The sequence below is a fragment of the Cyprinodon variegatus genome, unplaced genomic scaffold, assembly GCF_000732505.1.
Source record: "Cyprinodon variegatus isolate N-32 unplaced genomic scaffold, C_variegatus-1.0 Scaffold139, whole genome shotgun sequence".
NCBI classification, from domain to species: Eukaryota; Metazoa; Chordata; class Actinopteri; order Cyprinodontiformes; family Cyprinodontidae; genus Cyprinodon; species Cyprinodon variegatus.
In genome coordinates this window covers 269,225-341,313 of record NW_015150592.1, presented here as the reverse complement: position 1 = coordinate 341,313, position 72,089 = coordinate 269,225, and the positions used below count along the sequence as shown (strand labels likewise).

The following is a 72,089-nucleotide window of genomic DNA, read 5'->3' as shown; positions in this document are numbered from 1 at the left end:
TTACTTTTTTTTTTTTCCCAGGAGGAGGGCCTTGACTGTGGTGGGGCATCCAGCCTGAATCCATCGATTTGGCTGATGGCGATCATTCAGGTGGTTTTGCTCTGGGTCGCGACCGACTCCAGGCACCATGCCATTCCATCATGACCTCAAAGAAAAGATCCAGCCCAATATGTTTGCTCTCTCCAGATGGACACGGCTACCAGCATCCAGAGCTGCCACCCAAAGGACACGACGAAAGGCGCTCCAAACAAAAGACAGTCTGAATTTATTTATTATTCATGGTTTTCTCAAAGCGTCATCATTTTGGGGGGTTGAAATAAAGCATTGTTTGTTGATAAAGGTTAAAATAATTTCACACCTGACTGTCTTTTTTTCTTAAGCTGAAAAAAAAAAACACAAATTGATTTTGATAACCAACTTTTTAACTCCATCTTTTTTCGTTGTCCCCCTGAAAGATGTCGGACTGCTTTAAAGTGTCAAACATGGCCTACATTGCGAGTGGACAGCTTGTTTATTGCGTATACTGAGCAGTTTTTTCACCACTGCTAAGAAAAAAAAAAGCTACCTACCCTTTGCAATAGTAAAATTTCTTTAGAAATTATTTTAAAGTGCTTGTTTAGTTATTCTTTCTTCAGTTTCAGTTGGATTTTTTGCAATAAAAGCAAAGTTTTAAGAGAACACTACATTCTTATAGCATCCATCACAAAAGTCTTTAGTTTTTACTGACATATTCTGCTCGCAGATTGGAAACCATGTCCTTTGCAATATTTGTTTACAAAACCCAACTCTTCTACTGCCACACAGCACTTCGTTATGGGTGTGAGTTTTTCGATTTAAAGCTGTTTTTTGGTCTTTGCTCAGGAGTTGCTTGAATTTTCCACCTTGATTTTTTTTTTCTTTTGACTTAAGAATTGCTCCAGGGTAAACGTGTTGCCATAATGCACATTCACCAATCTGGACAATTAGTATTGGGTCCTCTGCGGCTCAGTTGGCAAAATTTCTAGTGCCATCTAGACTGTGTGACTCTAATCCTCTGTAGACTGTAGCTGCTAAATGGAGTGTACTGTTGAATATAATAACTTGTTTATTGGTTGAGTGAAGTGTCTGTTCAGGGTTTGTTTAACAATAGCATTTATATTTTTCACCGTCACTTCTTAAATGAAATTAATATCTGCACTGAAATTTAAAATACAGCCCAGTTTTACAAACCCTAGGCCCTTTTGTCTTCCTTAATTGAAGACATAAAATGTTGATTGTTTTTAATATTTACATGCGCATGAATGACAAGACAGAACAAGGTATTTACTTTCACTATAACTACCAGTTATAGCAATTGGTCAATTTAATAAATAAGATTTGTGTTGTACACTTTTCTTTTTCACTTTTTTTATAGTCAAGGTACATATATTCCACATTCTTAACTATTCTATTGACTCTTAATTCTTTAAGAGGGAGCTGATGTTATTTGGTAAATCATTGTTGTTTTTTTGCCTTGTATTTGCATTATTTACGCACCCTGCAAAGGTATTCATAAGCTTTGAACTTTTTTTTTTTTTGTCACATTACAGATACATGCTTCCACGTTTTGGGAAGATCTCATGTGATTTCCCAGCACAAAGTAACACATGATGAAAAAATGTGGCATGCATGTTTATTTAGCACCTTAAAGTCTATACTTTATAGAACCGTGTTTTGCTGCAGCCATGTTGTGAGAAATTATTTCACGCTTACACTGCTCGTCCTTTACTTTTTCCTTTTGCCTCCATCATTCTTCGCATTAATTCTAATCCGTTTTTCTTATATTTACTGGAAAAGAAGCTTTTTCACATCGTTATGCCACCACCACCATGTTTCATAGAAAGGTTGATGTCGTATTGAGATTTAAAGTGCTTTCTGTACAAAGATAGACTATATGTACTAATAGTGTTGCACTGGATTTAATTTACGGGTATCGGAGTAGTGTTCTAAACAAAGAACACTACTCCATTTTTTGGAATCTTTTTCCTCCCTCTTCAGTTACACGCTACATTATATTAGTATATCGCATACCTCCCTAATGTAATGCATAGATGTATGTGATTTTATTAGAAATTGTAAAAAAAATAAAAAATCAAGGACTATGAATACTTTTTCAAGTTGCTATATGCAATATATATTTAAAGAAAACATGTATATGGATTTAGGTTTCACTGTAAACAAAAGTGGGATTTGTTTTATTTATTTAAGCTTTTGTTATCTCATGAATCCACTTACTCGTCAAAGCACTGTTTCAAAAACAAAGTAAATCTATCAGTTTCTTGGACAAGAACAAAATAAACATCAATGTTTGCAAGCCACACAGTGAATCAAGCTCCCCGAAAGTCTGAACATGTTGGAAATTACTTTAATTTATGTCTTTGTTGAGAACTTGGGTCACATTTTATAGCCAAGCCCATCTTATTACGATTGGTTACAAATGCAAGAAAGTTATTTTTCATGTTCTTTGTGAGTATGTCATCAGTTCAATTAAATGGCAGTTAAATATAAGATGATTATCCACCTTTGTGTAATTCTCTTTAGTGCCTGATGCCTATAAATTAACCAAGCCAGTGTGTTTGTTTGGAAATGCTGCCTTCTGTGATTACTCACATCAGATATTTCATTGGGAAACGTTTGCTTACAAATCAGGAAATCCACAATGAAAAAAAAAAAAGGATGCCACTTGAAACCAATCCTGGGTGTTTGTGGGATCTGATCCTGACACTGTAACCATTTTAGGGATATCTTAAAAAAATGTTTAGATGATTTTCATTGCTTCATAATTAACTCCAACCACCTCCTGGTTTCATTTCTGTGGCTGAAAACATTTTTCAGCTGCATTTAATGTCAACAGAAGATTAGTGGGTTTTTTGGTATAATGACGAAAACTAACATAATCACCAATTTCCAAGCTGTTTGAGGTGCACTGTTTATGCTTATGGTATTCTCTGTATCTTTAGACTAACAAGAACAGCGAGTCTCTACACTCCTCTTTAGTGACTATCAAGAAGTGCCAAACTGTTAAACTTGTATGGAGAATCCCATTATATAATGTATGAAATGTTACCAAGCACGACTCAAGTTTCTGCAATTATACTCCTGTGCTGCATGGAGATGGCTGATAAGATATTCATTGTGCTTCTGCTTTTTCATATGTGTAACCTTGGAACGCATATCATTGTTGTTGAGCATTTGTCCACTGTGTAACAACATATAATCAGCGAATACTGCCGTCGTCTTGGGAGACAGCATTTGGCTTTACTGCAGACAGAAAACTTGATGAGCAAGAAGTTGACATGCATTGTTAAATTTACCTGGCTCACATCTTCCATGTTTTTTAGATCATACCAGTGATTTAGCCCATATTCTACAAATTGATCATTTTCTGCAGTATTGTTCAATTACTTTTCAGCTGTGTTTGCAGATGGAATTAAGATGCAGGCATCATAAGGATCCTATTTTAATTTCTTAAAGTTGATAGTTTTATCTGATGGGCCCCAAATTGTTTTTTGTCTGTTGAGACTTTGACTAATATGGCCAGATAAAGGCTTTTCTTTTTTTATGGTAACATATTAGCATACACTTTCTAACACTCCACATTAGCTATCATGTTCAACAATGCCAACATCAAAAAATTGATAAGAAAAATTCCTTTTAAGCTTTCTGTTAATCCACTTGAACATCATGCACAAGCAGTTTTTAGCCTTCAGGGAATAACAGTTTTGCTTTGAGTTTAAAATCTGTCTGTGAGCTATTTTCATTGTTCCAAATAGAGGCATCACATAAAAACAAACTAAACTCGTTGTGAGATACTGCACATTTGACTGCAAAGTTTAAACATGAAGAAAAATATATTGTTTTATATTTTGTTTTATGTTACACAATGCTTAAAGCTTAAGCATTTATTCTAATATTAGACTGTATTATTGCATCTTAACACTCTGTTGCACAGAGTTGAATATCTTGCATCTGCTGTAAGAGCCTGATCCAACCTAAACAAAAATAGTCCTGTGTTAATTTTTTAGATCTGCATCAATCTACCAAATTTAATGGTAAATTATTTTGCTTACAGCAATATCAGTGACAGTGACAGATCTGGTTACCGATGTTGAAATTCCTTCTTTTGAAAACAAATATAGTTGTAATAAAGTAACATTGACTCATAAAAACACAATTTTCACTTTTCCTAAATAACTCTGTTTTAGTTATCATTTTAAAATCAATGTATGCAGCTGTCTTATATAGACTGTTTCCTTTCTACCAAAGATGTTCTAGTTCCAGTAGGAGTGTGTGCTCAGTCCTGCCTTAATGCTATTGGAAAATAGCCTGCTTGAGTAATACAGATAATGAAAAAGTGTGCTGATCATCGGTGAACTTTACTTATCCTGTTGACCATTACATTAATTACAGCACTTCACAATGAAGGAAGCTTTCTGGAGACTGCAGCATAGATTAATCAGTGAAACACAACAAACTACAGATGTCTTGAACAGGATTCCTGTTAGGGTCCCAAATCTCTGTCGGGGTATTTGTAGATAGTGAGGCTTAAACTTGATGACATGGCAATAAATATACCCAACACTTAAAGGTATAGTGGAGGATTTTGAAGAATTTTTGAAAAGGCCCGCCCTCTCCGCTTTCAAAAAGAAATGCACATGCACAACTCTGTGACCGCTTCCGAGGGAACGCCTATTAGACTCGTGCGAGAGCTTGCACAAGCCCATTTCTCCTTGTGCACGCTGTGTTTAAGTTTCTGTTTGCATCACTCATACAAGCTTACTTTCCAAAAGGTGATTTGCAAATTTTCCACTATATCAGACTCACCACCGGTAAGTGAAAATGGGGACGAGCACGTAGGACGGCCTTACATAAACATATCACCAGAATAATTGGCAGTTAGGTGGACCTTTTATTTAGATGATCCACCAGGGAAAAGAACATCCTCCACTACACCTTTAAGTAAAGGGAAGCACCACACATTAGCCTACATAAACTAGATTAGTTTTGTGATCGTTTCCAAATTATATTGACATGGGTATGCTTCGTAACATCTAACTCTACAGACTTCAATTAACTGTTCCTGCATGCTGGGTAATCTGTTGAAACACCAGGTTAAAGGTAGCATGTTTTCTCTCTTGATGACTTTTTGATAATGCAGCCTTTAACATGTTAGTGCTGATGCAGTTAACCATGTCCTGACAATTATGAAGGATTTTTTATTCTGCTTTGTAAACTTTGACCTTTTCTCTGAACCACATAAAATGTGTATGCTTTTTCCTGCATTCTATGTTCTCTCTGGAGAACATTTTCATGCAAACAATTACTGCTAGGAATTTAGATTTAAAAAATCCAAACAAATGGCCTGAAAACTTAAATAGTGGTCAGGCCATGCACAAAAACTACTTGGAGGGATTGAGCGCTCAAAACTGCAAGTACAGTTTATTACTGTTTAACACCTCAACTCCTAATCAGATTAGGATTTACATTTAGCTTCAGATGCCTTTTGGAAATGTTATCCTAATCTACCATTAAGCCACAAGATCTGATAAACTTTCCTAAAAAAACACCATGTTGTTGACCATTATTACTTTTAATTAAGTACGTGCATAAAAATCAAAACAAGTCCTCCACAAAAAAAGTCAGTTTATACTGTTGCAATGAAAATTCAGTACATCTAATTTAAGCCAAGTTTTGTGAGCTGTAGATTTTGGGCTAAGAATGCTGGTATGGTCAGGAAAGTTATTTTCATCAAAGAAACACTGTGCATATTAAAGCTGATCAATATGAACCAGAGCAGAGACAACCGCCCTATTTGTCCAGATGTTCCATTCTGCTCCAAGTGTTAAAATCAGATGCTGTCACCTCAGGAATAATATAGACTGTGTGGTATAAAGTATGTCTGATTCTGTTGGTGCTCTCGATACAGATCGTGTCGGTTGTCCCTCTGGAATTTTGATGATTGCTTTGTGATTTTTTTTCTTTTTTTATATATATATATATTTCACTGCTCTCTTAGGGCAGATTGTCTGTGGATGGAAACGTAATGTCACACCAAACTGATAAAAAGCTGTAGTCTTGGTGGGCTGAGTCTCCCTCAATAGTTTTTTTCAGTTGTGGAGCTTGTTTAGAAAATAAAGTTCTAAGCTGTAAATCAAATAAACAAAAAGGAAGAGATTTAACAAAGGTGTTTGCTAATGTCAAATAAGGTATATTCATAATAAAAATGTTGCCATTACTCTGTTATGTTTATACTTTTGTTTGTACCTACCCATGTGCATGCTTGTGTCCACAGCAGATGTTTTTATGTATGTTTGTAAGCCTGCACAATTTTCAGTCGTTGGCTCCTTTAATGTTTAATTTAAAGCTAACAATTCAGCAGCCAGCAGTTTCTTAAGAAGAAGGCACACTGAATTTTACAACAAGGAATTTAGCTCAAGTCCGTTAGCAACGACCTGTAAATTTACAGTAATTCGTGTTTTCCAGCTGTTTGTCTATCAAATAGTGACTGTTAACACAGTTCACACATGTATCTGAAACCAGCTGTGCTAAAGTTTGCAAGGCTTCAGCTTTTCACTTCCCCCAATTGAAAAACCATTCACTAGTTTTGCTCTTTCCTACAAACATAAAATGTACACCAGCTCACAAGGATAACCAGAAATGAAGTTGCTTTGGGACATTTTGAATGAGACCAGTTTTGATGTCATTAGCTTTTATTTTAATGAAAAGGTTCTTTCTTTCCAGTAGCCCGGAGCTGAATGACTGCTCTGGGACCAATGATTTAAAATTACAGTACCTTGTAAAAAATGTCATACCCCTTGAAATGTTTTCACATTTTTTCACTTTCTAAGTACAGACTTTATACAATGTGTTTTAACAGGGTTCATTTTAGATGGATTCAATAATAGATAATATGAAGTAGAACCTAAATGGTACATGGATTAGGTAACTAAAGATATATATTTTTTTGATAGATTCATATTCATTAAGAGCTGTTGAAGACATCATGGAAAAAGGACACCATCCTAAAGTTTAGCAGCTGCAGCTGAAAAGGCGCTCTCTCCTCTAGTTGTGAGTAAAGTTCAAGTATTTCAAATCTCAGAGCCCTACAAGATTAAATATATATATTCTCAGAAAAATAAAGTGGAACCAAATCATTTTACAGCTAAAAACAAATAGTAATATTTTGTGACAATTCCTAAACAGAAAAAAAAACTTACCCAAAAAAAAAATAAAGAATGCAAAATTGGAGTTATGTGCTCAAATCTTCTTGTTTCTGTTATTAGGCTTGTTAGGATAATTATCATCGATGATGTGTGAGTTTATTACACCTTAATATTAGCGGCCTGATGCGGGTCAGACCTGATGTTTTCTCAAGTAGCTTATCTAATTAAGAAGGTTTCTCTGTTCAGATATACAGTTAATCTTCATTCTGTACGTGGCAAATGTTTGGGAATGGAATGAGAGTGGTGTCTTTCAGCTAAGAACAAAGTGTAATATTTAGATAAGGCTACAATTTCTATCAAAATCTGTTGTCATGTCTCATGGTTATTTAATACATATAAGTTATGAAGTGTTATTTAAAGAGTTTGTCCCCAGTGATCTCTTTTCAGGAAAACGAACCGGAGAGAAAAAGCTTCCCAGTGTACAGAGAGCTTTATTCAACAGTCTTTAAGCTGAATTTTGAACCAGCTGGAGAAGGGAGAGGTGATTGGTCAATCCCAGTGTTAAGAGTTACAGTAGACTAGTCTAGAAAAGATAAAAGCATAAATGACCCTATCATGGGCATCATTAGGGGGAAAAAAATACTGGACTCTGCTAATTGGCTGCAGGTAATAAAAAATGAGCTACTGCATTGATCTCACAGTCAAATTTACAGTTATTATGAAGAATAACTGCAAGATTGATGATAAAGGTAGTCAGTTTTCCATAATACAATGACTTCATTTTTGTCTTTATTTGACTTAAGACAGCTCAGATCCATCCACATTTTAACATCCTGCAGTTTCAATAAACTGAATTTCACCAAATATTAGAGGTAAATAAATCTGGGTCTCATCTGCATAGCAATGAAAGCACAGCATAAACTGATCACTTTCCAAGCGCTGTGGGCCTCTTTACTGCTTATCTGAGAAATATTCCTGTTCGGACTGATTTTTTTTTTTTTGGCAAGTTATCTTGGGTTCTTTTCTTTAATAGTAGTACCAGAGATAACAAACGCAAGGAGTATCATTCTACTAATTTATCCAACTTTAAACCACTTATAACTTTAAGTCTCATTTTTTTTATATCACCCTTGGTCTTCACAATTGTTTCAATAGTTTTTCCTCTTGCAGTTTTTAGGAATAGCTGTATTTATATTTGGATTATATCACGCATGTGGATTTCATATAATTTTCAGGTGACTTCTGAAAGCAACTGGTTGCATTGTATTTGTTACATTTTCCTTTGGAAATGGACCCAATTTTAGGCATTCAAAAGGAGACTGGATAGATGAACTAAGAGAAGGAATAGAAGAACGGTGAACATACGAGTCTGGTTAACTGAATGTGTTGCAGCTGAGACTGAAACTAAACTGAGCCACCTGAGGGGAAGGCTGACTGGAGATAAACAAATACTATGCTAACAATTGGGGAAAAAACACAGGATACAGGAACAGATTGAACTATCAAAACACTGAGATCTAAAAACCTAGCTAAAACTATCCAACAGGCCAGTAATCATGGGATGATTTCATCTAAAAATGTCAAAGTGAAGAGGGCTCAATAGCAGATGAGCAGATGATGTATTTTTTCCTTTTGGTTCTAAATTGGGCTTTCACCCAAAATCCAACTAACTCACAAAATGTGAACAAATTAATTTCTAAAGGCTTTGAATTGTAAATTACTCTTGACAAAATTGCTGTAAAGCAGTAATGATCATTTCACTTGCATACATATTTAAAGAAAATACAAACTCAATATCTTGGTTATGACAGAATAGTATCTGTAGTTTTGTTTTATTTTGCATGTTGCATTGATTTCTTTGAGTGACTGTAATGCTAAAAGATCATCACCATGCTTAGTCATATTTCCTGGTGACAACACCCTGTCTGTTCAGATTCCCTAACCCTTTTTTCCCCTCAAACTCTTCCTCTCCAAAAGTGTTTTTCCTTGTCTGTCATGGATGAACTGTGATGTCAACAGCCCACGGAGGATTTCCTGCCAGCAGCTCTGTCTCTTGCGTCTGGCAACAAGATGAACCTGTTGGTTTACATTCAGAGGTCAGTTGTGTTTTTGATTGTTATCCCAACTCTGCGGGCTCACGTCCCAGCACATCTAGCCTGCAGTCCCACAAGTAAACGGCTTGTGGAGGAAATATGAACAGTTTATTGTGATGGTAATTACACTCATAAGCATTATACATTCTCTAATTACACCAGCAGATTTATTTATATAAAACTGGCTTTCCACTAAATAGAAATTGTATTATTTAAGGGCTTTGTAAATCAGGATCAAAGCATTCTGTCCAAAAAGTGCACTTCTCTTCCTTTTCACCCTCTTGCTCATGCCTTTCATTCCTTGCTGTTCGAGATGAAGAAGATATACTTTCTCCGTTCTCCCTTCCTGTTCTGTGAAAGCGATCTTTTAGTGGGACTACCTTTAGTTTATCAAAGAGCGCATTTGTCTTCATGAGGAACCTGTTTCTTGTCTGCACAGTCTGCGTTTGTGCACAAGTGAAACAAACCCGGTTTACTTTTCCACAGAAGTAGCCAAGATGGATTCCTAGATGTTTCCTGGGAGGGAAAAAAACTGAGACAATTTGGTTGGTTATGTTTGAAAAAAACAGGATCAACCATGAGCTAGTTTGAGACCACCTAGTCATTGTTGAGGTTTTCTTTTGTTTCTGCATCATTTGACTCCTCTTCAGTTCTTCTGGGTAATTTTAAAGGTTCGACTTTGGGCTCGAGAGGAACATATGCATCCACCCTAAACCACAGTGAGGTTTAACCACTTTGAATTAGATTCAAGACTCCTCTCAAATGTTCTTTCTTTCATGCTTAACTCTTTCTTCTGCTCAATAGAAACTAAAGAAGCTGAAAAAAATATGTTTAACTTTTTGTATGCCTTTCATTCAGAAAGCTTCTACCCTTAGGGCTGACAGCTCCCCAGCATCCAACTCTTTACATTTTCAGATATGAAATAGTGATGGTGGAGATTAGAGTTGGAGTACAGCTTTTTTCAACTTGCCTAAATAGCTCCTGGTTGTTGGTTCACTTTTGTTGTCTAACCCCTAACAAGAAAATCCCTTTGATTACACTTTAGTTTATGTAAAACAAGATGCAATATCCGGCCCAATTTATCAGTTTTGATCTGTCATCCTAATGGCTACCACATGTCGTTTCTCTAGCATTATTTTAATCTAATAAAGAGAAAAACCAACAGCAAACAGCAGCCATTTTGATACACTACATATCAAGATTTTGCTTTACTGTGTTTCTTCTAAAATACAAAAAAAGTTTTTAAGGTTTTTACTGCATGGTTTCAATATTTTCTTGGTTATTTAGCCGTATTATTACTTTCTTAAGTCTTCCTCTCTGTGAAAGCATAAAATATGAGCAACCACCTAAAACTTAATCAATTGGTGAGGACATGCATTAAAAATCTATACTAATCAAAAGTCATATTCTTTGTCACTAATTGCAGTTGGTAAAAGTTTGAGAGACAGCTTTGAGGTGGGAAGAGGTAACTCTCATATCAGTAAATCTGTGATGTTTGTGGAAAGTCTTAAGCAATTCAAGTCTTGTTCATCAACTGTTGCATATTGCCAACACTGAAAGGAAAACATATAACCCTTTGATGTTTAATGTGTTTGGATGGAACAGACCCAGAAAGAGTATTATATTTAGTTTTACTGTTTTCCTTTACAGATAACAGAGGCAAGAGTTTGCAGAAAGGTACTTACTTCCGCATAAATTGTAATCCGATACCGACCTTTGGCTCTCTTGTACTTGACATGCTGATTCTTGAAAAGGTTTTCCATTAGAGAGGATTAATAAAACTAGTACAAATCCTGGTAGGTCAGACTTGTGGAGGCTATTGGGGAAGGTGAGTATACAGAAGATTCTTTTTTTTTTTTTTTTTTCCAGAAACCTAATGACACAAAGGCAAGTCAGGAGCCATGAACTATTTCCCCATTTACATAACCCTTTTGAAACCATGTCGGGATCAGTTCCAGCACAGTAACCCAGATAACGGTTAAGTGTAAATGGCACGCAAAATTGAACCGGTCCACGCCAGATCAAACCGCACTAACATGGTATTAGTTCATCAGTAGGGCTCGGCGCGATTCAGTTGTGACTTGGTTCTCAGATAACAAGAGCAGACCACGTCATTTCCTTTCAGTCAGGCTCCATTATCATGAAAGTTCAGACATTCATAAAAATACAAGTTTCACTACTTTGCCACACGATTTCCCCTGATTATTCTGCATAGCAGTGTGAAGAATCTCAACATCTGACGTTGTTTTCTGCCTCTGTAGGCCCTGATTAGACTATTGGTATTCACTTCTTAGTGGTACCGTAGATTGTCACTAGGAAGCGAGGAACCATGTTGGCGTGATGTGTAAATGGTCGTAAGGAACTGAGCTCAGGACGCTTAACTGATCCAAGCTCAGCACCAATCGGTTTTCAGAGGGTAGTGTGAATGGGTCTTACCCCTCTGAAAGTGATCCATGGAGCGCTTGGTTCTTACGATCATTTACACATCACACTAGCACGGTTCCTCGCCTCCTGTCGGTGGTCCATGATACTACAACTCTCAAGGCGGGAATTACACAAACAAAACTGGCGGCGCCCATAACATTCAGGAACTTCTGTGCCTGGATAGCATCCTCCACCCAAATTTAAATGAGAGCCTTGCTCTTAGCATCGTCCCAGGTCGCACCACGCTCTTTTGATGCAATTTATTTTTAATAGGCTGAGAAGGAGTTCATGTTGTGAACAGATGAAGAGATCTGTGAATTACAAAGATGGACACACTGAAAACCTTGCAAAATGAGTCAGCTTACTGTAAATACAGTAGGAGATGACACGGTCTGCTCATGTGCTCTTTGTTATCAGAGAACTGAGCCACTACTGAACTGTGCCGAGCCCTACTGTAGAACTGGTACTCGATTTAGTGTGGTTCGGTTATGTCTGGCATGGTCCAGTTCAGTTTGCATGCCATTTACACTCTGCAGTTATCTCTGTTACTGTGCTCGGACCGTTCTCGGCACAGATTCAAAAAGGTAGTGTAAAATGGGCTATTGGTAAAGATGTGAAGAATAAAATCCTGGATGCAGAAGCCTGTTAGACACATCTCAGTGGAATGAGACCCCAAAGCAGACCTCAAATAAGATGACATCTGGCCTTTGAAAAAGACGACTATCTTGGTTTTTCTTCTAGACCCATTTCCCCAGTAGCCCAATTTGCCATAAACCAAAATTGGACAGAATGTGTCATTATTCTCTAGCTGGTTCAAGTTATTCTTAGTGAGCCTAAACCCAACATTGAAATAGGTGTTTTCTCTCAGTCTGCTTTATGCCCTTTGATGTCAAAAATGTAGGATATCATCAATTAAAATGGATGTCATTTATTGAGGAGAGCGGGAAACTCGACTCTGTTTTATTGCCTGAATCTTTCAACTCCTGTCAAAAGTAATAATTCATTTTTCTATATATTATTCAGTCACTTCCTGGTAACCAGATGGATACAGCTTCACTGATGACAGAATAATAGATAATGGATAACAATTCCGTGAAATGTTGGGGAAGAATTTCCTCATACTGGTGCCAAATGAGTCTTTTGAGCTTGTTGCTTATTTTTAATACATAGCTACACTAGTTTTTAACGAAAATACCATATGAAAAAAAGATTACTGTGAAGACAAATAGATATGTTAAATGTTTACAGATTCCGCACCTTAGAAAGGACGTGTTACCTGATACTCATAATTTGGATTTAGATAAAAAAGGATTTTTTTCCTGTTAGTCTGATGCTCATTTCATTTAAAAGAACAGAGGGGAGAAAAGTTTTTTTTTTTTTTTTTTTTTTTTCCAGTTAAAGTTTCTCATATTTCCCAAACATCTCAAACTCTAAATGTCCTCCGCCTGCTTTATGGTATCTGTCTAACTTTGTACTCCAGTTGGGAGTTGTTATTTTGTGACTCACCTGTTGGACATTAATGTACTTGCTTTGTTGTAACTGCTGCAGCCTGTTAAGCATTTGCTTTTCATGTTCCTTTCATGTTTTTTAGCGAAGGAGAAAGTGAAGCTCAGGTGGAGGTCCCAGCTGTCCAAAGAAAAACATTACAGTAAGCACAGGGGACGTGAGAGTATCTCCTTTACTTCTGCCACACAGTAAGTCATACCAGAGGTTTTATGTTTCTGTTTTTATTTGCATGCACACAGGACCCTCCAGCCTGACTAGAAACCAAGGTAAAGACACATTCAAAGCCTAAAAAAGTACTTTTTTGTATCTTTTTTAACAAAAAATACAATGAAATATTTAATGAAGGATAACAATCCAAGGTTAAATAGGTATGTAAGGTTTTTTTTCTTCTCATACTGGATAAATGGCACCCCAACACCAATATTTTGTGCAATTACCTTTTTCCAACAACTCAGAGCCTAATATTTTATATAAAATTTCTAAAACTTGAAACACTCAGCAAAACCTCAATGTTTTGTTTTTTTTTAAATGTCAAACAATAATCAATACCCTCTTTAACATGATCTTTAGATGAGAGCTGGCCCACAGCATCATAGATCCCACACTTTCTCTGGAGATGGATTCATTTACATTATAGTGGCTCATCATATGAGCAATACACAGAGTTCAAATTAAATTCCCAATAGCATTTAGGAAACTCTACACACTTGTTTTTGTGGTGAATGACTTGAAAAGGAGTTATTCTGAAGTACCAACGAAGCAAGATATCAGCTTGTATCTAGAATCTTTCTGTGAAGATCTGGTTCCTCAAATATCCCAATCTTTACTGGAATTCTCCTTACAACCCTGCTCTGTGTTCAGCAGTTTAGATAAGTACAGGTCCTATCAGCACTAATTTGTCATAATTTCAGTCAATTTCAAGCTTCTTTTTTGCTTTTACTTGAAATATTTACTGTTAATATTTGCATTAACAATTTGCTAGTGTAATTTATGGAGTTCCGCATAGGTACCTTAATAAAAAAAGAATATTACATTGTATGTTACATTTGAAGGTAACTGCTGTAAAAACATAATAAGTTTTTTTTCTAAAAAAAAAATAAAACATTTTCTTTAATAAAAGAATGACTTAATTTTCCTTAATCAGTGTGAGATTCTAAATGTTGAGGTTTCTGTAGGCCGACATTTATTCTACATTTAATGTTATTATAGATTAATTTATATATATATATATATATATATATATATATATATATATATATATATATATATATATATAATGTGTGAGTTTCTAGTTTTACATATAGCAAGAAAATCACTGTCAAAGATTTGCAGATAGCCTCGTGGTAGATGATCAGTTTACACAGGACTTACAATTTTGAGTTAATAAAGCCCTTTTGGAAAATTGAATTAAATGGCTGAAAATACAAATTTAAATTAAGTTTTGAATTTTAAAAACTTCTAGTTAAATTCCTAAGTAATGCTCTATCAAACAAAACAAAAACATAACTACTTGATTTGTTCAATGTGCAGGCTTGTAAAGGAATGGTCATCTTTTTAGATTAGTATAACTATGAAAAAAGCAGGGATACAGCATAAATAAGTCATGCAAATGATTATGCATGACTGGTCGGCTGATGTCCTTTGTGACCAACAGACTAAATTGTTAAAGTCTTCCTGAGAATTGCAAATGATTCACTTTGCTTGAAAGGCACTTGTCTGACTTTTATGTGCTGTAATACTACAAGACAGACTCCTATCAAGTAGAACAGATGCAGCTAATGTTGCGTAACACGGTCAGACCGACAGCTTAGCTCTGGTGGACTGTGAGTTATTTCCTCTACTGTGAGCCACAGGTGTCTGATCAGAGAAGCCAGTTAGCATTTCGACTGTGTGGGATAACACAGTGATTCAGCACTGAAGTCTGACACAAATAGATGAAGCTCTTAAAGATCGTCTGACACGCCAAGCTTCATCCACTGCAGCCAAATTAAACTACAGCTGCATCACAAGAAGGATGGTGTATGCAGATGCTGATATTTCTAAAGAGCCCACACATGCACATTCTGTACTTAATGACTGCACAGCTGATAAACAAACTTGTAAATCCTCACACATACACCTACAAACCACTTGAACCAACACTCTACCCGCACACAAAATTACAAAGAAAATGGCAAGAAACTGTAATAAACACGCAAGGAACATCAAAGAGTCAGCATGTTGTGAACCTGTGGGTTGCACTGGGGTAATTTAATGCTGTGAGTGCAAATGTGAGTTAATCAGTGCATAATAAGTGCAGTATGCAAGATCATTTTGAATGTAGACCAAATGTTAATAATGGTCTTGACTAATGAAAGCCTTTTAAAAAACAAAGATCCTTGTTTTGGTTTATGGGGAAATAAGCTTACTCATTGAAAATGGTCTAATATATGTTTGATAGTACTTGTATTCATCATCATCTGGGACTGGGTGGCAGGGAAAGCAGGCTCGGCAGAGACTCCCGGACTTCCCTCTCCCTAGACACCTCCCCAAGGGCTGCTGGAGAAAGCCTGAGGAACTCCCAGACAAGCATAGAGAAGGCCTCTCCATTGTGTCTGGGGTCATCTCCTGGGCCTCCTCCCAGGTGAATGTGCTTGGAACATCTCCCGAGGGAGGCATCCAGGGAGCGCCTGAAAGATATTCAACATAGACCAGTAAATTGAGGGCTTTGCCTTTTTGCCAGACCAGTGGTCTGTCCACATTTTAGCAGCAACTGCATCCATCAGTCTATTGATCTCCCAAATATTCTCCCCTCAATCAGGAACAGGACCCAAAAATACTTGAACACCCCCATTTGAATCATGAACTCTAGAAGCCACCTGTTTACATCCACCAAAACCTTACCACTGAGTTTTTTTGACCTTCTTGGTCACTTCAGCCTGGATGAGCTGGGGAGTGGAGGCCTAATGGTTAGGGCATTGCGCTTGGAATCCAGAGGTTTTGAGTTCAAGCCCCACTCTCACGGACTGCCACTCTCGGTCCCTGAGCAAAGACCCTTAACTCCACACTGCTCCCCGGGTGCCACATAATGGCAGCCCACTGATCCCAAAAGGAATGGGTTAAATGCAGAGAGTGCTTCCCCATTGTGGGATAATAAAGGGATTTTTTTTTTTATTCGGGTCAGCAGCTTCTCACAACCTTGCCTGCCTGGGTGCCGGCAAGCTTGGTCTCACACCTAGTTGCTGCCACAGGAGTCAAAGCCAACCAGGTCCAATAGAGATCTTTCTTGAGCTTGACAGCATCCTTTACTGCTAATGTCCACCACCGGGTGTGGGGATTGCTGGCTCTATGGGCACCTCCAGCCTTACAACTACAGGCAGCAGCATAAAAAATAATGGCAGAGAATATGATGGGCTATGTCTGACTGCATCTCCCAAGCCTGCCCTAGAAACCTTCTAGAGGTTGGAGTTAAAGGGACTCTACCAGACATTCCCAGTACATCCCCACTACTCCATTGAGCCTACCAAGTCTTTCTGGCTTAATCCTCTTCAGTGCATCCAGCTAAACACCAGATGGCGATCAGTTGACAATCGGTTGCTCTGTTCTTATGAAGTGTCCAAAATATTTGGCCAAATGTTGGAAAATATAACTACAAAGTCGATCATAGACCTCCGGCTGAGGGTGTCCTAGGGCCAAGTGCAACGATGGACAACCTTATACCTGAACATGGTGTCATTATGGGTAATCCACAAATTGCACAGAAGTCAAATAATAAGACTTCACTGGGTTCAAAGCTTTGATCATCTTTATAGTTTTCTCTTCCTCAAAGTGTTTATTCATCTGATTGAAAAAGAAGCGATATATTATACAAAGTACTTCAGTCAGGGATTATTACATGTCGGAGCATATTGATAAAAAAAAATTTATGTTGCTTTCCCCGGGTATGAAATTACAGATTTTCATTTTTCCCTTTGTCTAACAAAACTTGGAAATATTGGCCTTCAACCAAAAAGCTGAAAATATTTGTTTAGGTTTTTTACCCAATAGACCAACACAACATTATTTTGAACAGAAGGTGTGTTTGTGATAAGGGGGTCATCTATGCATAACAAATGCAATTTCAATTTGCTTTGAGATTTATGCAACACTTTCATTCTTTTATTACTAAATACGTATGTCTGTTTTTCAGCATTTAGTTTTCTAAGCCCTTTTTACTGGAGGTAGGAGTGGAGCTAATTTAATGTACTTCGACTGGTTATCCTACTTGTAGGAACGTTATCTATATGAGATAAGTTATTGAAACCTATGTGAGTTTAGTCTTTCCAGGACCTCAGACCACTAAATTATGATTCTCTTTTTTAAATAAAAATTTACAGAACAACTTAAATTTGCAAGCTCAACGTGTATAAATTAATTTTAAATAAAATAACCTAAATTGATAATACTGTATATTATGTTCTAGATACCTAATTTTCTACAAAAAAGGTTAGTTCCACTTAAAGGTGCCAAAACTCTGTCATCGATCTGTAAAGATATGACAAATTAAAGTATTCTTCAAATAACAGTTAAAGGTTGTAGCCATTGATGATGTATGTCGGGTTTAACTGTAGATGTGTGCACAGGTCCATCCCACTTGGTAAATTTGTGTACACATGTTCAGCACAGGCTTGTGTCTTCAGAGGTCAAACTTCGGTCTAGGTAATTTGCCACAGAAGAAACCTGACTCCATTCCAGGGCACCAATACAAGTAAACGTTTCAAAGCTGCAGGAAATCTATTAGCACCTGGTGGGACTCCCCACACGTTCCACTCCATCCTATTTCAACCCCTCCTCCAAAGCACTCTATCCCTGTCCCACCCTTGTTAATAAAGCCACACAAGACCATTGCACTCCTGCTGTGTCTCTAAAAGCAGGGGATTAGCGGGTGTGTGCACACGTGCCTGTCTTTTTGGCATGTGTTGAGGTGTGCATTTCTGCCTGTATAGTATGTACACCTCACAGTGTGTGTGCATGTAATATATCTGGACCTGTCCTTTTGACACACGTGGAGCCAGTTAGCACTGAATGAGGTGCCAGACAAGCGTGCAGCAGCTGCCACACTAGCAACAATACCCACTGATCCCATCACAGAAGGCTGCAGTGACTTTAGGTCAGTTCATTTATTGTATCTAATTATTTCCACAAATTTAGGTTTTGCTACACATAAAATGTGATTGTATTTAAATTCAAATGTTTTCTTTACTGATGGGTTTTACACATTTACATGAAAAATATTTTCAAGTTAAGAGCAAAGCTTACATCTGAAGCTTTAGATGTGTGTACATAGTGTCACCTATGATGATCAGCATTAACTTGTTGCATCTGATTTCTTTTGGCAGTTGTGACCAAAACCACATTGCAGTAGCTTGTTATATCTAGTATTACAGCTTTCACAGCCTAAGGCAGTAGAAAAAGTAAAAAGATAAATATATCCATTGTTTTTTTGTTTTTGTTTTTTTTTATCCTGACGACCTATGATTGTGTTTTAACCCATGATAATGAGAAGTATAAGGTCACTTAGAAACCAGGGGCTTTTCTCCAAAATTATTTACCCTGGCTTCCCAGTCTTGCATGAATGAAGAGGATGAATCAATTTTAAAAACCCATGCCATGTTTAGAATCTTGTGAAATTAAATAAACACTAAGGTAAGGACGTTGCTATTTAACCAAAGTTTTTTCTTTTAATATATTCATGAAGCTTTGTGCTATTGCATATGAAAACATAGCTTTATTAGATGCATGCTAAAAGTCAATTGATCATGGTTGAACTTTTGCTCTTTTTTAAAGGAAACTTTTTTGTGTTAACATTAAGGCTATTATAATTAAGATTTATTAGTTAAGAATGACTTAATTTATTAGATTTTCAGTTTGTTTGTTTTTTATCTGTCCACTTACAGCGCACATCAGAGGAAATAAAGAATGGAAAGCTTACAACTAAAACCTGGGTCATTTATATTATATAGAGAAATAATAAGATAGAAGTAATATTTAAATGCATCTTTATTTCATGAAATGATTACTTGGATTGTTTCTTACATTTTTTAATCCAACAGTTCGCCATCAGATAAATTATAACTAATTTTTTTTATTTATTTTTTTTTTTTTTTGCAATTTTAGCTACTTGCAGACAACTGAGCTGTACAGTCCTCACAGGCACTGGATAGCTTACACCCGTCGCTCAGCTATATGGTTTTGATTTTCTGTTTTTAAGGTGTAGGAGTTTTTGTCTAAATGCATTTTTCAGAAAGATTTTCTCGAAACAAAACATACCCAGACAACAACTGATTCATCCTAAAGACAGAACACCCAAACCTATGCTGCGAGGCATTGTGTATGCTCTCTAGTGAAGTGAGGACTGTCCAGCTTCCTATATTAGAGTAACCAAAAAAAAAACAACTACACAAACACCTGGCACAGCGTAGGAGAGGCAACACCTGTGGGCAAGATTCAGCTGGAGACTTGGACCTCAAGAAAAAAAGGACAAACTTTTAAAGACCAAAATATTCAGATTTGTGATAGAGAGGACTGATGGTTTAAAAGTAGAGTGATGGAAGCCATTTCCGTGAAAAGAGAAAGCTATCACTGAACAGAGGAGGATTGAGTCCAAGCATTTACAATTCAGTCATGGAACTCATCCCTATGAAATTACATGAGCCCTACCATCATGATTCAAAAGACCAGTCACATAGCCCATACACAACAAAAGGCTCCAACAATCCAGAAGAGCAAGAAGTGGCTCTTTGATTTCCATCTGAGTTAGAATGAGTACTGGACGATGAACCTTCATGCTGCTTAAATACACCAACCCCCAGACTAGAGATTGCTCTGGGGTGAGCCAACAGAATTTACAAAGACTCCTGGACAGGTGTCGAAACGTCATCAAAAACTGAGCGAAAGTCTGGTTGCCTTCCAATTTAAGCCTGTTTGTGGCCAACAACTGAGCTGTCAGTTTTGCCAGTCACTTCATAAAGACCCAAATAACAAACATTTTTAACAGCGAACCCATTTAAGAATCTTTATTTTTAGGTAATAGGCCTTTATTAAATTGGCATTTATCTACCAGCTGTAAACAAATTTTGATTATTAAAGTCAGTTGTGCCCAAGTGTTTGGTCTGTCCTGCTCTTCTCCTCAACAACTCGCCAGCTAGATTGTGGTAAGGAATCAGCCTAATTGGATTTATGTGCGGGAATGTTTTCCAAAGCCACACTTGTGAAATACCTCAACATCTGCTGCCCATTAGCAGTGGACATAACACACAACAGAAAGAGAAAAGCCCCCAATGCCTTGATTCATGTGACTGCTTCCCTGCTTTTATTGCAGCAGAGGAAGACGGCTTGTGGCATTGTTTCTGTGCAGCAATCACAGCCTTATCTTTTGTTTTTCTCCCTTGCTTTTTAGTTTCATTTGCATTCTGGTGATTGTTTAATCCCACAGTTGATGTATTACCTCTTTTTAACTCCCTCAATGCCAAAAACATGTCAGTCTTTACATTACTCTTGCAGCTTCTCTCCAGGTATAGCCATACCGTCTTTGGAGGTTTGCCGACTCTCTTTCATCTCCTGCCTTTCAGTCTTCAGCCTTCTCCCATTGAATCATTTTCCCCTCAACTTTTCAACAGGACTTATTTTCCATCTGCTAAGTCAGCCGAACATGGACTCCTATTCTATGTGTTCTCATGCCCAGGGTTTGGACAGTCATTTATCTATGTCAGTACAACTTCGATAGTGAAACCCTTCTCTTGTCACTTCCCTCGGCAAAGACGTCCTCCTGTTTCATCCCTCGGTAGGCACAAGGAGAGACTAGCAAGGGGGTCTGACAACCCGTCGACCCCTCATCTGTCATCTGCCAGGGGAAAAGCACCCACCTAATTGGGGGGAAAGCGTTTAGGGGTTGGGGGGCTGGTGTGGAGGTTGTTATTCTTGTGTTGGAGGGGTCAGAGGTGAAAAAGGGGAGATCACACCGGTGATTAGCCGTCTTCATGTGCAGGAATGGAGGGAAGCGTGGATGGGGGAGCGTTTGTTGGGCTGTGGATTGCAAAGCAATTAAAAGGAAATGGGCCGAATTTAGCTTTTAAGATTATCAGACCTGGTAATGGTTCTCCATTGGGTCAAGTTGTGTACACTTGTAGACAAACACTTGTGGTAAGAACTGTATAAAGTGAGATGTAGTCAAATTCCTTTTACAGGATATAATCAAACACAGAACATGTAAGAGCTCCAGGGTGCATTGAATGTTTGAAAAATATGATCTTACTCAGTTAACCACAGACTCCAAAGTGATCATACTGTCAGTAATGAGAGCCCATCAGTTTAAAACCTGTAAATGTTGGCAGCTCGATATAAGAAAGGAGTCAGAAAGCGAGGCTGCAGTTTGGGACTCCTGACAGTTTTTGGCCCCAGAAGGAGGCTTTTTCACCAACTGCCTTTCCTGCATTCAACCATCCGTCTAATGATGAACATGACCCATCTTCTCAGGTCTCCCCACCTCTGCCTTCTTACTGAGCCGGTCCACACCTCTTTCGGTGGTTCCCAAGCTATGAAATAAATGGGTGGGTGTGATGAGAGCAACTCTAAAATATAAGCCATGTTTCAACAGACCATTCTCAAGAGAAGTCGGTGAACATGTGCACAATGTCCCATCAACAGCAATGAAATGTTTTAAAGTTGTACAGCATCCTAAGTGGTATTTTCTTAGTCAAAAACAAATAGCTTATGCAAATTGGGAATAAATTCACTTAAACACGTGTTGCAAAAATAGTGCAAATACACCACTTGTATTATTACATCTGTCAGTTAAAAATATGTTATTTATTTTATTTATCCTTTATTTTACCAAGAAAGAAATCCATTAAGATTTGGAAGCTCTTTTACAAGGATGTCCTACACAACAATTATTGATTTTAATCTGGATACAGACCACGTTATAAGGAGGACTCTACTCGAACAGAATGACTAATATCAGTTTCCGAGGTGAAGGTCTGTTTTTGCAACTGCAAAATGACCCAAGAATACCTAAAGAATAAAAATATAGAAAGTATGGTGTGCCAAAGTGTATTGCCTTATGTAAATCTAAGAAAGAGTGAGTGTGCAAACTGTCCCCTGCAGCAATGAACATGTGAATTCACTCTACATAAACTCTGTAAAATGATTTATTTTTCTAGAGAAAGAATCTTTAGTGTTTCCAACTATTTCAATTCTAGCTTTAAACGTTAATCTAAGTTTGATTGCTGTTTTAGGGGTTTTGGATTCTAATATCAAATTATAGATTAGAAAACTATTTAGGGTGAAAACCCTGTGACCAAAGTTGGTCCTTGGGGGCCTCTGTCCTGCAGGTTTTAGAGGTCTCTCTGCTTTAGCACAGCTCATTTTGATTATTGCAGTTCAGCAAAAGGCTTTTAATCAGTTATTAATGAAAATCAGCTGGACTGAAGCAGGGAAACCTGTAAAACAGAGGTCAGGGTTTATCGGACCACGGTCCGGATCCGGACCCACCTGCTGGCTAATCCGGACCCAACCTGATTTAAAACATTTATAAAGTACTGCATGTTGTCCGACAACAGTGTCTAAATTCACTTGCGCCGCTTCTCCTGTTAATATTGTAGAGTGTCCAGCACCTGGCTACATATAATACAAATTGGCCAATTAGCCGTGTCAGTCAGGGTCGCTGCTGCTAGCTACTTTTACACACAGCAGGCAAACCTGAGGCAAGCTGGGCGATGGGAAAGAAGGAGAAGGCAATAAGAAAAAGAGCTGAGAAAGTGTGGACTGCTGGAAGAGGAGCGGTGTACTAGTGAAAGAAAAGTGAAATGGTGTGCTCAAAGATGACCCTGCACATTTTGAGTATGTTTGGCTCAACCTACTGCTGTGAAGCAGGATTCTTCACCGTGAACATAATCAAAAATAAATATCGATCCAGGCTCAAAATGAGTAAGTTGATATATGTTTTAGAATGGCTTTGTCTCCATTCAAACCCATGTTTAAAGCTTTGCAGGGCAGCATAAATCCCACTGTTCTCATTAAGCCATAAAAAAGAAAAAAAATAACAACAAATGGTCGGTTTAGGTGTTTTATAAAATATGTGAATCAGGAAATTGTCTATATACCAAACTGAACGATTGTTGTTCTCAACTTAAAAAAACACTTTATATTATAAAATGGGAAAATTTTCTTTTTTTTTCTTATTTAAAAAGTCAATGTATAACATGGATGCATAAACACCTAATTTTTTTCAGTGTTAAATTCTGTTTAAAGTAACAGATTATAATTAAAAATGTCTCCTGACCTTTACTGGTTGTTGATATTCTTTATTCAGACCCCACTGATTTCTAATTGACGGCAGCCCTCAGGGACTGACTTTGGGCACGCCTGCTAGTAAAACATTCCAATTCAGATATATGCAGTAATATGTTGTTGTTAAGCTTTTTGCAATGTGCTCTTAATGTTCTATGTCAAATGAGCTCTTGATGCTATGACCACACTCCCTTGCATCCAATAATGGTGTATTTGCTATTAGTTTTACTATAATACCAAGATGTCTTTTTGGCTGCACTATTCATCACCAATGTAATATTCTTTACGTTTTTGGCCCAGTTAGGAGTTCAGCCACATGGCTAAAAGCAAAAATATCACATATCATATCTTTAGCCTTCTGCATGTCTAAAGTGTTAGGGTTAAAAGAGGTTATCTAAAACTTACTCCACGTTAAAAAGAATTTCTGATTTATAAAAAAGTTTTAAGGTCTCATGATTATAGAAGGTGCTTTTGCTGAAAGGTGTCAAAGGAAAGCATGTTGCACCATTTATATCTTAAGCCAATATTTCTATATGTTTACCTATTGATATCATAAACCAATGAGGTAGCAAATGTCACATGGTCTAATTAACAATGCTGGAGAAGTGATTGACATCTTGGAATCCTCTGCAATGGCCCTGGTCGAAATGAAATAAATCATGGAAGTTAATACTCCCTTTGCTTTGCTTTGGTCTGAACGAGCACTTCTACATCCAACATCATCTCCCTAGATGCATAATCAGCTGTCAAACCTAACTTATTTACCTAAGGCTTTTGAACCACTTGGGACTGGGTGAAGTGTAATTCAAAGGTACCAAACTACAAAAACTTGCTCCAAGTGATTTTTTTTTTTTCTGAGCGTCTGGATTTCTTCTTTGCCCTGACACTGATTGACATTGCAAGCGTGATGTGTGCATGGTGGACCATGTAGCTATGTGCCTGTTGCCAGGGCTTAAAGCCTTAAATTTGCAACCCCCAGAGCACAAGCATGCATACACATACACACACACACACACACCCTATACCCACATGCACTCGTACACCTGCTTGTCTACTTTTGCGCACACCCACGTGCAGACCAAAGGGAGGGAAAAAAAAAAGAGACCAAAGAAAAAACACAAATGACCTGCACGCGTCATTATGAGAGCGGGCCGGGTGTCTGGCATTTACCTCAAACCATTTCTTTTCCCCGCTGCTCTCTCTGGAGGGCTTTAAGTCCACCGCCCGTTAACGGCTGAAGTGTGGATTTCCTGTCAAGTAAGGGTTAGAGCCCAACAAAAGTCCCCTACTCTAGTACCTAAACAGGATCATTTACAGCTGCCCCACTTAAACACACACACTTCATGTCTTACAATGTCCCAAATGGGATGTATACTAAGTCTGTGGTGCTGAATGTTGTCTTTGTAGTGAGCATATTGAGCCTTTATGGTACTTTAAAACACCAGTATCAATGTAACATCCCTATAATAAAGGTATTGTAAATTTCTGTGGTGCAGTGGACTTTATCCAGTCGTATCCTTAAACCATATCCTGTAAAATGGCTTTATAAGGTCAGCCTCAAATGTTCCATTGGCATATGCCATGAACAGACTCTTGGCACCGATTCTCTTCCCATTTCTGTTTATCATTCGCAGACTGTTCGGCCAGCAGGACAAACATTCCCTGACAAATATCTTTCATCATTGTCAAGATTACCCTTTAATGATAGCCGGCAGTTTTTTTTGTCCTAATGTTTCACCAGTTTTGGTCTGGGTATCATGGTTTTAGATTTTTTTACTTTGATGAGAACTAATATTGAAAACCAGAGCAAAGCCTGGACAGATTTCCTCCACTATCAATCTGATGTCAAAAGAAAACTGTTTTTCAATGACCAGAGTTTTGTTTCTGTTTTATTATTGAAACTCATTTTTCTTACATCCTTCCGAACTTAAGAAGCAGTTGGGCTTGGTTCAATGATATTTACTATAAGGTATTAGAAAGGGCAAAAACCTGCACATGGTTCTCACATTTAACTCTATGAGCTAAATCAAGCCATATGGTTACAAACTGTTTTATGCAAAGATCTGGACAAAATGAAATGGCATTTCTGCAACTTTTAAGGGCTCAAGGAACGTGGTCTCAAATTATACTCACAGTGCCTGAACAAAAGTATTTATATATACATTTTCCGTGTTTTATTGTATTCCACGTTAAACCGACCCAAAGATTTATAAAACTATGAAGTGAAAGAACTTTTTTTTTCCAAATCTTTTCCAAATAAAAATTGATGTCTTTTGTTCTCCTAGTCAAAACTTTGAGGAACCATTTTGTAAAACACATTGAATTGAGTCTGTGTGCAGCAATATTCTTATCCTGCTAGATATTGATCTAAACCATACCATACTAGTGTTTTATGACCAGAAAATAAGGGAGGAAGGAAAGTGGAACACTGCCAAATATTTAGATCAAGTCCATCATCCCTAATATGCAGATTTTTGGCTTCCGGGAGGCAAAAAAGATTCTCACATTATACCTTAACCACCATGTTTCACTTTGAGGGTGATCTGCAGTATAAGCTATGTGGTAACGCATCATTTGCCAGTAGATGAACACATTTGTGACAAAAATATTACTTTCATTGCTTCCTTTGAGCAAAGGATTTCTATTAATACTGTTAAATGGAGGATGCGTTTGAAGGCTGCACAAGTAAAGACAGGTATTTTCAGGTGGTTGATCAGAAAAGCAGATAATATTTCAGTCATTTGCTGCGATAAAAGGCATAAAAGGTCTTTATTTACTACCCTATATAGTTTCTAACCTTTAGCTTTAGTCCTGAAATGGATCACAACCAAAAGAGAAAGCTCTCTGTCAAAAGTAGCTGCTTATAAGTAATTTGGCTGATCTTAGTATGGAGATAAATTGAAGTACTAAATCCTCAGGGGAGGACCTCAGCATAAGGAGTAGAAGAGTAGCATTTAGGGAATTTGATCAGGAAACTTTCCAGGAGAATCCTTTTGATTTTTATTATTATTATGTACCACTGAGAGGAGACCCTGAGGACGACTAAGAGCTTGCTGGAAGGACTGTTCATCAGTTCTGGTCTGGAGTACTTTGAAACATCAGCGAGCATATGTTTTCCCTGGGAAGAGGGATGTCTAGGTTTCCTCCTGGTCTTGAGTCCTGACTTCTTATAAGCTAAAGAAAGGATATTTGTGTTGGAAATTACTGTACGTGGTTAAATACAGATTGCCATGGCTGCAACAGCCTGTAATGGATTTCTTTTTTTTTTTTATGTGACAAAAGCTACATTGGGAAAAATGTGATTCGATTGGTAAAATATTTTCCATCCTATCTGTATCTCAACAAGAAAATAACAAAGATTATATAAATATATTCTTTAATTTACTTGCCTCATTTGTCTTGTTTTAGGGACTATTCCAGCTGCCTTTTAGCTAGAGGTAGAGTCTAGTTTGGATGATGCCCCAAAATATTAAACTAGCTCTACCAAAAATATGGTGGAGGTCCTGCACAGACTCAGCCAGTAGTTTTTGATATAGTTGAATATTTGCTTTCTGTCCAGGTAGGATGTGCTTGAATATTTCTGTTCTGAGAATTCAAAATAATCTTAAATCTGTTGTTAGCGTAGGCGGCAGTTTACGAAATGGCAGTGGGTTTATGTGTCATTAACTTTTTAATTGACACTTGACAACAACATTTTCCATTTCAAGTTTTAAATGTATTTTAACCATCTTTCAAATCCTCAGACTCTCACAAAAGGGAAGAAATGCCACTGAGCTCTATGTGGTGCACCATTTAATGAAGAAAATGCCAAATCTGACATAGGGATGTTTTTTTATTTTATTTTTTTGGATTGCATAGTTTGGTTAACCCCAAATTCTCTCATTGGAAAGCTTTTCCCACATTTTTGTTTGAATGCTCAACCCTTCAGTCTGATTGATTGAATATGGCTTTATCAAAAGCAGAATCACACGGATTTCTATAGGTTTGTTTCAGTTGGCAAGAGTTTAGTGTCAAGCTCTGGTAAAGCCTTCCAATGTGTTCCTGGACCTCTCGCTGAGCTGCTTCTGCTTGTTTTGCCAATCCATTATGTCGGTGCTCTGTCTCTGGCTCTGTTTTATATATTGTGCAACTATCTAATCCTCAGAGGATGTAATCAGCACTTTAGGCCAAGTTCTCTTCTGGTGTACAATGTAAAGAATCCAATCTGTCTTTGCAGCTGGGCAAACGGAAGGCTCCGTGAGGATACACACTGGATGACCTTGTAGAGAAGATCCTGCCTGATGATAATCACTCAAGCATTGATCAAAATAATTATCACAACTTCTTTATTTCTTATCCCACATCTGGTTTATCAATCCCATATCAAGCATCCACTGATATACTGCAATGAAATTCTGTGAAGGTGAATGAACTAAGCTTTAGCAAGCATGCTGCAAAATGACGCACTGTACATTGAAGCGATTTCAGCATCCCGATGATAATCAATTTGATTTGTTTTTCAGGCTTTAAAATAAAATGGTAAAAGTGAATTAAAATGCTATGACACTCTAAAAACTGATGCAACAGGGCACTGCTTTTGAAAGTGCTCAGTCATTCAGTTGCAATGACTAAAAGTAGAATAAGGTAGAAAATTACCTGTTTTTTGGGTTTTTCTAATCCACATATTTAACAGTAACTTTTTCATTTTCTGTTTTCTTCCAACTTTAAATTATGAATAAGTAAATCTTTCCACTAGTACACTGGAATCAAAATACTTCTTAATCTTCTAAATCATATCTTGGCCCCTCTGGACATACTTTATTTTGATCATTTTGGAAAAAATATCTTACTCTTTTTAGACACTTAAGATTTCTCTTGCTTTGTCTGGACTTTGAGTCCATCCTTGATTCTGGATTTGCTTGGAATCATGGATAATGATGCTGGTGTTACATTTGGGGATTGGCAGCCTAGTGGTTGGGGCATAGATCTTGGAATCCTGAGGTTCTGAGTTTGATTCCCACTCCCACAGACTGTCATTCTGGGTCCCTGAACTTAACCCCACATTGCTTCCCAGGCACCGCACAATGGCAGCCCGCTGCTCCCCAAGGAGATGGGTTAAATGCAGAAAGTTCATCTTGTTGCTCTGTACTTGTGACAGTGCATTAACAATAGAAGCTGGAAAAAAAAAACCTTCTGTATAAAATTGGGATCTAACCTCATTGGTTTCTGGCTCGTTGGTTCCTATCATCCGAGGAAAACCGTTAATAATAATAGTAACTAGACACACCTTTGAGGAAAGTGACTTTCTAGTTGTTTCTTAAAAAGGACTGTGCCTAGTTTGTAGTGGAATTCTACTATTTTACTCTCAAGTCAACTATCAGTGTCAAACAGGATGATTTATTGACTATATTAAATTAAAGGTAGGCCCAGGAAATGTATCTCTTCAGATTACCTATGCCATATATCTGATTAGTGTGGCTAAAAGTGGTCAGATATTCAGCGAAAGTTATGTCATAGAGTTATTGATAGGTACAGAAGGCAGGTGCTTTTTCTGCAACTGGCACAAAGGATTAAATATTAGAGATGATGCATGAATGTATTTATAGAGGACACAAGTATTTGCATTCAGAGGGTTGGGTTAATATTTGAACATTAAACCATAAGTTCTGTTTGGCTTTTAACATTGGTTCTGGCTGCTGCTGGTGAAATAATATTTTCTTTTTACATTTTTCACTTCGTTAGCAGTATTTTATGTTTTTAGCCCCACAGCCTGGGTGATTATTCTTGCTGCCCCTCAATCTTACTTCAGTGTATGATCTTCTAATAGCCACTCCCAGCATCTCAGTTTTTGTTTTGAAACATGATGGAAGTCATGTTTCAAAGCTAAATAGGTTTTATTGTTATCTTCCATTTATCTCTTCTTTCTTTCATCTTTTCTCCTTTTTCCTGTTTTTTTTCCTTCCTGTTCTACTTACATTGCAGTGTCCATATGATCTGTAATACTTCCAGCATAATTATAATAAAGCTATTTACATGTATAAATCACTGCTCCACTTGTGAAAGCAAAATCTGTTGGGCCCTTTTTTTGGCATCAATTCAATATTATCTTATTGCCACATTGCCAGACAGGGCACTGTAAAAAAAAATAAATAAATAAACTTTAGCCAATCATTGGCCACCCTTGTGGCCACCCCTACCATTTTTTCCCTCTCATACAGATGATGGCAAGAATAATACTCTCAAGTGGAATATTCAAAACATTTTATTTTTTGTGGTTAATTATGCACATCAATATACTAACATCAAAGATAAGTACAGAATTCATTCTTTTTAGAACTAGATTTTGTGTTTTATGGGGTAAAGACAAATTTGTGTCTCTCCAAGCCATCTACGAGTCTTCAGTGAAATCAAAGATAAATAATTTTAATATAAAAACTTATCAAATAATCCATTTATGTAGATATTAGTGCTTGTAAATATCAATTTTATGCAGAATGTTTATTGATACAAGTAGGTAAGTAATGACAATGATGATTGATTTACGCCCCAGAACTCAAAACTGAGTTTAATCCACTATACCTTTTATCTAGAAATTACAGATGTTTAAATATATGCGTCTATTTGTTAGCAAAGGCTGTAGGAAAGTATAGTTAGCCTTTATTTAGAAAATATGGATGTTTTGCTCGTTAATTTTCCTGTTGGAACATTGTAGATTGACCGAGAGCTTTTGGCGCCTATCTGCTTTCGGCCACCCCTCAGTATACATTGGTTATTGCCTGGCCACCATTATAAAAAATTTCTGGCTACACCTCTGCTTGATAATAACCCCATGTGTTCTTTGTATCTAGGTAGTACTTTATTGTATGTCTCGTACGATATCCGTTGCTTGTGCTTTTCTTTTTACATTTCTTTGCAGGTGATGAAGCAGACTGAAAATGTTTTATCATTATCTCCCTTTTATCTCCTCTGTTTTTCCTTTCCTGTTCTACTTACATTACAGTGTCCATATAACCTGTAAAACTCCCTGGATAATTATAATAAAGCAATTTATATGCATAAAACAAGCGGAACACTACGGCGATAGCCGTACTGCTCCACTTGTGAAAGTAAAATCTGTTGGGCTCTTTTTGGCATCAAGACAATTATTCTTATTGCCACATCAACAGACAAGACACTGTAAAAAAAATACAATAAAATAATAATCATAATGATAATAACCCCATGTGCATTGTCCAAATTTTAAACTTGTGGAGCCAATTCCTTGTTTTAAAATCATTTAAACTATTCTGTGGTTTTGCCATTTGATCTAGAATTATACAATTAAAAAATAAAAGCTTAAAATAAATAAATTTGGAGTTTATGAGTGTGTGTTTAAGCTTCTCCTCAAAAATATTTATAAAATCGGTGGAGGGGAGATAACTTTCTTTGGGGGTTTTATTTTGAAAATATTCGGATACACATGGATGTTATGCAGGGAGCTTGATAGCTGTGAGGCAAGACTCTGCGGGAGGGAGGGGTGGGGGGCTCATCAACTAGTTGGAAAAGGGGTTGAACCGAGGACGTGTGTGGCTTTTGAGGGGAAAAAAAAGTGGCATCCGCGTGAGGAAGGCGAGCCTCCTGCAGATCATCAGCTTCTTTGGACTTGAACCGGCAGCTCTGTGAGTCGCTCTGCTGAATCGGATTGTGATTCTTCAAGCCTGGATTCAACCATGACTGCAAACCTTTGGATTTACCAGGTTTTGCTCTGCGGTCTGGTCATTTTTCTGGATACAGGTAAGAACTGTAAAGTTTATTACTATTCGATATTATATTGTTGTTTTTTTTGTTTGTTTGTTTTTTGTTTTTTAGTTAGAAATAAATTTAGGCTGCGTGAAGGAATTTTAAATTTCACGTTTGAGGTAAATATATCTGAAAATCTGATATTAGACAAAAGTTTGAATATTTAGAAGTGGCTCTATATTTCTTATTAAAATAAAGTAAAAATTTCAAGAATGAAAACTTTGCAATATTGTAATTTGATTAGAGCAACTCAATTATTATTGTTTCCATCAACTTTCTGAGTCCTTTTTGCAGTTTATAAAAAAATATATAAAGAGATTAATAATCCTTCACTGTGTGGTCCTAATTATAATAGTTGTTTTATACATAACTTTTCTGTTTATGTGTATTTCTTTCCTCTTTATTTTCTTTTTTTGTACCTGAATATGACTTTTATTTATTACCTGAACATCTTTTCCCTCTCAGAACATTTTTTTCCTAAGGAACATAGCTCTTCTTTTAAGTATTTTTCCTTTTATTAGTATTTAGTTCTTAAGTTTATTTTATATCTTCTGTCTGCTTGTTTTTGTCCCTTGTCACACCCAAATTTCTCAACAGTGAGGGGTAGAAAAGCCATTTCTTATCTTATTTCTTACTGCTGGACCAGCACAGAACCAAAGACCACTTTGCTTCAAAGATGCTTCAGAGTCCTGTAATTTAGCATTGCATCCGCCTCCATAGAAATATATCTAAATGCGGCTCAAATAAATAGTGAGTTATCTGATGGCTTTACATGTTGACCCTGCTCACATCTGTCCAGCTTAAAAGGTCAACGAGTAAAGCACTGGATCTGTAGTTGCCACCTTTAGTGGTGTTGACCCTGACCTCTGACTGCACCAGAGGTGGGAACAGTAAAAATGTGCACCCACAACTGTGGTGTTTGTGCACCTAGAAAGAGTAGAAAAGAAGAGAACAAGAAGGGAATTAAAAAGCTGTTGTGTGTGTGGGTGTTGGTGTGTGTGTGTGTGGTGGACTGGGGCGGAGGGAGCTTAACATCTGGCTGCTCAATACTCCAGCACATTTGCACCCTCCAAAACAGATGTATTTTCAGCTTAATTCCCAAACATAGACTAACCTGTTTCTTTCCCGTCTTTTATGCACTGCAAAATGCATGAGAAGTGATGGATTTTTTAAGACCCTAAGAAATATTGTGACCAGGGATGCAACTAACGATTATTTTGCAAATCAATCTGTTGAATATTTTCCGTTAATCGATTAATAATCAGACAGCCCAAGGGTTCCTTAAAGAAGGTTCTGGATAGAGCGAACAAACGAAAAAGATTTTCATCTTAAATGTTAAATGATTACTTTTTTTTTTTTTTACAATTTCTATAATTGTTGCTCAAGGTGGGTTGCTCTGTCAGCTAAAGACACAGTTTAGAATCTCCACACTTCAGTTAACAATAAACTGAATACTAAATTAGTTGACGATTATTTCAAAAATCAATCACAATTAATCCAAGTCATTGTTTAGCTTTAGTTGTGACGCAAATGAACATTTCAAATATAATGAAATGGATGAACACTGCACAAGGTGAAACATGGTATAGACAGAATCATGCTCTGGGGGTCCTTTTCTTTACATGAAAAGGGGAAGCTGGTCATATACAATAAGAAAACCTGCTAGATGCTCTGGATGTAGGCAGAAGATCATTTCCTGCTTGATATAAAGAATCAGACCTGCATGGAATGATGTAGGGCACATATCTTAGAATGCCTCAAAGTCCTGCTTATGTCTAAGTAGAAGGTTGATGAGCACAAAATCTCCACTAAAGCTTAAACTTGCATTTTGCTAGAAGCTATGAAGGGAAAACAGGCTTTGAGTGGAAGAATGCACTCTGGTCAGAAGAGACCAGAATTGGTATTGTGAGGAAAGAAAATGAGTAGAGCACATCCCACTCAAAACACCATTCACCCTGAAAAATGTGGTGGCAGCATTATGGTGTGGGATTGCTTTTCTTTGGCTGGTTAGAGATTGCTTAGCTGCACAGAGGGCAGCTCTGGACCGCATCACATTAAAGGCTGGAAAATTCTTGCCACAGGGCTGGGGCTTCACCTTTTAGCAGGAGGCATATTCATGTTTCAGTCAAACAGTGAAGTAAAAAGAGTCGTTTCTACAGAAGGTCAGAGTGTCAGTCCTTAAAAGTCCTAAACTAAAACTCATACCTGTTCCTCCATTACGTCCACCTCTTCCCGTTAAATCTCGTCACTCTCACCCCACTGAGCACCTTTTATCCTTATCCTCATGCTTCAGCAAAATGATTTGGAGATATGTAGAGATAGCAGGGGTCTGAGTGCAAGGAGAGGAAGAGACTAAGTGAAATCTAATTGAGCGGCCCGGCCAGACATCAGGGCTGGAACAACACGGTGATGACTGCCAGATGTGGTCCAGTGGAGCCCAAACATTAATAACATGTCCTCCCCTAAAACCATTTTCAACCACGACAACCTCTAAACGGTCCACAGTTTACAGTATCCTAAGTACACACACAGCATCTTGTGTTGGGTCTTGGCACAGGGGCATGTGGCTGTAACTCGGTAGCAAAAGATTTTTCTGGGTGATTTATAACACACTTGTCTTTAACTATAAACTTAAAGTTTAAAGGTGCTGGTGAACACTAGGAAATGACAGTTGGAGGCGAGCTCAATCTGGCTAAAGGGTGGAACCCCACCCAAAAAAGCAGGTAGAGATGACTGATTTATGTCACAAAATGTTAATCTTAAAATATGAGTCTGTCCTACTTCTGAACCCCCTTGTGATCCCGTGTGCTTTGTGCCACATTTTTGCAATGATAGACTTCTCTTTTGATGTGCCTCTTCCCAAAAAAAAAAAAAAAAAAAACAGCTCTCCACACAGCTCTATAAATAAGGCAAGAATGAAATATAATGGGTCCATTTGCAATGCCGGCCTCTTAAAGGTTCATTCTCCACGCATACTGTTCTTTTCTTACATTTCCAAAAGCCGAGAGGCTGTACATTAAACATCATACATAAAAATGTTTTTTTTATGTTTTTTTATTTTATTGGAATTTCTGATTGATTTTAAAGTTTCTCTGGCAAGCTAAGGCCACTGAGTAAAGGTTCTGGTTGCACAATATAAAACAGAAATAAACTTAAAGTCAGCATTGTTAAACAGCAAGACCTCTTATAAGTCTTCAACTCTTACATCATGAATATATGATTATGAAATGCTTTCTGTAGGAGCCGTGATAACCCTAACTCAAAACGATAGTGTTCCAAATATGACAAAATGGAAAAAATCTGACTTAAGCCTGTAAAATATGAGATATGTTTTCATGAGGTTATCCAGGGCAGTGTATAATCCTGTTGACAGGTGTCACTCTACTCCTAGCTTTTGAAGCAAACAGGCGTTTTGAACAAGGCTTTGATCCAAAGCACATTTTGTGTTTGTTTTTCTGATATTCTTTATAGATCCAGTTTGGTTAGGCGGGATCAGATTTGCACTGCTTGCAAACGTAATCATAATATTGATTTTAATATTCATTTCAGTTTGTGCAAGTCTGCTTTGATGTGATTTCTTTTCAACCGCATTACTGTACCTTTATATTTGTGTCAACAGTTGGTTCATAATTGTGTCCTGAGATGTGCCACATCTTTTTTTTTTTTTTTTATAGCACACTGTTGACATGCAACTGTGCAACAAAAGGCTTAACCTCAGTCAATTAGTTCACACATCAGAACAATTTATCAAAGATTGCACAACGTTCGGTGATGGAATAACCGTTAACATGGAAGAACTCTAAGTTATGCTCTTGAAAGTGATAACATTTTTGGGTGTTGATTAAGTAAACAGAGCACAAGCTGAGACTTGTTTTAAAAATACCTGAAATGCTTGATTTGAATATAAGCAAAGAAGTTTGTTTATTTTTTGTGATTTAACTGAGGCTCTGAATCTTAACTAAGTTCCTGCTGGTGCTCAATGAGAAATGTGCTGCTCTTCAAGATTTATTCACCATGTTCCTCAGCTTTAAGATACTTTCTGGATATTTTTTTGGAGAGTGTCTTGTACGTTCAGAAAGATATTTTACAAGGCAAATATCTTGCAAATTTGGGGAATTAAACCCTTAAAGTGCTCTGTCAGTTCTGGGGAACTAACAAGTTTTTCCTGGTTGGTTCCAAGGAAGTGACAATGAAATCCCCTCTATGACTAACTTTAAAAAGATTTGATGAAAAGGATTTACTGAAGGAATGTCCTTTGAGCAAATTGTTGTCTTATCCACTGTCCAAACAAGATCTGGTTGGAAAGAAAAAGTTAATTAAGCCAGTATAAAGATTTTGCTTGGCATTAAGTCCAAAAAGTAAATTAGAAGAAAAGTTGGTCCCAAGTGGGGTGGCGAGGGGTGCTGGTGCCTATCTCCAGCTGTTAATGGGCGAGAGGCGGGGTACACCCTGGACAGGTCGCCAGTCCATCGCAGGGCAACATAAGGACAAACAACCATTCACGCTCACACTCACAACTAAGGAGGATTTAGAGAAGCCAATTAATCTAACAGTCATGTTTTTAGTCTGCGGGAGGAAGCCGAAGTACCCGGAGAGAACCCACGCCTGCTCAGGGGGAACATGCAAACTCCATGCAGAAAGACCCTGGGCCGGGAATCAAACCCAGAACCTTCTTGCTTCAAGGCAGCAGTGCTTGTAGCAGCATTGTACTTTTGCAGAAAGTCTCAAAGGGCTAACGTAAATAAAATATAGGGCTGCAAATATTTTTTTCAATTAATCCTTTAATAATCAGTTCCTTTAAGTAGATTTTTTACGAAATTACACCAACTGAAACTAAAACTTTTCCACTTGAGGAGTTCTGGATAGAGCATACTGAGAGAATAAAAGTTTTTTTTTCTCTTAAATTTAAAATATTTATATATTTTCTAACAATTCTGATATAATTGCTGCTCTAAGTGAGTTGCTCTGTCAGCTAAAGGCATGTTTTACAGTCTCTATACTCCAGTTAACGGTTAACCGATTATTCAATTATTAATTTGATTATTTCAGTAATCAGTTAATCACGATTGATCCAATTAATTGTTTCAGCCCTATTGAAATATAATATAAAATGGGGATCTTAAAAGGCAGCGTTCACATAAAGGGTATTAATAATCAGATTCAATCTGAAATCTAGAGATTATATCAGGTTTCCTCTTATGTTGGTCCTAATACTGTTTGGGAAAGTTAGTTCTTATGAAATTTGACAGATTAGGACCAAACAGGTTCAAACCACAATAAAGAAGCTATATCCTGTCAATAGATGTTAATCATATAGCCCCCTGGTACTAACTGGCAAATTGTCTGTACAGAGGGGGTCCTGTGGTTGAAATCTGCAAAGGTACCAACACATAAAGCAGAAAAGTGATGGGCATCATACCTAAATCTTGGAGAATCAACATGTTGCATTAGATACATCTTATAGAGAGGATTAAAAACCCTTGTTTTGATTTTTACAGCTTGACTAAAAAATATCAGTCAGTGTTGTAGTTACAAATTTGCCAATGTTAGATTATTTCAGTACATTTGGATAAGTTTATCCCAACTAGTTACAATTGAAATATGTTGATGGTGCAATTGTAAACCTGAGGGACAATGCAGCTTCCTGTTAATGAGTTATTAGGTGTATTTTCACAGAGGATTTGGAGGATTAAGGAGTATAGGAACTGAGTATCTCTGGGTCTGTGTTTTAGGGTGCTGTCGAAACCCTCGCCGCCAGTCTTTACAGAAGTATGAAAAGAGCGAGGGCCACATGCTGGTTTGCTCTGACTGTTCTCAGACTGCAGTGATACAAAAGAGCCGCTCACAGGAACACTGTGCAAGAAAGTGCAGGAAGAAAAACTTCAACTGCAGGTGAGTCAGTTTCTCTGAATTCTCCCTGTTCCCCCTCACTCCCCAGTGTGTCTAATAGTATTTACATATTTTTGTTGTTTATCATTTGGTCATCTTTCAACCGCTTCCCGCTTGTCTCCACAGAGCCTTCAACTTTCAAAGGCACAACAGGAAATGCCACTTGCTTCCTTTTGACCGTTTCACCCACGGTGTGCAGAAGCAGGCCAACATCAACTTCACTCTGTACGAAAAAAAAGGTAGCTGTCACCCTTCTCGCAGTGTTGTCACTGCTTTTCTCATGAGAACAGCAAGGAGTGGCGGGTATGCACAGACTGTTTGTGGTGGTAACACATTTCTGTTGCCTCGTCAAGTCTTTTAGGTGTTTGCTTTCCCTGTTGACATATTAGAAGCCGTGAATCTCATCACATACAGCAGTTTAATCCTTCTGCTTTGGAGAGCTAATGCTTGAACATTTAGCAGGCTTAAGTGGAGCATAAACATAAAAATAAAAAAAAAATCCTTGTTTACAGCCAACACGGCAGAGCTTTGCCTGAAGTGCAATCTGTGGAATCTAGTGGAAGTTTGGACAAAGTCAAACTTCCACTTTAGAATTTATTGCAGAATTTACGAAAGCTTCCCTTCGGTCGTGTGTGTTCTGGGAATAACATAAAAGCTCGATGATAACTAATTTTAGAAAAAGTCCTTTCCACCATACTTGGTCAACTATGTCTCGATGCTATTATGCCATTTTGACTTTGAGGTGCCTGTATAAACTCATACAATGTCTCCTATACCTTTATTCTTTCAGAATACATCAGAGAGTGTATCAGTGGCACAAAGGACAACTACAGAGGGAGGAGGTTTTGGACAAAGTCAAACATCACCTGCCAAGCTTGGTCTGATAATAACATCAATGAGCACACGTAAGTCCACTTTTTATTCTTCAGGAAGTAAGCACAGCATTGTTTTCAACCTTTCCCTTTCATGTCACTCTTAGATATTTTAAACCATAAAGAAATTCTGTTTTTTTGTTGTTGTTTTTTTAAGTGAAAGAGTCTAAAGGATCAATTCCTACATGAAAATAATATAACCTCCTGAACATAAGGGCTCATTCTACCCCATTAGGGATTTGGGAATAACAGCGGTGAATCTCATACATGATCTCATGTCGATTTTGGCTCATTCCTTTTAACAGAATTGTTTTTATTTACCGACGCTAGAGGGTTTTCAGGAAATAATAACATTCTCCTTCAGGGTGTTCTGGCAGGGAGCAGAATCGGTGCCAAAAAGCTTTCTTTCCTGTAACAGAGCACTCCATCTATCCATTTTCTGACACGCTTCATCCCAGCTGGGGTCTCCAGCTGTCAAAGGGCGAGATGCGGGGTACATGCTGGACAGGTCACCAGTCCATCGCAGGGCAACACAGAGACAAAAAGGACAAACAACCATTCGCTCACACACTCGCACCTAAGGAGAATTTAGAGAAGCCAATTAACCTAACAGTCATGTTTCTGGACTGTGGGAGGAAGCCGGAGTACCCAGAGAGAACCCAGGCATGCTCAGGGAGAATATTAAACTATATGCAGAAAGACCCGGGGCTGGGAATTGAACCCACAATCTTCAGTGCTACCCACCCTTAATAGAGCACTATCATTTGAAAATTGCATTTTCTTTTTACAGTTATTCGTTTGGAAATTGTATATGACAAAAACGTAAGAAATAAAAACGATTTTAGGTAATAATTGTATCTGTAATTATATTAAGTGACTTACCAATTGTTTTATACAAATGTTTAATTTGATGAATGAATAAAGGTCCGGTGCCTTGCTCATAAATTACATCCAATCCAGATTTAAAGCGCACATCTTTTTTTAGGCTTCCAGCTTCCTCCAGGTTGTGTCTTGTGTTTTCTCTGTGCCTGATACTGAGCAGACCTCAACCTCTGATTTATTGTTGCTCGGTTCATCCCCTTCCACCTCGGGGGTTAGGGGAAGGTGGAGGCTCAGAGATGGTTGAACGTTTATCCAGAGTTAAGTCAGATTTCTTTCAACACATGCAGGGATGTCCCCCCTGTTGACTTTCTTTTTTTTTTTCCTCTTTGCTTCACCAGAGGCCATCAGGTGTGTCCCAGAGATGTTTTCTCTTAGCTACAGTAAAGCAAGATCAGTGACTCTGCTGAGATGGATCTTTGCCAGCTTCTCATTAGCGGTGCTCATTAGTTACAAGATATTTTAACTGTGGCAGAGAAGGGATTTGGGAGAGGGGGTAATAACAGTTTGAAGAGGTGCAGAGTGAATAATAGAAGCGAGGCAGAATAAAATAAAGAAGGCGCAAAGATTTATAGACTGAAGTCATTTTTTTGTCTGATGTCCAACGAAGTTCACTGAGTTACAAGCATACTGAGACAAAATACAGGTTTGCTTACAATTAAAACAGATTGCAGTGGGGTTCCTCTTCTCTCCCATGCTCCAATCCTGTCATCACTTTCCAAAAGCAGTGGTTAACATAAGGAAACCTTTGTCATCTTTTATTTGACACATGGTCTCGGCGCTCTACTCAAATAGAAATGGACGTCTAATGTCAGAATTTCAAAGGGTGAGTGAGAGATTAACTGTAGGGAGATTTAGTCCCACTGTGGGGTTACCTAACATTGGACTGTCCCGCTGTGCGAGAATTACCACCCTAGTGAACAATGCACCGTTTGAGGCTCAGGTGACTATTATTTTCATGCATGGCTGATGTTGTTGGTGTGAAGGGGGGGTATTTTCTCAGGAGGTTCCCTTCCAGAAGTGGGACTTCCACCTGTTGTCAGTGTTTGCGGTTTTTACCAAAGCAGTGCTGGCAAGTCAAGCTTAGAGAATTTGCACCTCCTCCTTATGTTACATAAGAGCTTAAAGATCCGTTAATCTGCCAAATCCAAAAACGTATGAAATGGGTTTAATTATATTCTAGCTTTTAAAAAAATATCCTAAATTATTCTGCACTCTCTAGCAAAGTTTGTATTCAACATGCATCAGTTTAGAAACAGATTTTGACTTATTTAAAGGAACCTAATTGTTTATAAGCCTTACGTGTTTATTTACACAGACTTAAGGTTAGAGAGGACAATGCTTTCTAAATGTGAAGAAAAATCTCCTGCTAATTAAATTTGTTCTTGGCTAATAATAGTAAAGCAAAAGGTGGTAGCAAATGTTTGACCTTCTAATATTTTCACAGGAAAGAAAGCAAAAATATTAAGAATCTTTTTAAATACTTGCAGGCTTGTTAGCAGAGTTAATGTTGGGGAAAGTCATTCACTCTAATAGAGTTTCCATGATTTAACTGAACATGTTCCTCCCTGTTTCAGTTAAAATTCAAAGCAGAGTCTTTCTGTTGAGGAGACTGAGGTCTTTTGGAGTGCAGAGGGCTCTCCTAAAGACCTTCTATGACTCTGTTGTGGCATCAGCCACCTTCTATGGGGCTGTCTGTTGAAGCAGTGGCCCATCTTTAGCTGAGAAAAAGCGGCTGATCAGGAAGACCAGCTCTGTGATTGGATGCCCTCTGGACTCAGTGCAGGAGATGGGAAACAAAAGGATCCTAACTACATTAGGATAATGTTTCCCACCCCATGCATGAAGCTGTTGCTGAACAGGAGAGCTCCTTCAGTGACAGACTGCTGCACCTTAAATGCACCAGGGAGCGTTATCACAGATCCTTCCTCCCAGCACCTGTAAGACTTTATAACCACCACTGTTCCCAACAACCTCAATAAGTTGTTACATCAATGCTGATTTTGCACAGTTTCTACCTTAGTCAGTTAAATAACATGCTGCTCTCATTTTGCACATCTTTGATGTTGCTGCTATTTTCAAATATCCATTACTGTAAAAATGTCCATAGCTGCATATTGGTTACTTATTCTCTAGGTGCACAGTTTTTATATTGTTAAAACACTTTACAGTGCAGTATTTCATTTGTTTATTTTATAACTCTTCACTATTATGTTATTCTTATGCACTTTTCTAAGGTCCGCATTCGTGTGACCATTTTTTTCTATAATCTTTTTGCAGTGCAAACACAAGAATTTCCCCAATGAAAACAAAAAGTTTTCTATTCTAATCTATTCTCTTCTAAAAGAAAGTAAAAATATGAGGAACTATGGATCATTTTAATGGGCTATAGGTGTCTGTCTACACACCTGAAATGAATTTGTTAACAGCTTTGCACCCTGTTTAAGGAGGCCTAAAGAGGGATACCTAGTTTTAATATAGCAACTATATAAACTTCAATATTTTGCTATTTTTTATAGAAATAAAGTAAAAACAATAGATTTTGCACTTAATTGAGCAAAGTTTAGCCACTGTTATCTGAGCCATGCTATAAATTTCTTAATATAATTGCAATTTCTTTCAATACTATTTTTAGAGAGCCAAAATGACCATGGATATTTAGTTTGTGTTATGTTTTCAGTTTATCCCCTTAATTCTTAATTTATAGTGTCATTTCTTTGTGCTTGGGAAAAGAGTTTTAAAAAATGTCTGCGCATAAAGGGAGTATTTTTATGCACTGAAGCCTTTAGTCCACCTGAAATCACCTTGTTTGTTGTAGTTTTTTATTTGTTTTGCAGCAGATACTAGAGGCCTAGATTTCATCCTCTGTATTTTCCAAAATTAAGCCAATATGTGTCATTGGCTTACAGCGGGAAGCATGTGTGCACAGTGTCTGCCTGCACTCCGATGGGAACAGAGTTTGGCAAAATGATGAATAACTGGCCAACATCTGTTAGCAAAACATCATTACAGCTAACTTGCTCCCATGCTGCAGCCTTTTTTCTCTCTCCTTAACTTTTTTCTTAAAGTGAAGAAACCTGCAATCCGGTTTCTAAATTAACAGTACAGCTTTTGTGATAGTCATACAGTCTATTGAGTTTGTGAGTTACACACAGCAGATGTGATCTTTGGCCCTAGGCAAAGATTCATGCTGCTTTGGAACAAGTGTTTTGTTTTAGTTACATGCATAAATGAGAAGTTGCAGTTGGATCTAGCCCTGTTGCATTATGACATGCATGACTGTGGGATTAGAAGCTCTTTGTTTGCTGTTAAACTCTTTTTTTTTTATATATTATTATTATTATTATGCTTTTGCCAAGTTAAATGATAATAATTACCTTTGTTCCAGGACAGAATAAACTGGGTATGAATATTTTGAGAGAGCCTTGCAGAGTCCTCACAATGGGCCCAGGGTGAAGTGTTTGGACAAGTTACTGAAGGAAAGACTTTTGCTGTTCACATGTCGCTAGCTGAACGAGATTTTCAACATTTTCTTTAGCTCTATTTTTTCTTACTCATCCGTACCATTTTATCCTTCTTTGCTAAACTACACCTTAAGCTTCCTTCAGTCCCAACCGTCTCTATCTGGCGGTCTGCAGGAATCAGAAAGCGTTGACAGGCTAGGTTTTTATCAATCTGCCCTGATAGAAGAGGAAATGAATGCAGTTGTCATTTATATGGTGGTCCAGGTCAAATGCAAAAGCCATAATGAAAATGTAACACATGGCTTTTGTGTTTGTATTGCAGCTTTTAAATTTAACCCGAGACCTCTGAGCCACCTTTCATTTACCCTGGGGGCTTCTTCATCCCTCTCTTCTTTGCTACTCCATATAGCTTTGGCAGTTACATTTTATTTCTAACACTTTCCTTGACACTAATGTGGTGCAACAGTCGACAGAGAAGGATTAGCTTTAAATGCACTTAAAGGTGGCCAGCAAAGGAGCTGCTTGCGCGGCTCCAAGTGGCCCGTAGCATAGCTGTACCATGCTGGTGGTTACCGTGCTATGACATTCGAGCTGCTGCACACTTCAGAGTCTGGAAATGGTTGAGATTGGTAACGCGATTATGCAAAAGGTGCAACAACGGGAAAGAGAAAGGTATCGATGACTTGGTTTGCATGTGATTGCTATGAGAGGTCATTGGATGATGTGAAGAAAATGCAGCCTGCTAAGACTGCCTGTGCTTGGATTTCAGAGTTATGCATATAACCTAATTAAGTTTCCCTTAGAATTTATTTGGATTGTTATGGGCTGCCCTCTCAAGCCAATGTGATACTAAAAACATGGCCAAATGTGTAAGCACTCCTGCAAATTTATTTATACGGCTTATGGTATCAGTTAACACCTTCAGTAATGTCTGTCTGTGCCCCTCTAGGTTTTATCCAGACAGGTACCCAACACAAGACCTGAGGAAAAACTTCTGCCGGAATCCCAACAACGATCCTGGTGGTCCGTGGTGCTACACCACAGACCCTAATGTACGAGCTGAGGAGTGTGGCATTCCACAATGTTCTCAGGGTAAGGCAAAATATAATGTAGACAAAATGTCTCTGATTAAATTAAGATGAAATTGAGAGGTGCTTAAGTTTGATTAATGTTTGTGAACTTTAATGGCCTCTCTGTCATAGGATTTGTTTATAATTCTTAAAAGGGGAAACAGTTTCTTGATAATTGTTGTTTTTTTGTTGGCAGAGGTTTGTATGAGCTGTAATGGAGAGGATTATCGGGGTAAAGTGGACCAAACAGAAAGCGGCAAAGAGTGCCAGAGATGGGACTCTAAATGGCCTCATGTACACCCGTTCCAACCCAAGAAGTAAGCTGAAAACCATAACGTTGATCTTTCTCACAGACACCAGCACACACCCATGACAGATGCTTGAATAAATGACGCTAATGCTCAGGAGAGGTAGACCTCACCAGTTGTTATGACTTACTTCCCACCCCACTTCCTTTTTCCCCCGTTTTCACTCTGTCCCTGCAGGTATCGAGATAAAGACTTGAGAGACAACTATTGCCGTAACCCTGATAATCGTCTGCGGCCCTGGTGCTACACCATGGATCCCAAAACTCCATGGGAGTACTGCAACATCACAGTGTGTGGTAAGGATGTTTTTATATCTGCAGCAGTAAGCTTGCTGACTGAAGTCTTCAAAGAAACCAAGGGACGCTTGAACGATTGTCTTTAATCTGATTTATGACTCTGTTGGTGATTGTTTTTTTTTTTTTTTTTTTTTTAGCATCTTTCATGCTTCTAACCTTCAAACAGTATGTGTCACACAACTGGGATTTTGTCTAAGGACTTGAAAGGAGACTTAGCCACCAGGGTATTAGGGTTTTTTTGTTTGGTTTTGTATCACCATCAGGTTTTATCATTGAAGCTGTTACTTACAAGACTTTAGTGGCTTTGGTGGTTCTCTGAGAATATAGTTTCCCTCTGAAACACTACAAGTTGTTTAATGTGGTGTTCGGCTTTACATCCCTCCACCTCAAAGGGGGACAACAAATAAGTTGTTTGTAACTGAGATGATCTAAGCCTGGAAACTAGAGGATGCTGATAAAGGCCAATGTATCAACATGCTTTATGTACAGACTCTTAAGCTGGAAATACCCCTTAAATATTTTCAAAAATTGTCACATTACAAATCCGACTTGAATGTATTTTGTTTGGATTTTCTCTGATAGACAAACATAATTCCTTTTTTTAAAATAAAATTCATAAAGTGAAAGTTTGCGTATGTATTTGGATAGAATCCAGTGAAACCAACTGCCTACTGAATTCCTCTCATTAAAGAACGCTTTAGAAGTTTAGAGAATTAACTGAAAAAGTTTAAAACTGTTAAGTTAGGGTTAAAAGATGTGTAACTACAACAGGAAAGAAAAAAAACTATTGTTAAAAGAAGGTCATAGATGATCCTTTTTTTTTTAAGTTTTTCCGAACATTTTCCATATGGAAGAAGGTGCTTGGTCAGGAGAAACCGTTATTAAACTTTCTGACTGTGAGGGACCAAAAGGACAAAAGGTGTTCAAAAATTGAAAAAAAATAACTTTATTTAATAGTGTCAAAAAAGGTTAAAAGCAATACAAAATAGTTTAAATAATAAATAACGTGGATTTGCGCCCAACTCAACTGAGGTCAACTGAACAGGAATTAAGTCAAACAAAAACGAGGAATAACCTAAACTTGCCACATGAGAAAGAAACAATAAATTTAAAAAAAAGTCCATACAAAACTAAAACATAAATAAAACAACTCTTTATTTTAGCACAAAGAATTGAATATTAAGGTGACAAAATAACCAAAGTAAACTTAAACAAAATTCCCCCCTCATTCTTGGGAAAGTGGTTTGTTCCTGGGTGCTTCCACCTCTAACTGATCTGCATTTGCAGAACCTCAAAGTGTGCACCCATTATAAAATATACATCTAAATGAAATGCCAAACTAAATGTGGATCTAAATGCATACTATGAAACTATACAAACACTTTGTGGTGAGGTAGAAGGATCCACCACACTGACCAACAAGCAGAATGCTATTTGTGGCAAATAAATGAACACAATATAGCTACAGTGAAACATGGCAGCAGCAGCAGCATGCTGGTGATATCTTTTGTCAGCAAGAACAGGGAAGTTGGTTAGAGGCAGATAGATGAAGCAAGAATTTAAGATTCTAGATGCCCAAAACTTACAGAGATACACCCAAAAAGATTTCCAGCTGTGTCCAAAACACGGTTCCACAATTATTGATTCGGGCGGCCTGAACCATGTCCTACTGCTCTTTCACTTCATAGTTTTGCATAACTTGGTTTTGCTTTGTCTCCTAAAATTCCCTAAAACATATTGAGGTTTGTGGTTTTAACGTGACGAAAAGCAAATGGGTTCAACAGATATGAAGACGTTTCCAAGGCGCTGTAGACTGAAGGGGACAGTAGCCATTACGCTGGCATGAACGCTGGGTCTGAATCACAGCATATCGAGACAATTTAATGTGAAAGGAGCAAAGCGATTGCAGATGCTTCCTCCCGGGGCTCAGGGGGTCAGTGAATGGTGTGATGAACATGAAAATGATGTGAATCATATGCTACAGCCCTCACAGACACTAGACTTCAACCTAACTTAATGGCAATGGAAGACTTTGGACTTTCTGACATCTCAGGCAGGGCTCTGTCTTCCATAATCGCAGCACAAATTGAGACTGGATCTGTTGGAAAATGGTGTTTCATCAGAAAGTAAATGGACACAAGCCCTACAGACCCTCAGCTGTTACCCACCTGCCATACGTTATTAAAGTAGAGCTGAATAATACAACTTCACTTGACTCAGATTACTTTGATTCCTTCCTTTGATAGTTTTTGTTCTTGAGGTGCAATAGAGCCACAGAAAACTCTATTAAAAAGGGAGAAAAAAAAAAGTTTTTTGGAACTTTTTTTTTTGTTAAAATCCTCTAACATATCTTGCCGTGCGCATCCTCAAACAAACAAAACATCTCTCCTACTCTGTCCGTCAAAAACCAACACACGTGTACTTTACAGTACGGCTTATGATTTACAGCGAGGGCGGAGGTTCTCCATTTGTCCAGATGTGTGCATCCCTCAATGCCTGCCCTCAGAAAGATAAAAACCACTGACCTGTACTGTGCAGAGCACACAGACACTGGCATGCCTTACATCAATGCAAGGAATCCCTCTCTTCCAACCGCCTTTTCATTTCTGCCTCAAAACATTCCCGTTCCTCCTCCATCTTCCCTCATCTCATCTGTCAAAGGCTAAAGAAACAAAGGCGGGGAGAAGGTGCTGCCTGTGTACTGCTTCCCCTGCGCTGCTTAAAGTTAAATTCCATCCCAAAATGTTTAAAATAGTTTGCCGATGGTTGAAGTGGCCCTAAGTTGACTGGTAACAGTTCAGAAATATTTGTCCTCTTTAAATATTTTGGTATTATAGAAACACACTTAAAGGTATTTTTGGTAATATTTAGGACTTAAGTCCAGATAAAGCAGAAGAAATTGAGGAGAAAGTTCTACATGTTTTGTAACATGAATTTCTATTTAGCCTGTCAAAATTGAGAAAGCGGGATAAGATAAACTTTGTTGATCTCACAGTGGAGAAATTCACTTTTCACATCGGCTCAATAGTCAAAAGAATGTGCCAAAAGGAGGAAAAGGTGCATGGAGTATATACAGTATATACAGTGTGTCCATATATATATATATATATATATATATATATATAAGTGTAGAGCAATGCTGCACCAATGCACTGATTCCACCATCTTTGCACTAAAGGGTTCATCCATTGTTCTTCACTAAATTATTCAAACTTGTATTGGAGGCACAGCATTTGTGGACACAAATGTTCAAGTCTTTGCAGAGACTCATGTTGACATGAGTTACGGCTGAATAATTTACGGCATATTGATATATTTGAAAAGCCCTGCAGATGGAACAACTTTTACCCCAGAAATTTTAACCTGGAACATATGTTATGGTATAATTAAATGTTGTTATGATCAGATTACAGAGACATCAGCAGTGCTTTTTTAAGAAAGCTGAGTAATTAATTCTTGTGAAAAACCCTGTGGGCAAGAATCTGAGCCACCACTGTTATGGATAGAGTGAAAGTTTTCTGTGCCAATAGCAGTGTAGAGGGAGTGCTACTGGTTTTGATCATTTGTCTCTAGGTTAAACACAACACATTCTTTTGAGGATTAAAACCATTCTCATTCACTTCCTCCTTCATTCTTCTGTTAGATTTCAGTGACTTTTTTTTTCTTTGGTGGCTTCACTCACAGTCACAGTTTTGTCCTCTCACAGACTTAGACCCCAACGAGGACACGGATGTCAACACAACGGTGTCCTGCATCCAGGGGGATGGCACAAATTACAGAGGAACGATGAATATCACCCCAGAGGGTGTGACATGTCAGCGTTGGGACTCCCAGTTCCCTCACAATCACTCTTTTCTTCCTGTAAACTTCAAATGCAAGTGAGTGACAGCAAAAAAAATTAGTGGTGATGGAATCAGAAAAACGTAGCTGTAAGCGGTGCATTTGTCAGCCTTATCATTTAAATCGCAGCCGATGTGTTTGTTACAGAGACCTGAGAGAAAACTACTGCCGCAACCCTGATGGGGCAGATTACCCATGGTGCTTCACCACAGACCCCAATCAGAGGATTGCCAAGTGCACTCATGTCCCCAGGTGTGATGCAGACGCTACACCAAAAATAGGTAAACTGCTTTACATTAACTAAACTTTTGTTTTCCTACTAAACTAATGCATTGATGCTAGCCAAAAACAAGTTTTTTTTCTCTCCACTTTCACTACAAGCATGCTTGGTGTGAGGGATTGCCTTTGATTCAACGAGTCAATGCAATGAATCAGTTTGACTGTATGATCTGGTTGATTTTTTAATTGCCTTTAGGTGACATGTGTTGTGAATTGGTGCTTTATAAATCATCTGAATTGAAATGGAATAGTCAGCTAGCACATGCAAAGCTCTAAAATGAGAAAACAATGGAAACAGTTGTGCAAAACTGACTGTTTTACATCTGACAGCATGTCCTTCCATTTTCTGACATGTGTATCAGATTCCAAAACTCCATGAAGCAACCGTTAGACACCTGTGCTTCCAGGTGTCACCTGAACAAGCCTTGTAGTTTAATCTGTTCAGTAGGTGACTAATATTTCCAGGTAACTGTATGTTTAAAAGGGTTTTGGAAAGACGTTAGGGCAAGAAGTGTGAAGTTTGCTTACACAGAGATCTTTTCCCTCTGTGGGGTTTAGCTTAACTGCTTGCAGCAATGATCTATTAAAATAAGAAACATTTTGTTTTTTATGTCACATATGTGACTTTTGTTTATGAACATCAGAGGCAACAAATGTGTCCAATAATTGAAAAGAAAACACCACAATCTTTTTAATGGAACATAATTCAAAAACTAAACTGCAGATGCTTTAAGACACATGTCATGTTTTTGCTAAATTACCCAGTAATTTTCTATATCACTCTCACAGGACCGAGCCACTTGGCAGCGAGCTGCCCAATGAATTCCTTTTCATAGGAGAACAAAAACACCAGACTTTGGCAAAAGCGCTCACTGTCGTTTCCCATGTTCTCCTGCTCTGCGTTTCAGAGGACCACACATGGCATTTACTACAGACCCTCTGTTTCAGAACAGACATAGTATAAATGAAGTCTAAATCATCTGCTCTATTTGAGAAGCACTGGTTACACAGGCTGTCATCGAAACGGAGCAGGTCCAAACCACAAAGGGGAATGTGTTTTTGTTTCCCTCTGCAAATGCATTCATTTGTGTTTTCGCTTTGCAGGCATTCAGGTGTTTTCAACACGGCAAGGCTTGGTTATGTTTGGCAGTCTGGTGAATTTTTATGGAGATTATTCAAAGCAAATGAACCTTGCTGTCCTCCCCAGAATGTTATGAAGACAATGGAGAGATGTACCGGGGAACCTTATCAACAACTCGATCTGGAATTCCCTGTGCGGATTGGTCACCTCATCTAAACAGGTAAACAGGTTTTCATGTAATTGAGACCATTTGACAGTTCAGTTCCTGTCACTTTGTTACTGATGAATCTAAGTAGCACAAATAAACCGTGAAAGGAAATCAGTGGTTCCTCAGGGTTTGGTACCAGGTCTTATTAATATTCATCTGACTGATGAGAGGAAACCTTAGGCTGCTCCCTGTGACCCACCATGACTAAGAAGTTGCCCGTTTTAGGGCCTTTTACTTTCTACTGAAGCCAGGCTGTTGAATTTACTTAATTTACAAGAATTTTAAAAGCCAGAATGGCACAGACAGATGGACATGTTCCAGAACCGACCCCTGACCCCAGGAAGTGCTTTCTGAGGAGAACAGATCAAAGCCAATCAGCTCCCTCGCATAGGCTGCAGCCAGCAAGTCTACCCCGCTCAAGGTTAAGGGTCATCCCAGGGAAAACTGCTGAGAGCTACAGCTTGTTTAACATTCTCCTGGGAAGTGGAATTATCTTCACCCCCTGACAAATTGTTGCCCTTCGCTTGGCATTATTTTTGTGCTGGAGTGTCTAAACCCCTACTTGGTAATTACTTTTCAAAGATATTTTGGATATTTGAGAAGATTGCATTTAATTCTTGTACAGCCAAGTGGCAAAAAGACACGTTTAGAAGTGAATTCCTACCGAGAGCACAACCAAATCGTTCCGTAGAGGATGTGGCTCCTGTTGGTCTGAGCCCTGTTGAATGCTTAAGGCTGCATACTTTCATACTCCCCTGAGCACCCTTCAGAAAATGGTTTCCTTCTATGTGCTTCGTGCTGTTAAGTCAGAGGATTCATTGCACAAAATTTTGAGGCATTGTGGGATTGCTTATAGTGTGAATCTACTGTATGTGCGTGCACCTCGACTCTATGCACAGTATTCACATACTTGGTTATTTTTAGAGCGACGGGGTGTGTATTACACTGTGGACAGAATAACAAATGCAATATGAGAACCTGTATTTGTGTGTCTTACAGTGGGGATTCTCACTCTACAATATCCCACGTAGGGCTGGAGAAGAACTACTGCCGGAATCCAGACCGAGACAAACATGGCCCCTGGTGTTACACGAGTCCAAATAACCGCCTGGTCTGGGACTACTGCAAGCTGAAGCAATGTGAGTGAATCAAGTATTTCAACATATGAAGCTACTTTTCAGAAATAAGAGAGCCTAGGTGATTCTGTTCTCACAAACTAGAAGAGGCTCCAACTGATGCACCTGTTTACAGGTGTTCAGATGACATGCAACAAGCTAAATCAGATGTAAAGCCCAGAAGGTTAAATGACAATCCCTGATATATACTATAACTATAGCTTTTCTTCTCTGTATTATGCATTTGTGCTGAGGTTAGTTCATCTGCACTGAAACAAGAAACAAACTTACTTTTTTAATAATAATATGCAATATTTACAGATGTTGTGCTATAAAATGTGTTGCTACAGAGTTAGCTGAGCTAACTTTATATCCCCACACTATGCAGTGTTTAACCTACGCTAAAACAAACATTACATGTTTTAATGAAACCTAGGTGGAAGTTCATCTGAAAAAACTAAATTACTTACCCTAATCCATCAGAGGCTTATTCGGTCATTGACCCAGCCAATCAGCTTTGAACCACACTTCCACAAAGCCCAATCAGCATCCACAGTTCTTAAAAGGTCTTCAAATCCACGACTCAGCCTGCTACCCTACCAAAGCGCGCTGCAGTGTTTGCACTATGTCTGATTTTGACTCAATTCAACCCACCTCCATCCCCTTCTCCACCACAATAGCTAAGCTCCACCTGGCTTTTGCATGGTGCTTCTTCAAACTCGTCCCTATCAGAGTGTAATTCCTCCCAGAGTCTTACTACATTCCCTGCCACATCTTAACCTGTCTGGCAGAAGGTCACCTTGTTGAGCCTGGTTCTGCCAGAAGTTTCTTCCAAAAGGGGAGTTTTTCCTAGCCTGACGTAGTCTGACTCAATTCTAGTCAGAATATGAGTCTGATGCTGCTACTTCATAGAGCTGTGATTATGGTGCGTGTTTCGAACGAACCAGGAAAAAAAAATGCCTCTGCACTCAATTGGATAGACCTACAACCAATAAGAGCAACGGAGTGCGTGACGTATGTTAAGCGAGGCATAGTTGTTGTCCACAAAAATCAAAGCGTGCAGTTGCACGCCTAGAATAAGAAGATGAGCCTTGATGGCGTTTCTCTGTTCCTCTTTTAAAATTAATTTGCTGTCGATATCTTCTAGAACAGACCTAATAGCAGAATCTACTCACCTAAACTCTCCAGTGGCAGCCATTATTGTTGTCACCCAAGCGCGCATTGGTCACGTGGTTGATTACGTTACTGTTGGTCATCTGTCCATCATCGTATAAAGCCCGCCCTGACAATTTGATTGGATCGCCTGACAGTGGGCGATAATACTCGCGCTACTATGGAGCAGAGCCAGACCGAACTTCCCGACCTCAAACTTTGTGGGCGGGACTAAGTTCGGAATGGCACCCAGGCTAAGTTTTTCCTCCCCACTGTCGCTTCACGCTTGCTCATCATGGACAGGTTCATGCAAACCTTTGTTTATCCAAGCTGGACATCTATCTTCCAGCTCCCAAGTGAAGCACTACTATCACAGTCTACTAGATCTAGCCAATTCAGCTCAAGCACACAGTCTCACCAACCAGCTGACTATTATGGACTGAACCAACTTCATCTATCTCCACCTATCTATCTTTGCCTGGGGGGGAACATCCCTGTTCTCATACACCTGCTTATGCATACTGATGTAAAATTCAGTTTCCTGCTGAGGTCTGAGCACCAAAGACTTAAAATAATTGTATCAATAATATTCTTCTAATTGTCTTTTCCTTTCCGTGTGAGTTTTTCCGATTAAAATAGTCTTTTAGAAACAGTTCAAATTAACATGATACACATTTATTTAGATACATAAACTGCATCCATCTAGAAAACCTGTTTCTTTTTGTCCCTGTTTCTGTGCTGTGCTGAGCTAACCAGCTGCACTGTGTCAGTCAGCTATCAGAAAGTAACTGGCCTTGAAGGATGAGGAATTATCAAACATAACAGTTGTTTTACAGCCAGTGTGTGAGTTTAAATCAGCTTTTCAGGCTGTTTTAACGACACTGACTGATTGTGCTTGTGTTTAGGTGTGGCAGGATAAATACAATAATTTAGCTTAAAAAACATTTGGAACCACAACAAAGAACAATAATAGTTTCTTCTACATCTCCTCGGGTGTCTTATGCGATCCTTAAGCTGTGGTTTGCTTTGGCAGATAATCCACACTGCCCAAACAGCTAACAGATGGGGACCCTACTGCCAGTCTTTCATAAAAATAAAAAATAAAAAAACACTGGTTCCTGGACCCAACTTTTTCCGTGGCTGGTTTCAATCTTGTTGCGATGAAGAGCCTCTTATGAATGGCTGCATAATGACTCCCATAATGTAAAACATGTCCTCAGTGAGGTTTTTTAGGTCTTGAACAAATTTATCTGCAGTGTTTTCTGTCAAAGCCTCAAACAATGTCTCAGACGTGGCGATAAGTCTCTATAAACTCTTGCCGTTTTCTCATGCTGCTTCCTGCTGCTATGAGGTCTGTTCTCACTGTTGTGCTTTTCTTATATTAGGTGAATCAGCAACAGTGGCTCCTCAACTAAACAGTGAGTTTCCATTTTGCTCATCTGCTTTCACTAGTCTGGTCCTCCTCCTTGTCATCCTATCTTCAATCTCCTCCCTTCTCCTTTTAATTCTTTACATCAGATCCTTCTGTATTCATTTACCTGGCTAAACAAATCATATTTTATGGTAGACCTTTTGAAGCCAAACTAAACATGATCAAAATATCTCCTTTTATAGATCTAACTAGGCCCAGGATATCATGCTTTGTGCATATAAACACCAGAATAGTTGGAGGACATGCAGTACAGGCTACAGACGGCAGCTGGGTTGTAAGCATCCAAAGAAAGTAAGTAATTTTCCATTCTTTATAGGATTCCCAAAGTCTCCGATTTTGCAAAGCTTTGCCATTTATTAAAGTATTAATGTAAACTTTCTTAGGAAGGTTCATTTGTGTGGTGGCTCACTGATCAGAGAGGACTGGGTTTTGACCGACCAGCAGTGCTTTACATCCTGGTAATGAAGCATGTTCTGGTATTTTTTTACAATGTTTTTCTGGAGCATATTGTTTTCTCTCTGACTTGCATCTCCTTGTCAGTGTTCCAGATCTCAGGGATTACAGCGTCCAAGTCGGCCTTCTTCACCTTAACGAATCTTCGAAGCGTCCCAGATTGCAGATCTCTCGTCTGATCTGCGGCCCAGAGGGATCCAATCTGGTTATGTTGAAGCTAGAGAGGTAAGTACCCAACTGGTGCTGATGTTTCCATTGATCTATGTTAAACCTAAATCTTGAATAAAAGAACGATGATTATAAAACATGCTGTTTTAAGTGTCATGGTCTTCAGAAGTCGAATGTAAATTTATAATAATAATAAGAAAAACCTGTAATAAAAAAAATGCTCCTAAAAGCCATCATTTTGATATGACGGAGTGTTGGGGCCAGAGATTTTATTTTATTTTTTTTAAATACGAGAATAAAGTCATAAAATTCCGAGAATTAGCTCATCATACCACTATGACAACCAATTACAGAAAGAAAGCTTCAGGCATGCCCAGACCAGCATATGACGGCCAACCAGCACCGCAAAACAGCAACATGAGTCAACTTTTTTCTTACACTTAATGATAATAATTTATTGCTAGTGTGCTAAAAGATTTAAAGGTGTATCATTCCGATGATGTTTACTTAAGGCCGCTCTACGTGCTCATCCACATTTTCACTTACCGGTTGTGAGTCTGTATGAGCGATGCAAACGGCAACTTTAAACAGAGCGTGCATGAGAAGAAAGGCTTCTGCATGCTTTGGTACGTGTTTAATAGTCTTTCCCTCTCGGAAGCGGGTACAGATTTATGCATGTGCATTTTTTTTAAATGGAGAGGGTGGTTCTTTTCAAAAATTCATCAAAATCCTTGAATTTACCTTTACTATTTCTTTAATTTTGAAATGGATGCCAAAGTATAACTTCACAAGATGCTCGACATTCATTTATTCATTTTAGGGAAGACAGTGTTTCCTGTAAGAGTTGTCATAAAATACAACTTTATTCTCATAATGTTACAATTTTATGCTTTTAATATAGCAGCTTTATTCTCCTAATATTATGATTTCATTCTCCTAATGTCATGACGTTATAACGTTACATTACTCTCACAATGTTATGACTTTATGCTCATATTTAAAAGAAAAATCTCTAGTCTCGCCTTAATACTCCTTCGTAATTTGAATTGTGTTGAAACATTAGAGCAAAGAAAAATGTTTGAATGTTGCTGGTTGAAACAATTCTACAACAAATTCTTGGAGCAACTAGTGTCTAAGTTAGGGAGTGCTGTTTTTCACCTGGGCCCAGTTTGGTTTAGAAAGCTTTTTCCCTAATTTGATAAAACCATAACTTAAGTTGGCATTTTCTTAGGTTATGCTTGTCTAAAATTATTCTTTACACTATATAAATAAAATTAGTCTTGAGATAATTTACTTTAAATCACCATTATGTTTGTTTCAGTCCCGCTCCAGTATCAGAGGGTGCATCAACCATCCATCTCCCGGTAAAAGAGTGTCACATCGCTGAAGGCACCAACTGCACCATGTACGGATGGGGGGAAACAAAAAGTACTGCCTTCCTTCACCTTAACACACCTTTTGAGTTTAGGGACATTAAAGCTCAGAGATTTTTACCTGACAGTGTTTATTAAATCACTCATGTGAGATCTCTCTCTGTTCAGATACAGGACCTGAGGAAACTCTAAACTCTGTGACTATGCCAATGGTTGACAATGACATGTGCTCACTAATCAAAGGAGATGCCGGAGAGAACAGGATATGTGCCGGTGGCAACATAGGTGAAGGTGTATGTGATGTAAGTGCCTTTGATCTATTTTCTTTGTGTGAAACAGTGATTGACACTGAAATTCCTTTATTTTCTGTTTTTATTAAGGTTTAAAGCTTTACACATTAGATGCTAGGTATGGTATTAGAGGACGTTGTTGATTTCCTTTTTGTGTCTTCGTTCTTTAATTTCAGAGGGACTACGGTGGCCCGTTGGTTTGCCAGAAGCATGATCGAAAAGTTATCATCGGTGTGAGCATCCCGAGGACAAAATGTGCCTCCTCTCAGCCTGCTCTGTTTGTTAATGTTGCTTTCTACTCGGAGTGGATTTATAAAGTGTTTAAACTATACCCCAGTCTGCAGAGGAACTGACACCTTAGGGTGGGACAGACCTGTAACGGATAGTAGGCGAGGCTGCCAAAGCAATGAGAGTTTTTTCCAACCTGGAGTAGGAATGAGGAAAAGCCACCTTTGGGAGAGTCACCACTTTTTTGGAGGACTTAAAAGACAGAATGTGACTGTGTTAAAAAACTCGAAGATCTGTTTTCATTTAGGCAACAGTAGTCTTTGGCACATGGACAGCGAATGTTAATGTCCCAACATGTTCAGATTTGCCGAAGCCTTTTGCAGACAAAGGAAAAAGCAAAAGACATTTGAGTCAAATCTGAGAGTATTTCCTGGAATGTACTTGAAACTGGTCTCTTTGACTGGCATTTCTTTCAATTTGTTTAGCTGGGCTACAAATTGTTGTTTTTCTTTTATATTATTGTTGTTTTTTGTCTCTCTTTTTTAACTTTAAAAATCTTTTATTGGAGGAAAAAACAATATTGAGAGTCCAAAGTCCCACAATTTACAAAATAGATAACCTGTCAAATAGGTTTAATGTGACAGTTTGAAATTAAATTAATTAAATAGAATCTATCAAGACATGTCAAATAAATATGTGATAATTAAAATCAGAGTAGAAATATGTTGTGTAAGAAAATAAAGAAATACATCTAAAACTTAGATGTTTAAATCTTTAATAAAATATCCAATTGGGTAGCTTTAGTTAAACAAATATAAAGATTTAAAATTATTTTGTTGCCTCATAGATCTGTTTGGGAGAAAATTATTTTTTAAGTTTTCTTTACCTGTCAAAGGTAATTATGTGAGTTAGGCCTGTTGTAGACGATATGATTGGTCTGCCTTTAAACTGCTGAATAAAACCAATCAGATGTGAACAAACAGATTAAAAATGTTTTATGAGGAATTTAACATATTAAATAGTTCAATTTTAAAAAATATATATATATATTTTAATTAGTGATCAAATCTGGTTTGACGTGTTTATTATAGTTTATTTTAAATAATTGTGACACTTTTGGCTCTCAATCCCGAACATGACTCTTGTTTTCAGGTATTTGCATAAAATGCAGCTGTTGGCTGTTTTAATGTTACAAGCATCAAGCAGAAAACTGTGGCAAACATTAACTGAATAAAAATACAAGCATGAAAATGTCATTAGAAAATCCCTAAGGCTGCCTATGAGAAAACAAGTAAGTCAGAAGTTTTATACAGCCAAAGCTGTCAGCTTCTAACTCCTGCAGAGGTAGAAAAATTGGACTTGGGATATATATAAATCGCAGCAATGAGTAGATAGAATACACAACAGTAGCAGCCATGGCCAACCTGTTGGTTTTAATTGTGTGCAGTAGCTGAACTACCTTTTCCCCAGTTAGCTGTAACTGTTATTTTCCCCTGAGAGAGCGCCTAAGTAGGACTGAGCAAAACGCTCCACATCTTGTGCTAATATTTGTAGCATGAGAGAGAGAAGAGCCGTGCCAAATATAACATGGCTATTTGGTCTCCAGTTTGGAGGGAACTGTGGCCCCTGGTGGGCTGTGTGTGGTCAGTAGAATATTTTTTTGTTTTCTTATATAAAAAGTGACTGTGTGTACAGAGCAGCAGATTTATTTTGTTTCTGACATGATGTGAGATTTTATAGGTCTTATAGATCTGGATTATTGTTGGTTCACCGAGTACGGTCAGATAGGCTTCTTTGAACTTTTGATAATGTGGAATATTTAAAGAAAAACCTTAGTAGGATGTAATAATTAATATTTATTTTTCAGTTTAGAAGAAGCAAATTTTCCTAATAGAGTTTGTAATTTGATGGTACGCTTACCTTGTGGTTTGTGTTATAAACATGGTATGAAAGAGATCGGGGAGCTTGGTGAAATGTGAAGAACACAAATATACGGTTTACTAAGACTCTTCAAAGAGGCTAAGATGGCTCATCAGCTGCTAAAATGTGCCTTAAAAAGCTTTAATACAGATTTTTATCACTGTACAATTATAAAAAACCATGTTACATTATATTTCCATCTCAGGCATGTGCTCTCTATGATTTCCCACTTTGATCCTTCAAACCAAATGAGCCACTTTCCATTTGATCTCAGTTCTTTATAAATGAGGTCATGTAAAAAGGACAAAAACATTTCAGGATGTTGGGATTTGTTTTTCTTCTTTTCAGGACCTGGCATGTTATCCTAAAGAAATCAAAGATTTGTTGATTTGACATTCTTTACCTTTTGCTAGTCCAAAGAAATGTCACAATTCTTTGGCATATAATCTGAATCTGTTTTCATGAATAAATAAGAGGCAACAACATTCCAATGGGATTGCAAACTCATAGCCGTGTGCATTTCACAAATAAAATCACTGTCATTTCAAATCCAGAAAAATGTGTTCCTCGGCAGACAGGTGAAACCAAATGCCAAAGAATCTTAGTTTTAAGGGAGTTTAGTTTCGACAATGCCCTGAGAGTGTTGCAAATGTTATTTAAATTAGCCTTAAGTAATGTAAATATGTAAATCAGAGTTGTACATTTTGTCAATAGCATACTTATAAAATACAGCTGCTATTTCTTTTTGTACCCATGATATTTTCAGATTTGTGTATTCTTTATATTATTCGTATTTTTAATAAACAATTTTCCATTGAACTGTTTCTCTTGCTGTGCATGTTTTCTTTCATGTATTTCTGCTCGCTTTGTTTTTGGCAGGCATGACTTTCTACCGCTGGGAGAAGCAAACTCCTTGTGTGTGATGAATATTCTTGAGTGGCTGAGGCAGCAGGGGTTATCCATACAACTAGTCGAAGAGATAAATTATAACGCTCTTAGAAACGTTTGGATAACAAATGCGTACATCGTCGGCTTAAGTGGTGTTGAGTTCACTCTGGATGAGCTTTTTGGCCAACTTTGGGTTGCTCAACAGGAGATAAGAAATGCTTTGTGCTCCAGATTTAAGCTTAATGCTAGTGGCAAATAATTACTGGGAGGTTTAAAAAGGCACTCATGGGGGTTTCTTGCATGACAGACAGGGAACATGTATTTAGCATCTGCCACTATGAACAATGTTAAAAACACATAATAGAAAGGAAAAAGCTCCCCATGAGATTTCTGCCTCTTGTGAAGAAATTAAACAGTTTGCACAGTAATTTTCTTTTTTCCATAGATTTAATAGATATAAGTGCATTGGAAACTTTGAATGAGCAATCCTAGAATGAATCTGTTCTGCTTGCATTGTTAGATGAAAGGTTTAAAGACGTTGAGGCTGGGAATGTCTTGTTTATAGTGGATGCAGTCCATATTTCAAATACTCAACTTTCCAACGAGATGCTTTTTTCCCCAACCTAATGTGTTATTCGACAGAGTAGTACAGTAGTTATTAGATATTGTGTGGTTTTATTGAAAGTCTGAAATATAGCATCTAGGTGCTGACAGTGTAAATAATTTACAGTATTTTTACAAACATTTCTGACACTGCTGTTTTTCTTTGGCTATTCTCAATTTGTGAGTGCTGCTGCCATTTACTCTCCTTCCTTTTTTCAAATAGGAAGTATTCCCTGTGCAGCGGTTTGCATTAGTGTCTTTGTTTTTTTGTTTCTTTTTTGATAAGCCAATAACAAAGATAAAGTTATATTTCGCTGTGCAGCCAAGCTGTGAACTTTATTTGCATTACGCCACAAGAGGGCAGTGTAGCGCAAAGACCGATGGGTTTCTTCAGCCAGAGGGAGATCTAATTAGTCAAAGCCACACACCTGTTTGGTTTTCTTCGTCTAATCAGCTCAGAATTTTTAAACCAGAGATGCTTTCGGTAATGTTTGTTCTTTTATTTATATTTTTATTATTCACTATTGTGAATTCCCATGCAGAATGTATTTAGTTATATATAACTATTATATTATGTTATATATATTATAGCATATTTTGCCTCTACAAAAACTGCTTGTTAAATGTAGACAAATGATGTTGCATTAAGTCTACTCGGGTAAATTAAAAAATTTGATGCACTTTAGGGCATCCTTTGTTGGGAGCCATGTCGGGTCAAATTAAGGTTAAAGGAAATACACAGTATACTGTTGTGTTCCTTTCTCATAGAAATGAACTATTTGCTCATAATAGGTGTGTTTAGCTGTGCCTCTTCTAGTGGGAATGTGGGAAACAGGTTCTCATGCAATATTGTCTCATAATAAACTGGAACTTTTAAATACTTTCACACACCTGCATGAAATAGATGCCTTGTTATTTGAGCTCTGCACAGCTAAATGGGGGAATACTGATGAGGGAATTTAGCATTTGATATAGATGTAGCAGGGGTATACACATTAATAAATAAAAGGGGATGGATAGTAGCTTCTTTTATACTAGACTTATGTACCACTCCCATAGAAAAATATTGGATCAGAGCTTCTGCCTTTTGTTCTGCCAGTCAATTCATTATAATCATTGAGTTATTTCATGTCAACACTGAGTTTTCTTGCCCATTGGAATAAATGGTAAAATGATTCTACTTCGGTGTATAAGTTCTTATAGCCTTTAGTTTGTTTATTTTAGAGAAGAGTGTTTTTTTCTGTTTTTAACCATTACTAGCTTATGACTGCTAACAACGGGCCTGGTTTTATTGCATGTTTCTTCTTGCTAAACAGGAGTATGTTCTCTCCACTGTCGCCACATGCCTTTTTTGTTTTCTTTGACTATCCTTGAATTTAGGTTTAAATTTATTTAAAGCAACTTTTAAAAAATCCCCATCTGTTATGTTTGGCTATTCCATTATTTAGCAAAAGGCACATGGAATATTTGGTATGTGCAGTTATCAGCGTTAGAGTACGGTTACTAATCCCCTTTTAAATAAAGATAAACTCATTGAACTAAACACAGCAGCACAGAAGCAATTGCCTATGGAAATCACAGCTTAGACACCGTCATGTGGATATACCATTTACTTATCCACCTTCATGGTGTTATATTCCAACGAGGGTCATTTTGTCAGTAGGCCATTTCCACACTGCTGACCAAGCTGTTTGCATTCTGATCCCGGTCTTTCCCCTCATGACTATTTATCAAGGAGCTCAGAGTCTTAGTGTCTCTTTGCTGTTGTAAAGGGACGTAAAGGAACTCAATGCCTTTGCCCTGTTGCAATAATAAAAACCGATACGAAGCAATGCAGATATCAGATCATGTTTAAAGTTTTTGAAGCTTCTCTTTTATAGTCTCTCCCACTGGCTTTCCCTGGACAAAAATCTTGGAAGGATGCCTTAACCTCCTTCTGCACTTTTGCAAAACAGCAAAGCCCACAGGCTGTTAAAAAGATAGCAACCATATCATTTTATGGTGATTCCAAATGATCTGTGGAGCTTTGATTTATGTCGACAAGTCGTCAAGCCAACCAAATCACTGACGAGAAACATGAAAGCACTTTGGATCGAGGTCATGCTCCATTTCCTAATTTATCTTTTAATTTTCTCTGTTAGCACTTCATGTACCCTCTAAAATCTACTCCCTGTTGAGCAAAGCCTGAGTTTATTGGCTCTATCAAAGTTTAGCATTAAAGAACCTATTTCCTGGAAAGACATTAGTAAAACATCCCACTGAAAGAAAAAAGGAGTTTATAGCAGCTTATCTTTCCAACTTTATTTACTACATCCTGTATTGGATTTGTGTTTTTTAGGAGGGGATTTATTGCATTAGTTGTATTAATTTTCTCAATCATAGGAACTCTATGACACTCACTGTATTTTTTTCTATTCCAATTTACAGAAGACTGAAAGACTTATTCAAACATCAGTTGTTTGTCTCCCTCTGCTGGACAGAAATTGTCTCTACAGTTTAAGAGGTAATTTACTTAAAGCAGTTCTTGGCTTCTCTAAAACTAAATGTTTTAAACTATCGGTATGTTTAAATATTCAGTCTGACTTCCGTACCATGTAGCCTGATAGATGAACATCTTCTCATGTTTAAATCTGGCTCCACATAAAGGACAAACTCTGCTGGTTCCACTGCTGAGCGACAGGGCAGAGGGCTCTGATGTTCTCAGAGGTCAGATGGAAGGTGTTCCTTGGGTTTATGTTATCTTGAACTGCTGGGAGGGTCACGGCGTGTCTGTCGAGATGCAGCGGAGTCCTGCCCATGGTCTGTGGCAACATGTCAAACATCTGCTGGGGTACTGAGGTAAAACAGTCAGAAACAGGCATACTTCTATATCTGTCAACATTTTTTAGAATAACAAACTAGAAATAAGAAAAACAAGCAATTACCTAATATTAGGCAGGTAAACATTACTACACTGACCTTGTTTCCTTCATTTCTTATTCTAAAGGTGTATTGCCTTGAGAATGTGACCTGAATCGAGGAATGGAGCTTCATAGAGTAGAAACCCATTCCATGAAGCTCTCTAGCTCTTTTCTTATGATATGAGCCCCCCCATTCCTTTAGTTTAAGGGACCAACCCCTTTGTGGCTGAGTTGCAGTTGTTCTCAACAACAGCAACTGCAGCCAGTTGAGAGTAAAATATTGAGCACTGAGGGAATTTGACAGCCGGCCTTGTTGTACAGTTGGCATCCTCCCACAGCACCATGCTGGAATTCCCTGAGCTCCTGATAGCGATCTTTTGAAGTATTTGTAGAAAAGCTCTGCCTGCCTAGATCAGTGTTTCCCTTTGGACATTTTGAGTCCCCCCTCCCAGTCAAAAGTATTGATGATTGTCCAAAAGTGGAAGGTACAATAACTGATTATATACTTATATACTTTTCATCTCAATTAAAAAACTCAACATAAGCATGTTGCCTAGTTAGTTAGTAAGGAAATGAAATATAAAAGAAAAATCCTATTATAAACCTGTATTTATAAAACTGGAGCTCCTCTGAGTAACTCCCTTATAAATCATATTTAAACCTGATGAATTGGGAACAAAAATTATAGTCAGACTGACTGAATCATTTAATTTATTTTCATCAAAACACCTGAGCTGCTTTGATGAGCTCCAATAGATCAGTATGAAAAACAGCTGATCCCACGCTGTTCCCTACATCCAGTCTGTTCCTCTGCTTGGTTTTGATGTTTCATAGATGAAGGTTAACGCAAACATATAAGAAAAACTAAATTTTCTCTTGATAAAAGCTTGTTTAATTTCAGTTAGGTCCTCAGAAGGCAAAACAGATCCCAGCCCTATTTAATTTTACTACTCAAGACATAAGTTGTCATTTATCCCTTGCAATGCACCCATGGACCACTAGAGGTACAGTAGCCCCTTTTGGCAATCACTGGCCTAGGTGATTGATTTTTATACAGGTACAGGTTTTTCTGTATTATTCGATGATAAAATTGCAGAATAGCCTCCCATTGATAGGATAGATGAACAGATTCAGACTTGTCTCTGATAAAAGATGGAAATATCATCTTACCAGCTTCTGTTTTAGAGAAGTAGCCATGTTGTAGTTTTCCGTGGACTCTGGAAGCCAAAGTGCTGTTTTGATAATTCATTCTTAATATCCCAGTTTCCTACAATCAAAAATGAAGGGATGTAAATAAAAAAGTATATAGCTCCCCCATTAAAAGGTTTATTAATGTAAAAGTGGGACTGGTTAATCTTTTCTAAACTATTTCCACATAAAATGCAACTTGTATCCTGTTTGTATTCTTCTGACTGATGCATTTATAAGGTGATGACATTTTAATACTTTTTGGATTAAGGGATTATTTTTGAATTGAATTTGTCTTTAGTTAACCAGTGCAAGGGATAAGTCAGTAAAACACTTTGCATATTTGCCCTAAATCAAAACTGTCATATTCTTGTGTGTGTATATGTATATATATATATATATATATATATATTGCTCCTCATTTCTCATCAGACTTGCACTCTGAAAACAACTTGAAACCAAATTCAAGTGCCATGTTTATGAGCAAAACTGCATATAAAGCTGATTTAGAGAATCCCATTATAATATCTGGATTATAAAACACTGCATGATCTGCATTAAAAACTTGAACTGAAGAAAAAATAATTAGATAAAAGTATTTCAGCAAAGCAATTTAAAAAATAATTTTAGGTATGCATATTTGCATTCATGAATTGATTGAATTCTTTGTCAGAAAATTGTAATGAAAGCCTGGCATTTCCACACTTATAAGAGCCAGAAAAACAAGATCTATGATAGTAAAACCTTTAAATACTTTTTTGAACACAACTGATCACAATATAGAGTTAAGAAGAATAGATGTAGAACTCAAACTTGAAATTGTAGACAGAGAAATAAATATTCTGATCAAAAAAGTTGCATCCTACCTGCGAAATGAGGCTGTGTGTGAGGGCTGGATTTAGAGGAACACATCCTCTTTTCTGCTGCAGGTCTGTAGCTGTAGAAGATATATACTTTTTTAAATATCCTAAATTTTTATGCTTTCCAATGTAGTTCCTTTATGTAACACACCTAATTGCAAATGTTTTGTATTTTTGTCCAAACCAAACATCCTTACTCTTTGTTCTGTTTCTGTCTTTGCTCTCTCTCCTCCATTTAGCCCGTCTGTTTGAAAACCAAACCTGCAGAAACAGATGTATCATAAGCTGAAGTCCTAATGCTGAATAAATGTATCTATATAAACTAATTTGGTGATTTAAAAAGTGCACCTTGATGGTGTCCTCGGGAAGTTTAATTTCAGCTGACAGTTTTTCTCTTGTGTACAAATCAGCGTACTGGCTTTTGGAGAATTCTAGTTTGAGAGAGATGAAAAAATATTTTCTGGAGCATAAACACACTGAACTGTCACAGGATGATGAATGGGTTGATTACCTCGCTCGAGTGCTCTGCTCTGCTCCGGGGTGAACGTGGTGCGGTTCCTGTGCCGGGAACCTTCAGATTTCTGGTCATCAGAGCTCATCACCTGCTCATTTACCTCCTCGACCACAGAAAGGAAATCTGCACAACATACGTTAGTTTGACACACTGGTTAACTCTATAATTACATTTATTTATTTACACTATAAAGGGAATTTTGGAGACCATTTATCATAAGTTATTACATTATGTTCTCTCTAATAAACCCATTAGGGTTTGATATTTTTCAGGAAAGTAGACAAATATATAATTAACATAAATGTTGATATTTAACAATTATTGCATAATAAAATAGGCACAGAGGTCAAACTGTAAATGTTTTGGGTTTCTGGTTTTCTATAGAATATGATGCAACAAGAAATTCTCCTGTTTCAGAGGTTGCTTGAGGAAAAACAATCTATGTAAAGCCCAATAGAGAGTATATAAGAGCAAAAGGTCCAAGAATAGTCGTCTGATGGAAATGTACACACTGGAAGATGAGAAATTTCAGGTGTATTGATTTAAATAATTTGGATATATTGTAAGGTCCCATTAAACTAATACAAGTTAAATGTTTGCGTTGATTATGGACTGAATATAAAAAACTTTCTGGGTCTTTAAGGTTATGAATTTGGCCTGGGGTTCTGAAACATGTTAAGAAATAATGCAAGGGTTTAACTTTGAAATTAAAGTTGGTGGGGACACTCGACACAATCGCTTTCAATATGGTTTGTATTTTCCAAAAATCAGCTCTAACATATTTATTGAATGCTTTCCTATTATTGAGAACACAACTCCAAAATACACTGATCTTTATATTTATAGGTAGTTGGACATTAATGTATATAAAAAAAGATGAATAACAGAAATATCGATGCCAACAGCAATACATCATGCCTCCCTAGTATGGAAAGCATTTCAGTTTCATTCATTCATTAATCCATCCAGAAAAATGTGGATTGATTGATGGATGTTTTCCCTTTCAGCTACATCAGTGATTATCTTCCTTCAAAAGCAGCTAAATCAAATTTAGAAATTTGTCCCACATATTGTTGAGAATTAATTGGTGTGGACATGTCCACACAGTCCTTCAGAAAATTATGCCCATGAACTAATGCAACTTTCTGAGGTGAGTTTTACATGTTTTGCATAGTTTCTGCAACTTGATGTAAACATTTTTGATAACTTACTCTGTCCAGCCTTGAATGGAGCATTGACTTCCATGCACATCATTCCATGGTCCAAGTGGATCTTTCTTAAAATTCTATTAATGGATGACACCTTCCAGGAAAGAGCGCACAAAGCCTCGTCAGGTGCAGTTTAACTGATCAGAACAGTTCATATTCCACTTACGCTCGGAAGTTTGGCTCCTTTACATGTTCTTCCAAGCCGTCTTCGTATCTCCCAAGCAAAAATAGTTGGATTTTCCCTTTTGCACTGGATGATAGAGGAGACCACAGCTGGAGTGAGAAGGCGAGGGCGGCTCCCTCCTAAGGATTTGGGCTTCATCAGCCCTGTGCGCCTGTAGCGGCACAGGATCTTACTGACGCAGCCGCTGGACACCTGCAAAGACGCACTGATTAATGCGCAATCCTTTACAAATCAGTTTCACTCATTCATACCAATATTGCCTTCCTTTTTTATTAAGCGTTCGGTCTGAAATAAATATTTGTGTAAGCTTTTTTTTTCCATTGCGCGCACCTGGAGAATCCTGGAAATGTCACTTGGACGGACTCCTTCCGAGGCCAATTCAATCATCCTCATTCTTTTGGATTCTGAAAGAGGTCTCCCGTTGAAAAACGTCCCTCCTAACTGGTTCACACTTCCACCACCTTATCAACCGTATTCACATTATTAACTCAGCCTAAAAAGTCCAAATGATGTATATATATTAGGATTGTAGAACTAACCTTGGCAAAGCGGATCGATGCTTGTTCCGCGCATCTCTCCTTGGTTCCAGGCTCCTTGGAAAAATGTTTTCTTTCCTCTGTAGGGCTGACTTCAGAGTAAAAATCAGACAGGTTTAACTCCGACCACCTTTTGAGAATGACAGTGTGAAAAACCAAAACCCTTGGTAGACATTTATATGCCTACAAGAGCTAAACAAATGTGGTGGCCCGCATGCGTCCTGAAATCAATAAAGCTGGGAGGGCATGTGGATAAACTTCTTTATGGTCATTTATTTACTATCTTATGCAGGTAATGAGTTTCATTGGTTTATATTTAGGGATATCAGACCAAGAGGGACAATATTTAACACTTTTTGTTCATCCTGAAATATAATGCATTTGTTATACTTATGGGAGAACCTACAAAGTTTTATTTGATGCATAATTTAGCTCTACATTTGAAAAGGTTGGTGATATTATCACATTACAGTCACAGTCTTCATCGTGTTTTGATGGGATTTTATGAAACAGACTAACATTAAGTGCAGCTGGTGAATAAGAAGTGATCCTTTTCAGATGTTTCCATTTGAACAAATGAAAATAGAACCAACAGTTCATACTGATAGAATTGTTACAACTATTGCTGCAAGTTTTCTGGCGTGGTTCTCCAGCAGATTTGCAGATCTAGAAACATAAATTTGTTCCCCAAAGCTTCTTCATGTTATTAGTTGAAGTCAGGACTTTGATTTGGACATTCTAACCCCTGAATAAGATTTAATCTATTTCAGTTATGTCTAACTCTTTCCTTTTTCAGGATAAAGACTGAACAAGGAGACCTAAAACTATGGATTTTGAATTCTATTCTTTAAATATCTCAACCACTTATTTGTTTGATTCATGGTCTTTTTCCTTCCCTAAATATCTGTAACAAACCCCTAATCCCTTAACATTAAGAGAGGCTTAATAGGAATAAAAAAACATTAAGATATCTATATAAATTGCAGTTTATGGTTCAAATGCGGTTCTGATAGTTTAACAATTCAAAGTACTTGTTTCCAGGGAGTTCTTTGGAAATGACAGCTCAGAAGATTTCAGAGAGCATTTTACCTTCATCTGATGATTTGAATCTTTCCTTTTGCGCAAAGCTTCAATTAGAGATGTTGATGTGCGCTCATGTTTGGTAACAATGAGGTCCCAGCTTCACAATGAACCTGATGGATCAGCTCCAGTGTGTTTCAGGGTTTGGAGTCACGTGACACAAGCATCCTCGTTTCCATCTGAAGTGGCTCGGATTAAACGGATCTCTGGCCTCCTCTCATAAAGCAAACATTTGGAAATCTGCTCCAATGACGACTGCCATATGGTAAAGTGCTTTTGATAAATCATAAATCCATCAGGTTGTCTAGCTTTATTACATTTTCCTGCAAAACGTGAACAAATATACCCGCGCACATACAGGCGCAAGGAGAGGGCCAATTGGGGGGACCTCGCTTATCCAGAAGTGCGAGGCTAACATCCTCACAGATGTTCCTTGGGCAGACAGCAGATAAAAATACGTTGTAAACGCTTTCAAGGGGAAATATTTGACGAGCAAATATTAGCTCATGTGAAAACCCCACACAAGGCTCGTCTTTGGGCCTGTTTAATGACTAATTGAATATCATTAGTTGGGTCCACAGACACCGAAGTGGCACCGACATAAAGAGTCAGATTTTACAAAGCCATATGGCCCATATTATACATTAACCATGAGTCAAATGACTGAAACACACTGTGTACAGTTAGGAAGACTGGTTGAAGGACAGGCGTTCTTGGACACCATCATCTCCATGCCAACCAGGACAAAGAATAAATGAGGCAAGCGTTTTCCTTTATTATAGGAGATTTGATGAGGTTATTACTTTATAGGTTACTACTTTGCTGCAGGCGTAATGTGTTCTAAAAATGCAGATTTAATTATGCTACCTATACCCCATTGTTAAAGCAGCAACACGTTTTCCTTGTGCGTAAATTGTCTCCTCTCTGCACCGACAGGCGGGGTTTTTATTACCTTTAGTGGCACAGCCATCGAGTGCGCATCAAATAAATGTTTCAGATGTTTGAATTGGGCACTAAACGCGTAAATGGGATCATGTTGGTGTGCAACTTGTTTCTAAAGCGTGTGCTAGTGTGAACAATGTAGCCGCGTAAAAAGATGACGAAATGTCTCCAAAGCGCACGGTGGTTCTGCGCGCAACGGAGCTGCGCCTTACTTCAGTTTCCTTGTTCGCGTTTCGAGAAAGCAACTCGCTCCTAAGAATTTAAGTTTCTTTTAAGCCTGACATTTTTGTTCATAAAAATGTTTTTAGCCGACCATTTAAGACATTCACTACTAATAAATATGCATGTGTAATTTTAAATCAACCGAAACCCCGCAGGGTAGACTATGAAGGCCGATGATTCATCTTTCTAGATAGATTTTTCTTTATACTCTTCCGACATGTATTCAGTCTATTTAACCTGGAATTATGTAACCAAAAACGGTCCAATTTAGTCTTTTTTTAATAGTTAGTGAAGAATTGTGGTAGATAACCCATCATCTGGGAATTATCTTATCTGCGTTGGCAATGTTAAGCAGATAGCCTTTCCAAATTTAAAAACTTATTCCTGATCCATTAACATACATTTTAATCTGGAGAGTTGATTTTTAAAGGTGAGAATTTTTAATGTCTCCTAGCAAATACATAATTTTAACAATAATTATATTTCCCACTTTAAACTCTGAAGAGAAATAAAAGACCAACAAGCTCTGATTAAAAATAAGTCTTTGGTTCTTTGTCAGCTTTCAAACCTGTGGGGGCATGTTATCTTTTTTCAATGGTTACCCTTATCTATAAACCAGTTTTCTCCTAATTGGAAAGACAGTAGATGTATTTCCCCCAAAATTTCGATTTTTTTTTTTTTTAATAGTGAAATTAAGCTATACAGTATATGACATCAGGATAACCATCTTTTACATATTTATATTTTTACTTTTTCTATTGAAGAAATGCCTCCCTGGCTTCAACATTTCCACTTGAAAGTAGTTCTACAGGTTTTCTTTAAAGGAAGGTTTCAGAATAAAGACATCTGTTTTTTGTTCTTATTTAGATCCCTTGAAAAACAAAACTGTTCAGTTGGTTATTATATCATTTGAATATAATTTGAATTAGAATCATAGCCACTAACTGATAAACATCAGAGTCTGTTTAAATGTCAGCCAAAAATGCTATCACATATATTAAAAACAAGTTTCTTGCAGGTGATTTTGCGAGGCTGTGATGTGATTGAACTCTCAGGTGTAAGAAGCACATTTTATAATGACTGTGTTTATCAGATATTCTCTTTAGAAGGATGGTTAAAAAAATAGAGTTGAATTAAATTAGATGTTCTAAAACCTTTCTGTACAGTATTATAGAAAAAAAAAATCAATAATCAGTAAAGACTAAGGTGCTGTTACATTATAGGAGATTTACAAAAATATGTTTCCCATTACTATTTAAACTCTGAACCTCCTAACCAACGTGTGAGAGCATTGCTACAACCCTCAGAAGAATTGAGTATAGAAATGAGAGGATTTATAGATTTAATTAAATCTATCATAGATTTAATTAAATCTTTTGTTTAAAAATCCTAATAAATTAAACTTGAGAGAACAAAATGTATGCCAAGCATTCAAAGAGAGTTAGAACATGTTCTGAATTTATTCTATATAATAAAAGATGTTTCTTTTTCAGGATTAAAAACAAACCTTTAAAAACATCATTATTTTAAAACCTATTTTCTATGACTTAACTGTTGCACATGAGAGGTAAAAACAGGAAACAAATAGAAATCTAGAGTTACTGTTGAATATCATGAGTTTTATGACTAAAAGGAAGAGAACTGCGGGATGAAAGGGACACTACAGATGACATGTGAGTGCAAATGGAATAAAAAAGGTTTGACCACTTAACACTTCTCTGTTTTTGCTTTAAGGTCACATCCAATTGTTTTAGATCATAAAGTAATTTTTTATCATTAGTTTAATATCTGCCAAAAAAAACAACAACTCTTAAATATATCCTCAAGATTTCTGGGAAAACTTTCTTGTGACTGGTGGGGAAAAACGTTGAACCTTTTGAAAGGTTTGCCTTTCATCATATCTCTTTTTAAATCTAACAAAACATTAAAGGAAAAAAAATATCATCCTGGTGATCAAATTGGTAATATGAAGGTCTGTGGCTACATTGATACCTGAAGAACGAGATGCTGATATTAATCAGGGCATTCATCTGAGGCTCAGCAGTAATTCTACCTCTATATGCTTTAACAATAAATTAAAGTAAAGATTTCTGAGGGGCTAAAAGTCTGAGCTTGAATCTGATTGAGAGTCATTTACATAACTTTAATTTGTGCAAAGAGCAACAGGACACATTTTCTTTACATTGATTTAAAAAAAATTGGTAGTTATCACAAAGTGTTGATGACATTTTCCACCAAGGGGAACACAATCAATTATGACATTTGGTGAATAGTTACTATTTCCTATAAGACCAGGTTTTTTCAGGGAGCTTTTTCTCCTTAATAGAGTAAAATATGCTGTTTATCTGGGTCTGACATAAGAGTTACATTTATCAGACAAAATATCTGATCCCAGTCAAATTACATTTTACAACAATGTTTCTGACTGGAACTGAACATACCAAAATTCATAGTGACATTTCAACAGCAAAGCTAAGCTAAGTCATATTGGTTTTACTTAAACCATCTAGCATTAAAGGTTTAGTGGAGGATCTTCTTTTTCCTAAGTGTACATCCTCATTTTCACTTACAGGAGGTGAGTCTGATATAGTAGGAAAATTGCAAATCTTCTTTCGGAAAGTAAACCTGCATGAGCCATGCAAACAGCAACTTTTAAACAGAGAGTGCACAAGGAGAAATGGGCTCGTGAACGCTCTCGGGTACAGAGAGTATGCATGAAATGAATATGCATGCAGCTGCATAACATATTTTAAAAGTGGAGAGGGCAGGGCTTTTTAAAAATTTGTGAAAATCCTCCACTATACCTTAAAATCAAAAAAAAAAAAAAAGAAAATGTAGAAACAGTTGCTATACTTTTTTCCTCTCTTCATTTAAATCGAGCCTTCAAAAAAGTAAAGTCATTCCTGAGTGGGTCACACCTCCACTGAGAATTCTCTGAATCATTTATAACTGCATTATACAGGGTCCGGCTGCCTTAGAGACTGTTCTTTTGCACAGAGAAGAACATGACGCGCCTGTTCAGGGGACACTTCATCCCAAAACTGCCACTTCTAATACTTCTGTTGTCTGGGAGCCATGCAAATGTCTGGGTTACATTACATGTCGAGATATAGTTAAATGTCATCACTATATCGTGAAGCATTGTTCATTTACACAGTGGAAATTATTTTATTACATCTGGATACAATTAATACATTAGAAGTAATTTGGTTTTCATATCAGTTGAGTGTAATGAGCCTTCAATCTATTACGTGTTTCTCAGAGGCTCACAAAACAACCACAAAAGCTTTGCAAAAGGCATCCCCAAAGTTGATCCTCGAGGGCCGCTGTCCTGCAGGTTTTAGAGGTTTCTCTGCTTTAGCACAGCTGATTCTGGT

At 37.6% G+C, this 72,089-nt stretch overlaps 3 protein-coding genes across 4 annotated transcripts in view; 2 read left to right on the top strand and 1 right to left on the bottom strand.

Annotated features, from left to right (window-relative positions):
- Positions 1-4,750, top strand: part of LOC107085985 (voltage-dependent calcium channel subunit alpha-2/delta-1-like) — a 113,393-nt gene extending 108,643 nt beyond the window's left edge. For both annotated transcript variants that reach the window (XM_015376693.1, XM_015376691.1), the window contains one exon: positions 22-4,750. In XM_015376693.1, the coding sequence (XP_015232179.1) occupies positions 22-144 (123 nt within the window). In that variant the 3' untranslated portion in view covers positions 145-4,750. The remainder of the gene's footprint in view (positions 1-21) is intronic.
- Positions 4,751-31,065: 26,315 nt separating this feature from the next.
- On the top strand, positions 31,066-58,364 carry LOC107085972 (hepatocyte growth factor-like). Its single transcript, XM_015376675.1, has 18 exons — positions 31,066-31,264; positions 37,003-37,162; positions 37,286-37,398; positions 37,950-38,064; positions 43,324-43,466; positions 43,641-43,761; positions 43,930-44,048; positions 47,755-47,926; positions 48,036-48,169; positions 49,375-49,468; positions 50,456-50,595; positions 53,109-53,141; positions 53,338-53,446; positions 53,539-53,613; positions 53,696-53,833; positions 55,098-55,204; positions 55,318-55,451; positions 55,616-58,364. The coding sequence occupies exons 1-18, from the start codon at positions 31,201-31,203 to the stop codon at positions 55,790-55,792; spliced, it is 2,148 nt and encodes a 715-aa protein (XP_015232161.1). The 5' UTR covers positions 31,066-31,200; the 3' UTR covers positions 55,793-58,364.
- Positions 58,365-61,702: 3,338 nt separating this feature from the next.
- Positions 61,703-66,603, bottom strand: pax4 (paired box 4). Its single transcript, XM_015376681.1, is given in 10 exon segments — positions 61,703-61,911; positions 63,149-63,245; positions 64,033-64,103; positions 64,224-64,287; positions 64,375-64,490; positions 64,493-64,663; positions 65,752-65,842; positions 65,915-66,124; positions 66,263-66,393; positions 66,472-66,603. Coding segments are annotated over 10 exon segments (1,194 nt in total). The 5' UTR covers positions 66,506-66,603.
- Between the last annotated feature and the right edge of the window lie 5,486 nt (positions 66,604-72,089).

Excerpts from the sequence above, each read along its gene's own strand:
- LOC107085972 (XM_015376675.1), top strand. The coding sequence starts at position 31,201 with ATGACTGCAAACCTTTGGATTTACCAGGTTTTGCTCTGCGGTCTGGTC. Across the intron at positions 53,142-53,337 it reads AGTGGCTCCTCAACTAAACA|ATCTAACTAGGCCCAGGATA; the intron begins GTGAGTTTCCAT and ends CTCCTTTTATAG. Across the intron at positions 53,614-53,695 it reads CAGCAGTGCTTTACATCCTG|TGTTCCAGATCTCAGGGATT; the intron begins GTAATGAAGCAT and ends TCTCCTTGTCAG.